Genomic DNA, 70,343 nt, shown 5'->3' with positions numbered 1-70,343 from the left:
GAGTGGATGGGACAACAGGGTTGGTAGAGTGGGTGAGTGGATGGCACAACAGGGTTGGTAGTGGAGTCTTGTAGCATGTTGAAGACAGAGTGGGTGAGTGGATGGGACAACAGGGTTGGTAGTGGAGTCTTGTAGCATGTTGAAGGCAGAGTGGGAGAGTGGATGGTACAACAGGGTTGGTAGTGTAGTCCTGTAGCATGTTGAAGGTAGAGTGGGTGAGTGGATGGTACAACAGGGTTGGTAGAGTGGGTGAGTGGATGGGACAACAGGGTTGGTAATGGAGTCTTGTAGCATGTTGAAGGCAGAGTGGGAGAGTGGATGGGACAACAGGGTTGGTAGTGGAGTCTTGTAGCATTTGAAGGTAGAGTGGGAGAGTGGATGGGACAACAGGGTTGGTAGTGGAGTCCTGTAGCATGTTGAAGGCAGAGTGGGTGAGTGGATGGTACAACAGGGTTAGTAGTGGAGTCTTGTAGCATGTTGAAGGTAGAGTGGGTGAGTGGATGGGACAACAGGGTTGGTAATGGAGTCCTGTAGCATGTTGAAGGCAGAGTGGGTGAGTGGATGGGACAACAGGGTTGGTAGTGGAGTCCTGTGGCATGTTGAAGGCAGAGTGGGAGCGTGGATGGTACAACAGGGTTGGTAGTGGAGTCTTGTAGCATGTTGAAGGTAGAGTGGGTGAGTGGATGGGACAACAGGGTTGGTAGAGTGGGTGAGTGGATGGGACAACAGGGTTGGTAGTGTAGTCTTGTAGCATGTTGAAGGCAGAGTGGGTGAGTGGATGGTACAACAGGGTTGGTAGTGGAGTCCTGTGGCATGTTGAAGTCAGAGTGGGAGAGTGGATGGTACAACAGGGTTGGTAGTGTAGTCTTGTAGCATGTTGAAGGTAGAGTGGGTGAGTGGATGGGACAACAAGGTTGGTAGTGGAGTCCTGTAGCATGTTGAAGTCAGAGTGGGAGAGTGGATGGTACAACAGTGTTGGTAGAGTGGGTGAGTGGATGGGACAACAGGGTTGGTAGAGTGGGTGAGTGGATGGCACAACAGGGTTGGTAGTGGAGTCTTGTAGCATGTTGAAGACAGAGTGGGTGAGTGGATGGGACAACAGGGTTGGTAGTGGAGTCTTGTAGCATGTTGAAGGCAGAGTGGGAGAGTGGATGGTACAACAGGGTTGGTAGTGTAGTCCTGTAGCATGTTGAAGGTAGAGTGGGTGAGTGGATGGTACAACAGGGTTGGTAGAGTGGGTGAGTGGATGGGACAACAGGGTTGGTAATGGAGTCTTGTAGCATGTTGAAGGCAGAGTGGGAGAGTGGATGGGACAACAGGGTTGGTAGTGGAGTCTTGTAGCATTTGAAGGTAGAGTGGGAGAGTGGATGGGACAACAGGGTTGGTAGTGGAGTCCTGTAGCATGTTGAAGGTAGATTGGGTGAGTGGATGGTACAACAGGGTTGGTAGTGGAATCTTGTAGCATGTTGAAGGTAGAGTGGGAGAGTGGATGGGACAACAGGGTTGGTAGTGGAGTCCTGTAGCATGTTGAAAATAGAGTGGGTGAGTGGATGGTACAACAGGGTTGGTAGAGTGGGTGAGTGGGTGGGACAACAGGGTTGGTAATGGAGTCTTGTAGCATGTTGAAGGCAGAGTGGGAGAGTGGATGGGACAACAGGGTTGGTAGTGGAGTCTTGTAGCATGTTGAAGGTAGAGTGGGAGAGTGGATGGGACAACAAGGTTGGTAGTGGAGTCCTGTAGCATGTTGAAGGCAGAGTGGGTGAGTGGATGGTACAACAGGGTGGGTAGTGGAGTCTTGTAGCATGTTGAAGGTAGAGTGGGTGAGTGGATGGGACAACAGGGTTGGTAGTGGAGTCCTGTAGCATGTTGAAGGCAGAGTGGGTGAGTGGATGGGACAACAGGGTTTGTAGTGGAGTCTTGTAGCATGTTGAAGGCAGAGTGGGAGCGTGGATGGTACAACAGGGTTGGTAGTGGAGTCTTGTAGCATGTTGAAGGTAGAGTGGGTGAGTGGATGGGACAACAGGGTTGGTAGAGTGGGTGAGTGGATGGGACAACAGGGTTGGTAGTGGAGTCTTGTAGCATGTTGAAGTTAGAGTGGGTGAGTGGATGGTACAACAGGATTGGTAGTGGAGTCCTGTAGCATGTTGAAGGTAGAGTGGGTGAGTGGATGGTACAACAGGGTTGGTAGTGGAGTCTTGTAGCATGTTGAAGGTAGAGTGGGTGAGTGGATGGGACAACAGGGTTGGTAGTGGAGTCCTGTAGCATGTTGAAGGTAGAGTGGGTGAGTGGATGGTACAACAGGGTTGGTAGAGTGGGTGAGTGGGTGGGACAACAGGGTTGGTAGTGGAGTCTTGTAGCATGTTGAAGGTAGAGTGGGTGAGTGGATGGTACAACAGGATTGGTAGTGGAGTCTTGTAGCATGTTGAAGGTAGAGTGGGTGAGTGGATGGTACAACAGGATTGGTAGTGGAGTCCTGTAGCATGTTGAAGGTAGAGTGGGTGAGTGGATGGTACAACAGGGTTGGTAGTGTAATCTTGTAGCATTTTGAAGGCAGAGTGGGTGAGTGGATGGTACAACAGGGTTGGTAGTGGAGTCCTGTGGCATGTTGAAGGTAGAGTGGGTGAGTGGATGGGACAACAGGGTTGGTAGTGGAGTCCTGTAGCATGTTGAAGTCAGAGTGGGAGAGTGGATGGTACAACAGGGTTGGTAGAGTGGGTGAGTGGATGGGACAACAGGGTTGGTAGAGTGGGTGAGTGGATGGCACAACAGGGTTGGTAGTGGAGTCTTGTAGCATGTTGAAGACAGAGTGGGTGAGTGGATGGGACAACAGGGTTGGTAGTGGAGTCTTGTAGCATGTTGAAGGCAGAGTGGGAGAGTGGATGGTACAACAGGGTTGGTAGTGTAGTCCTGTAGCATGTTGAAGGTAGAGTGGGTGAGTGGATGGTACAACAGGGTTGGTAGAGTTGGTGAGTGGATGGGACAACAGGGTTGGTAATGGAGTCTTGTAGCATGTTGAAGGCAGAGTGGGAGAGTGGATGGGACAACAGGGTTGGTAGTGGAGTCTTGTAGCATTTGAAGGTAGAGTGGGAGAGTGGATGGGACAACAGGGTTGGTAGTGGAGTCCTGTAGCATGTTGAAGGCAGAGTGGGTGAGTGGATGGTACAACAGGGTTGGTAGTGGAGTCTTGTAGCATGTTGAAGGTAGAGTGGGTGAGTGGATGGGACAACAGGGTTGGTAATGGAGTCCTGTAGCATGTTGAAGGCAGAGTGGGTGAGTGGATGGGACAACAGGGTTGGTAGTGGAGTCCTGTGGCATGTTGAAGGCAGAGTGGGAGCGTGGATGGTACAACAGGGTTGGTAGTGGAGTCTTGTAGCATGTTGAAGGTAGAGTGGGTGAGTGGATGGGACAACAGGGTTGGTAGAGTGGGTGAGTGGATGGGACAACAGGGTTGGTAGTGGAGTCTTGGAGCATGTTGAAGGTAGAGTGGGTGAGTGGATGGTACAACAGGATTAGTAGTGGAGTCCTGTAGCATGTTGAAGGTAGAGTGGGTGAGTGGATGGTACAACAGGGTTGGTAGTGGAGTCTTGTAGCATGTTGAAGGTAGAGTGGGTGAGTGGATGGGACAACAGGGTTGGTAGTGGAGTCCTGTAGCATGTTGAAGGTAGAGTGGGTGAGTGGATGGTACAACAGGGTTGGTAGTGTAGTCTTGTAGCATGTTGAAGGCAGAGTGGGTGAGTGGATGGTACAACAGGGTTGGTAGTGGAGTCCTGTGGCATGTTGAAGGTAGAGTGGGTGAGTGGATGGGACAACAAGGTTGGTAGTGGAGTCCTGTAGCATGTTGAAGTCAGAGTGGGAGAGTGGATGGTACAACAGTGTTGGTAGAGTGGGTGAGTGGATGGGACAACAGGGTTGGTAGAGTGGGTGAGTGGATGGCACAACAGGGTTGGTAGTGGAGTCTTGTAGCATGTTGAAGACAGAGTGGGTGAGTGGATGGGACAACAGGGTTGGTAGTGGAGTCTTGTAGCATGTTGAAGGCAGAGTGGGAGAGTGGATGGTACAACAGGGTTGGTAGTGTAGTCCTGTAGCATGTTGAAGGTAGAGTGGGTGAGTGGATGGTACAACAGGGTTGGTAGAGTGGGTGAGTGGATGGGACAACAGGGTTGGTAATGGAGTCTTGTAGCATGTTGAAGGCAGAGTGGGAGAGTGGATGGGACAACAGGGTTGGTAGCGGAGTCTTGTAGCATTTGAAGGTAGAGTGGGAGAGTGGATGGGACAACAGGGTTGGTAGTGGAGTCCTGTAGCATGTTGAAGGCAGAGTGGGTGAGTGGATGGTACAACAGGGTTGGTAGTGGAGTCTTGTAGCATGTTGAAGGTAGAGTGGGTGAGTGGATGGGACAACAGGGTTGGTAATGGAGTCCTGTAGCATGTTGAAGGCAGAGTGGGTGAGTGGATGGGACAACAGGGTTGGTAGTGGAGTCCTGTGGCATGTTGAAGGCAGAGTGGTAGCGTGGATGGTACAACAGGGTTGGTAGTGGAGTCTTGTAGCATGTTGAAGGTAGAGTGGGTGAGTGGATGGGACAACAGGGTTGGTAGAGTGGGTGAGTGGATGGGACAACAGGGTTGGTAGTGGAGTCTTGGAGCATGTTGAAGGTAGAGTGGGTGAGTGGATGGTACAACAGGATTAGTAGTGGAGTCCTGTAGCATGTTGAAGGTAGAGTGGGTGAGTGGATGGTACAACAGGGTTGGTAGTGGAGTCTTGTAGCATGTTGAAGGTAGAGTGGGTGAGTGGATGGGACAACAGGGTTGGTAGTGGAGTCCTGTAGCATGTTGAAGGTAGAGTGGGTGAGTGGATGGTACAACAGGGTTGGTAGTGTAGTCTTGTAGCATGTTGAAGGCAGAGTGGTTGAGTGGATGGTACAACAGGGTTGGTAGTGGAGTCCTGTGGCATGTTGAAGGTAGAGTGGGTGAGTGGATGGGACAACAAGGTTGGTAGTGGAGTCCTGTAGCATGTTGAAGTCAGAGTGGGAGAGTGGATGGTACAACAGTGTTGGTAGAGTGGGTGAGTGGATGGGACAACAGGGTTGGTAGAGTGGGTGAGTGGATGGCACAACAGGGTTGGTAGTGGAGTCTTGTAGCATGTTGAAGACAGAGTGGGTGAGTGGATGGGACAACAGGGTTGGTAGTGGAGTCTTGTAGCATGTTGAAGGCAGAGTGGGAGAGTGGATGGTACAACAGGGTTGGTAGTGTAGTCCTGTAGCATGTTGAAGGTAGAGTGGGTGAGTGGATGGTACAACAGGGTTGGTAGAGTGGGTGAGTGGATGGGACAACAGGGTTGGTAATGGAGTCTTGTAGCATGTTGAAGGCAGAGTGGGAGAGTGGATGGGACAACAGGGTTGGTAGTGGAGTCTTGTAGCATTTGAAGGTAGAGTGGGAGAGTGGATGGGACAACAGGGTTGGTAGTGGAGTCCTGTAGCATGTTGAAGGCAGAGTGGGTGAGTGGATGGTACAACAGGGTTGGTAGTGGAGTCTTGTAGCATGTTGAAGGTAGAGTGGGTGAGTGGATGGGACAACAGGGTTGGTAATGGAGTCCTGTAGCATGTTGAAGGCAGAGTGGGTGAGTGGATGGGACAACAGGGTTTGTAGTGGAGTCTTCTAGCATGTTGAAGGCAGAGTGGGAGCGTGGATGGTACAACAGGGTTGGTAGTGGAGTCTTGTAGCATGTTGAAGGTAGAGTGGGTGAGTGGATGGGACAACAGGGTTGGTAGAGTGGGTGAGTGGATGGGACAACAGGGTTGGTAGTGGAGCCTTGTAGCATGTTGAAGGTAGAGTGGGTGAGTGGATGGTACAACAGGATTGGTAGTGGAGTCCTGTAGCATGTTGAAGGTAGATTGGGTGAGTGGATGGTACAACAGGGTTGGTAGTGGAGTCTTGTAGCATGTTGAAGGTAGAGTGGGAGAGTGGATGGGACAACAGGGTTGGTAGTGGAGTCCTGTAGCATGTTGAAAATAGAGTGGGTGAGTGGATGGTACAACAGGGTTGGTAGAGTGGGTGAGTGGGTGGGACAACAGGGTTGGTAATGGAGTCTTGTAGCATGTTGAAGGCAGAGTGGGAGAGTGGATGGGACAACAGGGTTGGTAGTGGAGTCTTGTAGCATGTTGAAGGTAGAGTGGGAGAGTGGATGGGACAACAAGGTTGGTAGTGGAGTCCTGTAGCATGTTGAAGGCAGAGTGGGTGAGTGGATGGTACAACAGGGTTGGTAGTGGAGTCTTGTAGCATGTTGAAGGTAGAGTGGGTGAGTGGATGGGACAACAGGGTTGGTAGTGGAGTCCTGTAGCATGTTGAAGGCAGAGTGGGTGAGTGGATGGGACAACAGGGTTTGTAGTGGAGTCTTGTAGCATGTTGAAGGCAGAGTGGGAGCGTGGATGGTACAACAGGGTTGGTAGTGGAGTCTTGTAGCATGTTGAAGAAGAGTGGGTGAGTGGATGGGACAACAGGGTTGGTAGAGTGGGTGAGTGGATGGGACAACAGGGTCGGTAGTGGAGTCTTGTAGCATGTTGAAGGTAGAGTGGGTGAGTGGATGGTACAACAGGATTGGTAGTGGAGTCCTGTAGCATGTTGAAGGTAGAGTGGGTGAGTGGATGGTACAACAGGGTTGGTAGTGGAGTCTTGTAGCATGTTGAAGGTAGAGTGGGTGAGTGGATGGGACAACAGGGTTGGTAGTGGAGTCCTGTAGCATGTTGAAGGTAGAGTGGGTGAGTGGATGGTACAACAGGGTTGGTAGAGTGGGTGAGTGGGTGGGACAACAGGGTTGGTAGTGGAGTCTTGTAGCATGTTGAAGGTAGAGTGGGTGAGTGGATGGTACAACAGGATTGGTAGTGGAGTCTTGTAGCATGTTGAAGGTAGAGTGGGTGAGTGGATGGTACAACAGGATTGGTAGTGGAGTCCTGTAGCATGTTGAAGGTAGAGTGGGTGAGTGGATGGTACAACAGGGTTGGTAGTGTAGTCTTGTAGCATGTTGAAGGCAGAGTGGGTGAGTGGATGGTACAACAGGGTTGGTAGTGGAGTCCTGTGGCATGTTGAAGGTAGAGTGAGTGAGTGGATGGGACAACAGGGTTGGTAGTGGAGTCCTGTAGCATGTTGAAGTCAGAGTGGGAGAGTGGATGGTACAACAGGGTTGGTAGAGTGGGTGAGTGGATGGGACAACAGGGTTGGTAGAGTGGGTGAGTGGATGGCACAACAGGGTTGGTAGTGGAGTCTTGTAGCATGTTGAAGACAGAGTGGGTGAGTGGATGGGACAACAGGGTTGGTAGTGGAGTCTTGTAGCATGTTGAAGGCAGAGTGGGAGAGTGGATGGTACAACAGGGTTGGTAGTGTAGTCCTGTAGCATGTTGAAGGTAGAGTGGGTGAGTGGATGGTACAACAGGGTTGGTAGAGTGGGTGAGTGGATGGGACAACAGGGTTGGTAATGGAGTCTTGTAGCATGTTGAAGGCAGAGTGGGAGAGTGGATGGGACAACAGGGTTGGTAGTGGAGTCTTGTAGCATTTGAAGGTAGAGTGGGAGAGTGGATGGGACAACAGGGTTGGTAGTGGAGTCCTGTAGCATGTTGAAGGCAGAGTGGGTGAGTGGATGGTACAACAGGGTTGGTAGTGGAGTCTTGTAGCATGTTGAAGGTAGAGTGGGTGAGTGGATGGGACAACAGGGTTGGTAATGGAGTCCTGTAGCATGTTGAAGGCAGAGTGGGTGAGTGGATGGGACAACAGGGTTGGTAGTGGAGTCCTGTGGCATGTTGAAGGCAGAGTGGGAGCGTGGATGGTACAACAGGGTTGGTAGTGGAGTCTTGTAGCATGTTGAAGGTAGAGTGGGTGAGTGGATGGGACAACAGGGTTGGTAGAGTGGGTGAGTGGATGGGACAACAGGGTTGGTAGTGGAGTCTTGGAGCATGTTGAAGGTAGAGTGGGTGAGTGGATGGTACAACAGGATTAGTAGTGGAGTCCTGTAGCATGTTGAAGGTAGAGTGGGTGAGTGGATGGTACAACAGGGTTGGTAGTGGAGTCTTGTAGCATGTTGAAGGTAGAGTGGGTGAGTGGATGGGACAACAGGGTTGGTAGTGGAGTCCTGTAGCATGTTGAAGGTAGAGTGGGTGAGTGGATGGTACAACAGGGTTGGTAGAGTGGGTGAGTGGATGGGACAACAGGGTTGGTAGTGGAGTCTTGTAGCATGTTGAAGGTAGAGTGGGTGAGTGGATGGTACAACAGGATTGGTAGTGGAGTCTTGTAGCATGTTGAAGGTAGAGTGGGTGAGTGGATGGTACAACAGGGTTGGTAGTGGAGTCCTGTGGCATGTTGAAGGTAGAGTGGGTGAGTGGATGGGACAACAGGGTTGGTAGTGGAGTCCTGTAGCATGTTGAAGTCAGAGTGGGAGAGTGGATGGTACAACAGGGTTGGTAGAGTGGGTGAGTGGATGGCACAACAGGGTTGGTAGTGGAGTCTAGTAGCATGTTGAAGGTAGAGTGGGTGAGTGGATGGTACAACAGGGTTGGTAGTGGAGTCTTGTAGCATGTTGAAGGTAGAGTGGGTGAGTGGATGGGACAACAGGATTGGTAGAGTGGGTGAGTGGATGGGACAACAGGGTTGGTAGTGGAGTCTTGTAGCATGTTGAAGGTAGAGTGGGTGAGTGGATGGTACAACAGGATTGGTAGTGTAGTCCTGTAGCATGTTGAAGGTAGAGTGGGTGAGTGGATGGTACAACAGGGTTGTTAGAGTGGGTGAGTGGATGGGACAACATGGTTGGTAATGGAGTCTTGTAGCATGTTGAAGGCAGAGTGGGAGAGTGGATGGGACAACAGGGTTGGTAGTGGAGTCTTGTAGCATGTTGAAGGTAGAGTGGGAGATTGGATGGGACAACAAGGTTGGTAGTGGAGTCCTGTAGCATGTTGAAGGCAGAGTGGGTGAGTGGATGGTACAACAGGGTTGGTAGTGGAGTCTTGTAGCATGTTGAAGGTAGAGTGGGTGAGTGGATGGGACAACAGGGTTGGTAGTGGAGTCCTGTAGCATGTTGAAGGCAGAGTGGGTGAGTGGATGGGACAACAGGGTTTGTAGTGGAGTCTTGTAGCATGTTGAAGGCAGAGTGGGAGCGTGGATGGTACAACAGGGTTGGTAGTGGAGTCTTGTAGCATGTTGAAGGTAGAGTGGGTGAGTGGATGGGACAACAGGGTTGGTAGAGTGGGTGAGTGGATGGGACAACAGGGTTGGTAGTGGAGTCTTGTAGCATGTTGAAGGTAGAGTGGGTGAGTGGATGGTACAACAGGATTGGTAGTGGAGTCCTGTAGCATGTTGAAGGTAGAGTGGGTGAGTGGATGGTACAACAGGGTTGGTAGTGGAGTCTTGTAGCATGTTGAAGGTAGAGTGGGTGAGTGGATGGGACAACAGGGTTGGTAGTGGAGTCCTGTAGCATGTTGAAGGTAGAGTGGGTGAGTGGATGGGACAACAGGGTTGGTAGTGGAGTCTTGTAGCATGTTGAAGGTAGAGTGAGTGAGTGGATGGTACAACAGGATTGGTAGTGGAGTCCTGTAGCATGTTGAAGGTAGAGTGGGTGAGTGGATGGTACAACAGGGTTGGTAGTGGAGTCTTGTAGCATGTTGAAGGTAGAGTGGGTGAGTGGATGGGACAACAGGGTTGGTAGTGGAGTCCTGTAGCATGTTGAAGGTAGAGTGGGTGAGTGGATGGTACAACAGGGTTGGTAGAGTGGGTGAGTGGATGGGACAACAGGGTTGGTAGTGGAGTCTTGTAGCATGTTGAAGGTAGAGTGGGTGAGTGGATGGTAAAACAGGATTGGTAGTGGAGTCTTGTAGCATGTTGAAGGTAGAGTGGGTGAGTGGATGGTACAACAGGATTGGTAGTGGAGTCCTGTAGCATGTTGAAGGTAGAGTGGGTGAGTGGATGGTACAACAGGGTTGGTAGTGGAGTCTTGTAGCATGTTGAAGGTAGAGTGGGTGAGTGGATGGGACAACAGGGTTGGTAGTGGAGTCCTGTAGCATGTTGAAGGTAGAGTGGGTGAGTGGATGGTACAACAGGGTTGGTAGAGTGGGTGAGTGGATGGGACAACAGGGTTGGTAGTGGAGTCTTGTAGCATGTTGAAGGTAGAGTGGGTGAGTGGATGGTACAACAGGATTGGTAGTGGAGTCTTGTAGCATGTTGAAGGTAGAGTGGGTGAGTGGATGGTACAACAGGATTGGTAGTGGAGTGTTGTAGCATGTTGAAGGTAAAGTGGGTGAGTGGATGGTACAACAGGATTGGTAGTGGAGTCCTGTAGCATGTTGAAGGTAGAGTGGGTGAGTGGATGGTAAAACAGGGTTGGTAGTGTAGTCTTGTAGCATGTTGAAGGCAGAGTGGGTGAGTGGATGGTACAACAGGGTTGGTAGTGGAGTCCTGTGGCATGTTGAAGGTAGAGTGGGTGAGTGGATGGGACAACAGGGTTGGTAGTGGAGTCCTGTAGCATGTTGAACTCAGAGTGGGAGAGTGGATGGTACAACAGGGTTGGTAGAGTGGGTGAGTGGATGGCACAACAGGGTTGGTAGTGGAGTCTAGTAGCATGTTGAAGGTAGAGTGGGTGAGTGGATGGTACAACAGGGTTGGTAGTGGAGTCTTGTAGCATGTTGAAGGTAGAGTGGGTGAGTGGATGGGACAACAGGGTTGGTAGAGTGGGTGAGTGGATGGGACAACAGGGTTGGTAGTGGAGTCTTGTAGCATGTTGAAGGTAGAGTGGGTGAGTGGATGGTACAACAGGATTGGTAGTGTAGTCCTGTAGCATGTTGAAGGTAGAGTGGGTGAGTGGATGGTACAACAGGGTTGTTAGAGTGGGTGAGTGGATGGTACAACAGGATTAGTAGTGGAGTCCTGTAGCATGTTGAAGGTAGAGTGGGTGAGTGGATGGTACAACAGGGTTGGTAGTGGAGTCTTGTAGCATGTTGAAGGTAGAGTGGGTGAGTGGATGGGACAACAGGGTTGGTAGTGGAGTCCTGTAGCATGTTGAAGGTAGAGTGGGTGAGTGGATGGTACAACAGGGTTGGTAGTGTAGTCTTGTAGCATGTTGAAGGCAGAGTGGGTGAGTGGATGGTACAACAGGGTTGGTAGTGGAGTCCTGTGGCATGTTGAAGGTAGAGTGGGTGAGTGGATGGGACAACAAGGTTGGTAGTGGAGTCCTGTAGCATGTTGAAGTCAGAGTGGGAGAGTGGATGGTACAACAGTGTTGGTAGAGTGGGTGAGTGGATGGGACAACAGGGTTGGTAGAGTGGGTGAGTGGATGGCACAACAGGGTTGGTAGTGGAGTCTTGTAGCATGTTGAAGACAGAGTGGGTGAGTGGATGGGACAACAGGGTTGGTAGTGGAGTCTTGTAGCATGTTGAAGGCAGAGTGGGAGAGTGGATGGTACAACAGGGTTGGTAGTGTAGTCCTGTAGCATGTTGAAGGTAGAGTGGGTGAGTGGATGGTACAACAGGGTTGGTAGAGTGGGTGAGTGGATGGGACAACAGGGTTGGTAATGGAGTCTTGTAGCATGTTGAAGGCAGAGTGGGAGAGTGGATGGGACAACAGGGTTGGTAGCGGAGTCTTGTAGCATTTGAAGGTAGAGTGGGAGAGTGGATGGGACAACAGGGTTGGTAGTGGAGTCCTGTAGCATGTTGAAGGCAGAGTGGGTGAGTGGATGGTACAACAGGGTTGGTAGTGGAGTCTTGTAGCATGTTGAAGGTAGAGTGGGTGAGTGGATGGGACAACAGGGTTGGTAATGGAGTCCTGTAGCATGTTGAAGGCAGAGTGGGTGAGTGGATGGGACAACAGGGTTGGTAGTGGAGTCCTGTGGCATGTTGAAGGCAGAGTGGTAGCGTGGATGGTACAACAGGGTTGGTAGTGGAGTCTTGTAGCATGTTGAAGGTAGAGTGGGTGAGTGGATGGGACAACAGGGTTGGTAGAGTGGGTGAGTGGATGGGACAACAGGGTTGGTAGTGGAGTCTTGGAGCATGTTGAAGGTAGAGTGGGTGAGTGGATGGTACAACAGGATTAGTAGTGGAGTCCTGTAGCATGTTGAAGGTAGAGTGGGTGAGTGGATGGTACAACAGGGTTGGTAGTGGAGTCTTGTAGCATGTTGAAGGTAGAGTGGGTGAGTGGATGGGACAACAGGGTTGGTAGTGGAGTCCTGTAGCATGTTGAAGGTAGAGTGGGTGAGTGGATGGTACAACAGGGTTGGTAGTGTAGTCTTGTAGCATGTTGAAGGCAGAGTGGTTGAGTGGATGGTACAACAGGGTTGGTAGTGGAGTCCTGTGGCATGTTGAAGGTAGAGTGGGTGAGTGGATGGGACAACAAGGTTGGTAGTGGAGTCCTGTAGCATGTTGAAGTCAGAGTGGGAGAGTGGATGGTACAACAGTGTTGGTAGAGTGGGTGAGTGGATGGGACAACAGGGTTGGTAGAGTGGGTGAGTGGATGGCACAACAGGGTTGGTAGTGGAGTCTTGTAGCATGTTGAAGACAGAGTGGGTGAGTGGATGGGACAACAGGGTTGGTAGTGAGTCTTGTAGCATGTTGAAGGCAGAGTGGGAGAGTGGATGGTACAACAGGGTTGGTAGTGTAGTCCTGTAGCATGTTGAAGGTAGAGTGGGTGAGTGGATGGTACAACAGGGTTGGTAGAGTGGGTGAGTGGATGGGACAACAGGGTTGGTAATGGAGTCTTGTAGCATGTTGAAGGCAGAGTGGGAGAGTGGATGGGACAACAGGGTTGGTAGTGGAGTCTTGTAGCATTTGAAGGTAGAGTGGGAGAGTGGATGGGACAACAGGGTTGGTAGTGGAGTCCTGTAGCATGTTGAAGGCAGAGTGGGTGAGTGGATGGTACAACAGGGTTGGTAGTGGAGTCTTGTAGCATGTTGAAGGTAGAGTGGGTGAGTGGATGGGACAACAGGGTTGGTAATGGAGTCCTGTAGCATGTTGAAGGCAGAGTGGGTGAGTGGATGGGACAACAGGGTTTGTAGTGGAGTCTTCTAGCATGTTGAAGGCAGAGTGGGAGCGTGGATGGTACAACAGGGTTGGTAGTGGAGTCTTGTAGCATGTTGAAGGTAGAGTGGGTGAGTGGATGGGACAACAGGGTTGGTAGAGTGGGTGAGTGGATGGGACAACAGGGTTGGTAGTGGAGCCTTGTAGCATGTTGAAGGTAGAGTGGGTGAGTGGATGGTACAACAGGATTGGTAGTGGAGTCCTGTAGCATGTTGAAGGTAGATTGGGTGAGTGGATGGTACAACAGGGTTGGTAGTGGAGTCTTGTAGCATGTTGAAGGTAGAGTGGGAGAGTGGATGGGACAACAGGGTTGGTAGTGGAGTCCTGTAGCATGTTGAAAATAGAGTGGGTGAGTGGATGGTACAACAGGGTTGGTAGAGTGGGTGAGTGGGTGGGACAACAGGGTTGGTAATGGAGTCTTGTAGCATGTTGAAGGCAGAGTGGGAGAGTGGATGGGACAACAGGGTTGGTAGTGGAGTCTTGTAGCATGTTGAAGGTAGAGTGGGAGAGTGGATGGGACAACAAGGTTGGTAGTGGAGTCCTGTAGCATGTTGAAGGCAGAGTGGGTGAGTGGATGGTACAACAGGGTTGGTAGTGGAGTCTTGTAGCATGTTGAAGGTAGAGTGGGTGAGTGGATGGGACAACAGGGTTGGTAGTGGAGTCCTGTAGCATGTTGAAGGCAGAGTGGGTGAGTGGATGGGACAACAGGGTTTGTAGTGGAGTCTTGTAGCATGTTGAAGGCAGAGTGGGAGCGTGGATGGTACAACAGGGTTGGTAGTGGAGTCTTGTAGCATGTTGAAGAAGAGTGGGTGAGTGGATGGGACAACAGGGTTGGTAGAGTGGGTGAGTGGATGGGACAACAGGGTCGGTAGTGGAGTCTTGTAGCATGTTGAAGGTAGAGTGGGTGAGTGGATGGTACAACAGGATTGGTAGTGGAGTCCTGTAGCATGTTGAAGGTAGAGTGGGTGAGTGGATGGTACAACAGGGTTGGTAGTGGAGTCTTGTAGCATGTTGAAGGTAGAGTGGGTGAGTGGATGGGACAACAGGGTTGGTAGTGGAGTCCTGTAGCATGTTGAAGGTAGAGTGGGTGAGTGGATGGTACAACAGGGTTGGTAGAGTGGGTGAGTGGGTGGGACAACAGGGTTGGTAGTGGAGTCTTGTAGCATGTTGAAGGTAGAGTGGGTGAGTGGATGGTACAACAGGATTGGTAGTGGAGTCTTGTAGCATGTTGAAGGTAGAGTGGGTGAGTGGATGGTACAACAGGATTGGTAGTGGAGTCCTGTAGCATGTTGAAGGTAGAGTGGGTGAGTGGATGGTACAACAGGGTTGGTAGTGTAGTCTTGTAGCATGTTGAAGGCAGAGTGGGTGAGTGGATGGTACAACAGGGTTGGTAGTGGAGTCCTGTGGCATGTTGAAGGTAGAGTGAGTGAGTGGATGGGACAACAGGGTTGGTAGTGGAGTCCTGTAGCATGTTGAAGTCAGAGTGGGAGAGTGGATGGTACAACAGGGTTGGTAGAGTGGGTGAGTGGATGGGACAACAGGGTTGGTAGAGTGGGTGAGTGGATGGCACAACAGGGTTGGTAGTGGAGTCTTGTAGCATGTTGAAGACAGAGTGGGTGAGTGGATGGGACAACAGGGTTGGTAGTGGAGTCTTGTAGCATGTTGAAGGCAGAGTGGGAGAGTGGATGGTACAACAGGGTTGGTAGTGTAGTCCTGTAGCATGTTGAAGGTAGAGTGGGTGAGTGGATGGTACAACAGGGTTGGTAGAGTGGGTGAGTGGATGGGACAACAGGGTTGGTAATGGAGTCTTGTAGCATGTTGAAGGCAGAGTGGGAGAGTGGATGGGACAACAGGGTTGGTAGTGGAGTCTTGTAGCATTTGAAGGTAGAGTGGGAGAGTGGATGGGACAACAGGGTTGGTAGTGGAGTCCTGTAGCATGTTGAAGGCAGAGTGGGTGAGTGGATGGTACAACAGGGTTGGTAGTGGAGTCTTGTAGCATGTTGAAGGTAGAGTGGGTGAGTGGATGGGACAACAGGGTTGGTAATGGAGTCCTGTAGCATGTTGAAGGTAGAGTGGGTGAGTGGATGGGACAACAGGGTTGGTAGTGGAGTCCTGTGGCATGTTGAAGGCAGAGTGGGAGCGTGGATGGTACAACAGGGTTGGTAGTGGAGTCTTGTAGCATGTTGAAGGTAGAGTGGGTGAGTGGATGGGACAACAGGGTTGGTAGAGTGGGTGAGTGGATGGGACAACAGGGTTGGTAGTGGAGTCTTGGAGCATGTTGAAGGTAGAGTGGGTGAGTGGATGGTACAACAGGATTAGTAGTGGAGTCCTGTAGCATGTTGAAGGTAGAGTGGGTGAGTGGATGGTACAACAGGGTTGGTAGTGGAGTCTTGTAGCATGTTGAAGGTAGAGTGGGTGAGTGGATGGGACAACAGGGTTGGTAGTGGAGTCCTGTAGCATGTTGAAGGTAGAGTGGGTGAGTGGATGGTACAACAGGGTTGGTAGAGTGGGTGAGTGGATGGGACAACAGGGTTGGTAGTGGAGTCTTGTAGCATGTTGAAGGTAGAGTGGGTGAGTGGATGGTACAACAGGATTGGTAGTGGAGTCTTGTAGCATGTTGAAGGTAGAGTGGGTGAGTGGATGGTACAACAGGGTTGGTAGTGGAGTCCTGTGGCATGTTGAAGGTAGAGTGGGTGAGTGGATGGGACAACAGGGTTGGTAGTGGAGTCCTGTAGCATGTTGAAGTCAGAGTGGGAGAGTGGATGGTACAACAGGGTTGGTAGAGTGGGTGAGTGGATGGCACAACAGGGTTGGTAGTGGAGTCTAGTAGCATGTTGAAGGTAGAGTGGGTGAGTGGATGGTACAACAGGGTTGGTAGTGGAGTCTTGTAGCATGTTGAAGGTAGAGTGGGTGAGTGGATGGGACAACAGGATTGGTAGAGTGGGTGAGTGGATGGGACAACAGGGTTGGTAGTGGAGTCTTGTAGCATGTTGAAGGTAGAGTGGGTGAGTGGATGGTACAACAGGATTGGTAGTGTAGTCCTGTAGCATGTTGAAGGTAGAGTGGGTGAGTGGATGGTACAACAGGGTTGTTAGAGTGGGTGAGTGGATGGGACAACATGGTTGGTAATGGAGTCTTGTAGCATGTTGAAGGCAGAGTGGGAGAGTGGATGGGACAACAGGGTTGGTAGTGGAGTCTTGTAGCATGTTGAAGGTAGAGTGGGAGATTGGATGGGACAACAAGGTTGGTAGTGGAGTCCTGTAGCATGTTGAAGGCAGAGTGGGTGAGTGGATGGTACAACAGGGTTGGTAGTGGAGTCTTGTAGCATGTTGAAGGTAGAGTGGGTGAGTGGATGGGACAACAGGGTTGGTAGTGGAGTCCTGTAGCATGTTGAAGGCAGAGTGGGTGAGTGGATGGGACAACAGGGTTTGTAGTGGAGTCTTGTAGCATGTTGAAGGCAGAGTGGGAGCGTGGATGGTACAACAGGGTTGGTAGTGGAGTCTTGTAGCATGTTGAAGGTAGAGTGGGTGAGTGGATGGGACAACAGGGTTGGTAGAGTGGGTGAGTGGATGGGACAACAGGGTTGGTAGTGGAGTCTTGTAGCATGTTGAAGGTAGAGTGGGTGAGTGGATGGTACAACAGGATTGGTAGTGGAGTCCTGTAGCATGTTGAAGGTAGAGTGGGTGAGTGGATGGTACAACAGGGTTGGTAGTGGAGTCTTGTAGCATGTTGAAGGTAGAGTGGGTGAGTGGATGGGACAACAGGGTTGGTAGTGGAGTCCTGTAGCATGTTGAAGGTAGAGTGGGTGAGTGGATGGGACAACAGGGTTGGTAGTGGAGTCTTGTAGCATGTTGAAGGTAGAGTGAGTGAGTGGATGGTACAACAGGATTGGTAGTGGAGTCCTGTAGCATGTTGAAGGTAGAGTGGGTGAGTGGATGGTACAACAGGGTTGGTAGTGGAGTCTTGTAGCATGTTGAAGGTAGAGTGGGTGAGTGGATGGGACAACAGGGTTGGTAGTGGAGTCCTGTAGCATGTTGAAGGTAGAGTGGGTGAGTGGATGGTACAACAGGGTTGGTAGAGTGGGTGAGTGGATGGGACAACAGGGTTGGTAGTGGAGTCTTGTAGCATGTTGAAGGTAGAGTGGGTGAGTGGATGGTAAAACAGGATTGGTAGTGGAGTCTTGTAGCATGTTGAAGGTAGAGTGGGTGAGTGGATGGTACAACAGGATTGGTAGTGGAGTCCTGTAGCATGTTGAAGGTAGAGTGGGTGAGTGGATGGTACAACAGGGTTGGTAGTGGAGTCTTGTAGCATGTTGAAGGTAGAGTGGGTGAGTGGATGGGACAACAGGGTTGGTAGTGGAGTCCTGTAGCATGTTGAAGGTAGAGTGGGTGAGTGGATGGTACAACAGGGTTGGTAGAGTGGGTGAGTGGATGGGACAACAGGGTTGGTAGTGGAGTCTTGTAGCATGTTGAAGGTAGAGTGGGTGAGTGGATGGTACAACAGGATTGGTAGTGGAGTCTTGTAGCATGTTGAAGGTAGAGTGGGTGAGTGGATGGTACAACAGGATTGGTAGTGGAGTGTTGTAGCATGTTGAAGGTAAAGTGGGTGAGTGGATGGTACAACAGGATTGGTAGTGGAGTCCTGTAGCATGTTGAAGGTAGAGTGGGTGAGTGGATGGGACAACAGGGTTGGTAGAGTGGGTGAGTGGATGGGACAACAGGGTTGGTAGTGGAGTCTTGTAGCATGTTGAAGGTAGAGTGGGTGAGTGGATGGTACAACAGGATTGGTAGTGGAGTCCTGTAGCATGTTGAAGGTAGAGTGGGTGAGTGGATGGTACAACAGGGTTGGTAGTGGAGTCTTGTAGCATGTTGAAGGTAGAGTGGGTGAGTGGATGGGACAACAGGGTTGGTAGTGGAGTCCTGTAGCATGTTGAAGGTAGAGTGGGTGAGTGGATGGGACAACAGGGTTGGTAGTGGAGTCTTGTAGCATGTTGAAGGTAGAGTGAGTGAGTGGATGGTACAACAGGATTGGTAGTGGAGTCCTGTAGCATGTTGAAGGTAGAGTGGGTGAGTGGATGGTACAACAGGGTTGGTAGTGGAGTCTTGTAGCATGTTGAAGGTAGAGTGGGTGAGTGGATGGGACAACAGGGTTGGTAGTGGAGTCCTGTAGCATGTTGAAGGTAGAGTGGGTGAGTGGATGGTACAACAGGGTTGGTAGAGTGGGTGAGTGGATGGGACAACAGGGTTGGTAGTGGAGTCTTGTAGCATGTTGAAGGTAGAGTGGGTGAGTGGATGGTAAAACAGGATTGGTAGTGGAGTCTTGTAGCATGTTGAAGGTAGAGTGGGTGAGTGGATGGTACAACAGGATTGGTAGTGGAGTCCTGTAGCATGTTGAAGGTAGAGTGGGTGAGTGGATGGTACAACAGGGTTGGTAGTGGAGTCTTGTAGCATGTTGAAGGTAGAGTGGGTGAGTGGATGGGACAACAGGGTTGGTAGTGGAGTCCTGTAGCATGTTGAAGGTAGAGTGGGTGAGTGGATGGTACAACAGGGTTGGTAGAGTGGGTGAGTGGATGGGACAACAGGGTTGGTAGTGGAGTCTTGTAGCATGTTGAAGGTAGAGTGGGTGAGTGGATGGTACAACAGGATTGGTAGTGGAGTCTTGTAGCATGTTGAAGGTAGAGTGGGTGAGTGGATGGTACAACAGGATTGGTAGTGGAGTGTTGTAGCATGTTGAAGGTAAAGTGGGTGAGTGGATGGTACAACAGGATTGGTAGTGGAGTCCTGTAGCATGTTGAAGGTAGAGTGGGTGAGTGGATGGTAAAACAGGGTTGGTAGTGTAGTCTTGTAGCATGTTGAAGGCAGAGTGGGTGAGTGGATGGTACAACAGGGTTGGTAGTGGAGTCCTGTGGCATGTTGAAGGTAGAGTGGGTGAGTGGATGGGACAACAGGGTTGGTAGTGGAGTCCTGTAGCATGTTGAACTCAGAGTGGGAGAGTGGATGGTACAACAGGGTTGGTAGAGTGGGTGAGTGGATGGCACAACAGGGTTGGTAGTGGAGTCTAGTAGCATGTTGAAGGTAGAGTGGGTGAGTGGATGGTACAACAGGGTTGGTAGTGGAGTCTTGTAGCATGTTGAAGGTAGAGTGGGTGAGTGGATGGGACAACAGGGTTGGTAGAGTGGGTGAGTGGATGGGACAACAGGGTTGGTAGTGGAGTCTTGTAGCATGTTGAAGGTAGAGTGGGTGAGTGGATGGTACAACAGGATTGGTAGTGTAGTCCTGTAGCATGTTGAAGGTAGAGTGGGTGAGTGGATGGTACAACAGGGTTGTTAGAGTGGGTGAGTGGATGGGACAACATGGTTGGTAATGGAGTCTTGTAGCATGTTGAAGGCAGAGTGGGAGAGTGGATGGGACAACAGGGTTGGTAGTGGAGTCTTGTAGCATGTTGAAGGTAGAGTGGGAGATTGGATGGGACAACAAGGTTGGTAGTGGAGTCCTGTAGCACGTTGAAGGCAGAGTGGGTGAGTGGATGGTACAACAGGGTTGGTAGTGGAGTCTTGTAGCATGTTGAAGGTAGAGTGGGTGAGTGGATGGGACAACAGGGTTGGTAGTGGAGTCCTGTAGCATGTTGAAGGCAGAGTGGGTGAGTGGATGGGACAACAGGGTTTGTAGTGGAGTCTTGTAGCATGTTGAAGGCAGAGTGGGAGCGTGGATGGTACAACAGGGTTGGTAGTGGAGTCTTGTAGCATGTTGAAGGTAGAGTGGGTGAGTGGATGGGACAACAGGGTTGGTAGAGTGGGTGAGTGGATGGGACAACAGGGTTGGTAGTGGAGTCTTGTAGCATGTTGAAGGTAGAGTGGGTGAGTGGATGGTACAACAGGATTGGTAGTGGAGTCCTGTAGCATGTTGAAGGTAGAGTGGGTGAGTGGATGGTACAACAGGGTTGGTAGTGGAGTCTTGTAGCATGTTGAAGGTAGAGTGGGTGAGTGGATGGGACAACAGGGTTGGTAGTGGAGTCCTGTAGCATGTTGAAGGTAGAGTGGGTGAGTGGATGGGACAACAGGGTTGGTAGTGGAGTCTTGTAGCATGTTGAAGGTAGAGTGAGTGAGTGGATGGTACAACAGGATTGGTAGTGGAGTCCTGTAGCATGTTGAAATTAGAGTGGGTGAGTGGATGGTACAACAGGGTTGGTAGTGGAGTCTTGTAGCATGTTGAAGGTAGAGTGGGTGAGTGGATGGGACAACAGGGTTGGTAGTGGAGTCCTGTAGCATGTTGAAGGTAGAGTGGGTGAGTGGATGGTACAACAGGGTTGGTAGAGTGGGTGAGTGGATGGGACAACAGGGTTGGTAGTGGAGTCTTGTAGCATGTTGAAGGTAGAGTGGGTGAGTGGATGGTAAAACAGGATTGGTAGTGGAGTCTTGTAGCATGTTGAAGGTAGAGTGGGTGAGTGGATGGTACAACAGGATTGGTAGTGGAGTCCTGTAGCATGTTGAAGGTAGAGTGGGTGAGTGGATGGTACAACAGGGTTGGTAGTGGAGTCTTGTAGCATGTTGAAGGTAGAGTGGGTGAGTGGATGGGACAACAGGGTTGGTAGTGGAGTCCTGTAGCATGTTGAAGGTAGAGTGGGTGAGTGGATGGTACAACAGGGTTGGTAGAGTGGGTGAGTGGATGGGACAACAGGGTTGGTAGTGGAGTCTTGTAGCATGTTGAAGGTAGAGTAGGTGAGTGGATGGTACAACAGGATTGGTAGTGGAGTCTTGTAGCATGTTGAAGGTAGAGTGGGTGAGTGGATGGTACAACAGGATTGGTAGTGGAGTGTTGTAGCATGTTGAAGGTAAAGTGGGTGAGTGGATGGTACAACAGGATTGGTAGTGGAGTCCTGTAGCATGTTGAAGGTAGAGTGGGTGAGTGGATGGTACAACAGGGTTGGTAGTGTAGTCTTGTAGCATGTTGAAGGCAGAGTGGGTGAGTGGATGGTACAACAGGGTTGGTAGTGGAGTCCTGTGGCATGTTGAAGGTAGAGTGGGTGAGTGGATGGGACAACAGGGTTGGTAGTGGAGTCCTGTAGCATGTTGAACTCAGAGTGGGAGAGTGGATGGTACAACAGGGTTGGTAGAGTGGGTGAGTGGATGGCACAACAGGGTTGGTAGTGGAGTCTTGTAGCATGTTGAAGGTAGAGTGGGTGAGTGGATGGTACAACAGGGTTGGTAGTGGAGTCTTGTAGCATGTTGAAGGTAGAGTGGGTGAGTGCATGGGACAACAGGGTTGGTAGAGTGGGTGAGTGGATGGGACAACAGGGTTGGTAGTGGATTCTTGTAGCATGTTGAAGGTAGAGTGGGTGAGTGGATGGTACAACAGGATTGGTAGTGTAGTCCTGTAGCATGTTGAAGGTAGAGTGGGTGAGTGGATGGTACAACAGGGTTGGTAGTGGAGTCTTGTAGCATGTTGAAGGTAGAGTGGGTGAGTGGATGGTACAACAGGATTGGTAGTGGAGTCCTGTAGCATGTTGAAGGTAGAGTGGGTGAGTGGATGGGACAACAGGGTTGGTAGTGGAGTCTTGTAGCATGTTGAAGGTAGAGTGAGTGAGTGGATGGTACAACAGGATTGGTAGTGGAGTCCTGTAGCATGTTGAAGGTAGAGTGGGTGAGTGGATGGTACAACAGGGTTGGTAGTGGAGTCTTGTAGCATGTTGAAGGTAGAGTGGGTGAGTGGATGGGACAACAGGGTTGGTAGTGGAGTCCTGTAGCATGATGAAGGTAGAGTGGGTGAGTGGATGGTACAACAGGGTTGGTAGAGTGGGTGAGTGGATGGGACAACAGGGTTGGTAGTGGAGTCTTGTAGCATGTTGAAGGTAGAGTGGGTGAGTGGATGGTAAAACAGGATTGGTAGTGGAGTCTTGTAGCATGTTGAAGGTAGAGTGGGTGAGTGGATGGTACAACAGGATTGGTAGTGGAGTGTTGTAGCATGTTGAATGTAAAGTGGGTGAGTGGATGGTACAACAGGATTGGTAGTGGAGTCCTGTAGCATGTTGAAGGTAGAGTGGGTGAGTGGATGGTACAACAGGGTTGGTAGTGTAGTCTTGTAGCATGTTGAAGGCAGAGTGGGTGAGTGGATGGTACAACAGGGTTGGTAGTGGAGTCCTGTGGCATGTTGAAGGTAGAGTGGGTGAGTGGATGGGACAACAGGGTTGGTAGTGGAGTCCTGTAGCATGTTGAACTCAGAGTGGGAGAGTGGATGGTACAACAGGGTTGGTAGAGTGGGTGAGTGGATGGCACAACAGGGTTGGTAGTGGAGTCTTGTAGCATGTTGAAGGTAGAGTGGGTGAGTGGATGGTACAACAGGGTTGGTAGTGGAGTCTTGTAGCATGTTGAAGGTAGAGTGGGTGAGTGGATGGGACAACAGGGTTGGTATAGTGGGTGAGTGGATGGGACAACAGGGTTGGTAGTGGATTCTTGTAGCATGTTGAAGGTAGAGTGGGTGAGTGGATGGTACAACAGGATTGGTAGTGTAGTCCTGTAGCATGTTGAAGGTAGAGTGGGTGAGTGGATGGTACAACAGGGTTGTTAGAGTGGCTGAGTGGATGGGACAACATGGTTGGTAATGGAGTCTTGTAGCATGTTGAAGGCAGAGTGGGAGAGTGGATGGGACAACAGGGTTGGTAGTGGAGTCTTGTAGCATGTTGAAGGTAGAGTGGGTGAGTGGATGGGACAACAGGGTTGGTAGTGGAGTCCTGTAGCATGTTGAAGGCAGAGTGGGTGAGTGGATGGGACAACAGGGTTTGTAGTGGAGTCTTGTAGCATGTTGAAGGCAGAGTGGGAGCGTGGATGGTACAACAGGGTTGGTCGTGGAGTCTTGTAGCATGTTGAAGGTAGAGTGGGTGAGTGGATGGGACAACAGGGTTGGTAGAGTGGGTGAGTGGATGGGACAACAGGGTTGGTAGTGGAGTCTTGTAGCATGTTGAAGGTAGAGTGGGTGAGTGGATGGTACAACAGGATTGGTAGTGGAGTCCTGTAGCATGTTGAAGGTAGAGTGGGTGAGTGGATGGTACAACAGGGTTGGTAGTGGAGTCTTGTAGCATGTTGAAGGTAGAGTGGGTGAGTGGATGGGACAACAGGGTTGGTAGTGGAGTCCTGTAGCATGTTGAAGGTAGAGTGGGTGAGTGGATGGGACAACAGGGTTGGTAGTGGAGTCTTGTAGCATGTTGAAGGTAGAGTGGGTGAGTGGATGGTACAACAGGATTGGTAGTGGAGTCCTGTAGCATGTTGAAGGTAGAGTGGGTGAGTGGATGGTACAACAGGGTTGGTAGTGGAGTCTTGTAGCATGTTGAAGGTAGAGTGGGAGAGTGGATGGGACAACAGGGTTGGTAGTGGAGTCCTGTAGCATGTTGAAGGTAGAGTGGGTGAGTGGATGGTACAACAGGGTTGGTAGAGTGGGTGAGTGGATGGGACAACAGGGTTGGTAGTGGAGTCTTGTAGCATGTTGAAGGTAGAGTGGGTGAGTTAATGGTACAACAGGATTGGTAGTGGAGTCTTGTAGCATGTTGAAGGTAGAGTGGGTGAGTGGATGGTACAACAGGATTGGTAGTGGAGTCCTGTAGCATGTTGAAGGTAGAGTGGGTGAGTGGATGGTACAACAGGGTTGTTAGTGTAGTCTTGTAGCATGTTGAAGGCAGAGTGGGTGAGTGGATGGTACAACAGGGTTGGTAGTGGAGTCCTGTGGCATGTTGAAGGTAGAGTGGGTGAGTGGATGGGACAACAGGGTTGGTAGTGGAGTCCTGTAGCATGTTGAAGTCAGAGTGGGAGAGTGGATGGTACAACAGGGTTGGTAGAGTGGGTGAGTGGATGGCACAACAGGGTTGGTAGTGGAGTCTTGTAGCATGTTGAAGGTAGAGTGGGTGAGTGGATGGTACAACAGGGTTGGTAGTGGAGTCTTGTAGCATGTTGAAGGCAGAGTGGGTGAGTGGATGGGACAACAGGGTTGGTAGTGGAGTCTTGTAGCATGTTGATAGGCAGAGTGGGAGAGTGGATGGGACAACAGGGTTGGTAGTGGAGTCCTGTAGCATGTTGAAGACAGAGTGGGTGAGTGGATGGTTCAACAGGGTTTGTAGTGGAGTCATGTAGCATGTTGAAGGTAGAGTGGGTGAGTGGATGGGACAACAGGGTTGGTAGTGGAGTCCTGTAGCATGTTGAAGGCAGAGTGGGTGAGTGGATGTGAAAACAGGGTTGGTAGTGGAGTCTTGTAGCATGTTGAAGGCAGAGTGGGAGCGTGGATGGTACAACAGAGTTGGTAGTGGAGTCTTGTAGCATGTTGAAGGTAGAGTGGGTGAGTGGATGGGACAACAGGGTTGGTAGAGTGGGTGAGTGGATGGGACAACAGGGTTGGTAGTGGAGTCTTGTAGCATGTTGAAGGTAGAGTGGGTGAGTCGATGGGACAACAGGGTTGGTAGAGTGGGTGAGTGGATGGTACAACAGGGTTGGTAGTGGAGTCGTGTAGCATGTTGAAGGCAGAGTGGGAGAGTGGATGGTACAACAGGGTTGGTAGTGGAGTCTTGTAGCATGTTGAAGGTAGAGTGGGTGAGTGGATGGGACAACAGGGTTGGTAGTGGAGTCCTGTAGCATGTTGAAGGCAGAGTGGGTGAGTGGATGGTACAACAGGGTTGGTAGTGGAGTCCTGTGGCATGTTGAAGGTAGAGTGGGTGAGTGGATGGGACAACAGGGTTGGTAGAGTGGGTGAGTGGATGGGACAACAGGGTTGGTAGTGGAGTCGTGTAGCATGTTGAAGGCAGAGTGGGTGAGTGGATGAGTGGATGATACAACAGGGTTGGTAGTGCAGTCTTGTAGCATGTTGAAGGTAGAGTGGGTGAGTGGATGGGACAACAGGGTTGGTAGTGGAGTCCTGTAGCATGTTGAAGGCAGAGTGGTTGAGTGGATGGGACAACAGGGTTGGTAGTGGAGTCCTGTGGCATGTTGAAGGTAGAGTGGGTGAGTGGATGGTACAACAGGGTTGGTAGTGGAGTCTTGTAGCATGTTGAAGGTAGAGTGGGTGAGTGGATGGTACAACAGGGTTGGTAGTGGAGTCTTGTAGCATGTTGAAGGTAGAGTGGGTGAGTGGATGGGACAACAGGGTTGGTAGTGGAGTCTTGTAGCATGTTGAAGGTAGAGTGGGTAGGTCGATGGGACAACAGGGTTGGTAGAGTGGGTGAGTGGATGGTACAACAGGGTTGGTAGTGGAGTCGTGTAGCGTGTTGAAGGCAGAGTGGGAGAGTGGATGGTACAACAGGGTTGGTAGTGGAGTCTTGTAGCATGTTGAAGGTAGAGTGGGTGAGTGGATGGGACAACAGGGTTGGTAGTGGAGTCCTGTAGCATGTTGAAGGCAGAGTGGTTGAGTGGATGGTACAACAGGGTTGGTAGTGGAGTCCTGTGGCATGTTGAAGGTAGAGTGGGTGAGTGGATGGGACAACAGGGTTGGTAGAGTGGGTGAGTGGATGGGACAACAGGGTTGGTAGTGGAGTCGTGTAGCATGTTGAAGGCAGAGTGGGTGAGTGGATGATACAACAGGGTTGGTAGTGCAGTCTTGTAGCATGTTGAAGGTAGAGTGGGTGAGTGGATGGGACAACAGGGTTGGTAGTGGAGTCATGTAGCATGTTGAAGGCAGAGTGGTTGAGTGGATGGGACAACAGGGTTGGTAGTGGAGTCCTGTGGCATGTTGAAGGTAGAGTGGGTGAGTGGATGGTACAACAGGGTTGGTAGTGGAGTCTTGTAGCATGTTGAAGGTAGAGTGGGTGAGTGGATGGTACAACAGGGTTGGTAGTAGAGTCTTGTAGCATGTTGAAGGCAGAGTGGGTGAGTGGATGGGACAACAGGGTTGGTAGAGTGGGTGAGTGGATGGGACAACAGGGTTGGTAGTGGAGTCTTGTAGCATGTTGAAGGTAGAGTGGGTGAGTGGATGGTACAACAGGATTGGTAGTGGAGTCTTGTAGCATGTTGAAGGTAGAGTGGGTGAGTGGATGGGACAACAGGGTTGGTAGTGGAGTCCTGTAGCATGTTGAAGTCAGAGTGGGAGAGTGGATGGTACAACAGGGTTGGTAGAGTGGGTGAGTGGATGGGACAACAGGGTTGGTAGAGTGGGTGAGTGGATGGCACAACAGGGTTGGTAGTGGAGTCTTGTAGCATGTTGAAGGTAGAGTGGGTGAGTGGACGGTACAACAGGGTTGGTAGTGGAGTCTTGTAGCATGTTGAAGGCAGAGTGGGTGAGTGGATGGGACAACAGGGTTGGTAGTGGAGTCTTGTAGCATGTTGAAGGCAGAGTGGGAGAGTGGATGGGACAACAGGGTTGGTAGTGGAGTCCTGTAGCATGTTGAAGGCAGAGTGGGTGAGTGGATGGTTCAACAGGGTTGGTAGTGGAGTCTTGTAGCATGTTGAAGGTAGAGTGGGTGAGTGGATGGGACAACAGGTTTGGTAGTGGAGTCTTGTAGCATGTTGAAGGCAGAGTGGGAGCGTGGATGGTACAAGAGAGTTGGTAGTGGAGTCTTGTAGCATGTTGAAGGTAGAGTGGGTGAGTGGATGGGACAACAGGGTTGGTAGAGTGGGTGAGTGGATGGGACAACAGGGTTGGTAGTGGAGTCTTGTAGCATGTTTAAGGTAGAGTGGGTGAGTCGATGGGACAACAGGGTTGGTAGAGTGGGTGAGTGGATGGTACAACAGGGTTGGTAGTGGAGTCCTGTAGCATGTTGAAGGCAGAGTGGTAGAGTGGATGGTACAACAGGGTTGGTAGTGGAGTCTTGTAGCATGTTGAAGGTAGAGTGGGTGAGTGGATGGGACAACAGTGTTGGTAGTGGAGTTCTGTAGCATGTTGAAGGCAGAGTGGGTTAGTGGATGGTACAACAGGGTTGGTAGTGGAGTCCTGTGGCATGTTGAAGGTAGAGTGGGTGAGTGGATGGGACAACAGGGTTGGTAGAGTGGGTGAGTGGATGGGACAACAGGGTTGGTAGTGGAGTCGTGTAGCATGTTGAAGGCAGAGTGGGTGAGTGGATGGTACAACAGTGTTTGTAGTGCAGTCTTGTAGCATGTTGAAGGTAGAGTGGGTGAGTGGATGGGACAACAGGGTTGGTAGTGGAGTCCTGTAGCATGTTGAAGTCAGAGTGGGAGCGTGGATGGTACAACAGGGTTGGTAGTGGAGTCTTGTAGCATGTTGAAGGTAGAGTGGGTGAGTGGATGGGACAACAGGGTTGGTAGAGTGGGTGAGTGGATGGGACAACAGGGTTGGTAGTGGAGTCCTGTAGCATGTTGAAGGCAGAGTGGGTGAGTGGATGGGACAACAGGGTTGGTAGTGGAGTCTTGTAGCATGTTGAAGTCAGAGTGGGAGCGTGGATGGTACAACAGGGTTGGTAGTGGATTCTTGTAGCATGTTGAAGGTAGAGTGGGTGAGTGGATGGGACAACAGGGTTGGTAGAGTGGGTGAGTGGATGGGACAACAGGGTTGGTAGTGGAGTCTTGTAGCATGTTGAAGGTAGAGTGGGTGAGTGGATGGTACAACAGGATTGGTAGTGGAGTCCTGTAGCATGTTGAAGGTAGAGTGGGTGAGTGGATGGTACAACAGGGTTGGTAGTGGAGTCTTGTAGCATGTTGAAGGTAGAGTGGGTGAGTGGATGGGACAACAGGGTTGGTAGTGGAGTCCTGTAGCATGTTGAAGGTAGAGTGGGTGAGTGGATGGTACAACAAGGTTGGTAGAGTGGGTGAGTGGATGGGACAACAGGGTTGGTAGTGGAGTCTTGTAGCATGTTGAAGGTAGAGTGGGTGAGTGGATGGTACAACAGGATTGGTAGTGGAGTCTTGTAGCATGTTGAAGGTAGAGTGGGTGAGTGGATGGTACAACAGGGTTGTTAGTGTAGTCTTGTAGCATGTTGAAGGCAGAGTGGGTGAGTGGATGGTACAACAGGGTTGGTAGTGGAGTCCTGTGGCATGTTGAAGGTAGAGTGGGTGAGTGGATGGGACAACAGGGTTGGTAGTGGAGTCCTGTAGCATGTTGAAGTCAGAGTGGGAGAGTGGATGGTACAACAGGGTTGGTAGAGTGGGTGAGTGGATGGGACAACAGGGTTGGTAGAGTGGGTGAGTGGATGGCACAACAGGGTTGGTAGTGGAGTCTTGTAGCATGTTGAAGGTAGAGTGGGTGAGTGGATGGTACAACAGGGTTGGTAGTGGAGTCTTGTAGCATGTTGAAGGTAGAGTGGGTGAGTGGATGGGACAACAGGGTTGGTAGAGTGGGTGAGTGGAAGGGACAACAGGGTTGGTAGTGGAGTCTTGTAGCATGTTGAAGGTAGAGTGGGTGAGTGGATGGTACAACAGGATTGGTAGTGGAGTCCTGTAGCATGTTGAAGGTAGAGTGGGTGAGTGGATGGTACAACAGGGTTGGTAGTGGAGTCTTGTAGCATGTTGAAGGTAGAGTGGGTGAGTGGATGGGACAACAGGGTTGGTAGTGGAGTCCTGTAGCATGTTGAAGGTAGAGTGGGTGAGTGGATGGTACAACAGGGTTGGTAGAGTGGGTGAGTGGATGGGACAACAGGGTTGGTAGTGGAGTCTTGTAGCATGTTGAAGGTAGAGTGGGTGAGTGGATGGTACAACAGGATTGGTAGTGGAGTCTTGTAGCATGTTGAAGGTAGAGTGGGTGAGTGGATGGTACAACAGGATTGGTAGTGGAGTCCTGTAGCATGTTGAAGGTAGAGTGGGTGAGTGGATGGTACAACAGGGTTGGTAGTGTAGTCTTGTAGCATGTTGAAGGCAGAGTGGGTGAGTGGATGGTACAACAGGGTTGGTAGTGGAGTCCTGTGGCATGTTGAAGGTAGAGTGGGTGAGTGGATGGGACAACAGGGTTGGTAGTGGAGTCCTGTAGCATGTTGAAGTCAGAGTGGGAGAGTGGATGGTACAACAGGGTTGGTAGAGTGGGTGAGTGGATGGCACAACAGGGTTGGTACTGGAGTCTTGTAGCATGTTGAAGGTAGAGTGGGTGAGTGAATGGTACAACAGGGTTGGTAGTGGAGTCTTGTAGCATGTTGAAGGTAGAGTGGGTGAGTGGATGGGACAACAGGGTTGGTAGAGTGGGTGAGTGGATGGGACAACAGGGTTGGTAGTGGAGTCTTGTAGCATGTTGAAGGTAGAGTGGGTGAGTGGATGGTACAACAGGATTGGTAGTGTAGTCCTGTAGCATGTTGAAGGTAGAGTGGGTGAGTGGATGGTACAACAGGGTTGGTAGAGTGGGTGAGTGGATGGTACAACAGGGTTGGTAGAGTGGGTGAGTGGAAGGGACAACAGGGTTGGTAGTGGAGTCTTGTAGCATGTTGAAGGTAGAGTGGGTGAGTGGATGGTACAACAGGATTGGTAGTGGAGTCCTGTAGCATGTTGAAGGTAGAGTGGGTGAGTGGATGGTACAACAGGGTTGGTAGTGGAGTCTTGTAGCATGTTGAAGGTAGAGTGGGTGAGTGGATGGGACAACAGGGTTGGTAGTGGAGTCCTGTAGCATGTTGAAGGTAGAGTGGGTGAGTGGATGGTACAACAGGGTTGGTAGAGTGGGTGAGTGGATGGGACAACAGGGTTGGTAGTGGAGTCTTGTAGCATGTTGAAGGTAGAGTGGGTGAGTGGATGGTACAACAGGATTGGTAGTGGAGTCTTGTAGCATGTTGAAGGTAGAGTGGGTGAGTGGATGGTACAACAGGATTGGTAGTGGAGTCCTGTAGCATGTTGAAGGTAGAGTGGGTGAGTGGATGGTACAACAGGGTTGGTAGTGTAGTCTTGTAGCATGTTGAAGGCAGAGTGGGTGAGTGGATGGTACAACAGGGTTGGTAGTGGAGTCCTGTGGCATGTTGAAGGTAGAGTGGGTGAGTGGATGGGACAACAGGGTTGGTAGTGGAGTCCTGTAGCATGTTGAAGTCAGAGTGGGAGAGTGGATGGTACAACAGGGTTGGTAGAGTGGGTGAGTGGATGGCACAACAGGGTTGGTACTGGAGTCTTGTAGCATGTTGAAGGTAGAGTGGGTGAGTGAATGGTACAACAGGGTTGGTAGTGGAGTCTTGTAGCATGTTGAAGGTAGAGTGGGTGAGTGGATGGGACAACAGGGTTGGTAGAGTGGGTGAGTGGATGGGACAACAGGGTTGGTAGTGGAGTCTTGTAGCATGTTGAAGGTAGAGTGGGTGAGTGGATGGTACAACAGGATTGGTAGTGTAGTCCTGTAGCATGTTGAAGGTAGAGTGGGTGAGTGGATGGTACAACAGGGTTGGTAGAGTGGGTGAGTGGATGGTACAACAGGGTTGGTAATGGAGTCTTGTAGCATGTTGAAGGCAGAGTGGGAGAGTGGATGGGACAACAGGGTTGGTAGTGGAGTCTTGTAGCATGTTGAAGGTAGAGTGGGAGATTGGATGGGACAACAAGGTTGGTAGTGGAGTCCTGTAGCATGTTGAAGGCAGAGTGGGTGAGTGGATGGTACAACAGGGTTGGTAGTGGAGTCTTGTAGCATGTTGAAGGTAGAGTGGGTGAGTGGATGGGACAACAGGGTTGGTAGATTGGGTGAGTGGATGGGACAACAGGGTTGGTAGTGGAGTCTTGTAGCATGTTGAAGGTAGAGTGGGTGAGTGGATGGTACAACAGGATTGGTAGTGGAGTCCTGTAGCATGTTGAAGGTAGAGTGGGTGAGTGGATGGTACAACAGGGTTGGTAGTGGAGTCTTGTAGCATGTTGAAGGTAGAGTGGGTGAGTGGATGGGACAACAGGGTTGGTAGTGGAGTCCTGTAGCATGTTGAAGGTAGAGTGGGTGAGTGGATGGGACAACAGGGTTGGTAGTGGAGTCTTGTAGCATGTTGAAGGTAGAGTGGGTGAGTGGATGGTACAACAGGATTGGTAGTGGAGTCCTGTAGCATGTTGAAGGTAGTGGGTGAGTGGATGGTACAACAGGGTTGGTAGTGGAGTCTTGTAGCATGTTGAAGGTAGAGTGGGTGAGTGGATGGGACAACAGGGTTGGTAGTGGAGTCCTGTAGCATGTTGAAGGTAGAGTGGGTGAGTGGATGGTACAACAGGGTTGGTAGAGTGGGTGAGTGGATGGGACAACAGGGTTGGTAGTGGAGTCTTGTAGCATGTTGAAGGTAGAGTGGGTGAGTGGATGGTACAACAGGATTGGTAGTGGAGTCTTGTAGCATGTTGAAGGTAGAGTGGGTGAGTGGATGGTACAACAGGATTGGTAGTGGAGTCCTGTAGCATGTTGAAGGTAGAGTGGGTGAGTGGATGGTACAACAGGGTTGGTAGTGTAGTCGTGTAGCATGTTGAAGGCAGAGTGGGTGAGTGGATGGTACAACAGGGTTGGTAGTGGAGTCCTGTGGCATGTTGAAGGTAGAGTGGGTGAGTGGATGGGACAACAGGGTTGGTAGTGGAGTCCTGTAGCATGTTGAAGTCAGAGTGGGAGAGTGGATGGTACAACAGGGTTGGTAGAGTGGGTGAGTGGATGGCACAACAGGGTTGGTAGTGGAGTCTTGTAGCATGTTGAAGGTAGAGTGGGTGAGTGGATGGTACAACAGGGTTGGTAGTGGAGTCTTGTAGCATGTTGAAGGCAGAGTGGGTGAGTGGATGGGACAACAGTGTTGGTAGTGGAGTCTTGTAGCATGTTGATAGGCAGAGTGGGAGAGTGGATGGGACAACAGGGTTGGTAGTGGAGTCCTGTAGCATGTTGAAAGCAGAGTGGGTGAGTGGATGGTTCAACAGGGTTGGTAGTGGAGTCTTGTAGCATGTTGAAGGTAGAGTGGGTGAGTGGATGGGACAACAGGGTTGGTAGTGGAGTCCTGTAGCATGTTGAAGGCAGAGTGGGTGAGTGGATGTGACAACAGGGTTGGTAGTGGAGTCTTGTAGCATGTTGAAGGTAGAGTGGGTGAGTGGATGGGACAACAGGGTTGGTAGAGTGGGTGAGTGGATGGGACAACAGGGTTGGTAGTGGAGTCTTGTAGCATGTTGAAGGTAGAGTGGGTGAGTCGATGGGACAACAGGGTTGGTAGAGTGGGTGAGTGGATGGTACAACAGGGTTGGTAGTGGAGTCGTGTAGCATGTTGAAGGCAGAGTGGGAGAGTGGATGGTACAACAGGGTTGGTAGTGGAGTCTTGTAGCATGTTGAAGGTAGAGTGGGTGAGTGGATGGGACAACAGGGTTGGTAGTGGAGTCCTGTAGCATGTTGAAGGCAGAGTGGGTGAGTGGATGGTACAACAGGGTTGGTAGTGGAGTCCTGTGGCATGTTGAATGTAGAGTGGGTGAGTGGATGGGACAACAGGGTTGGTAGAGTGGGTGAGTGGATGGGACAACAGGGTTGGTAGTGGAGTCGTGTAGCATGTTGAAGGCAGAGTGGGTGAGTGGATGATACAACAGGGTTGGTAGTGCAGTCTTGTAGCATGTTGAAGGTAGAGTGGGTGAGTGGATGGGACAACAGGGTTGGTAGTGGAGTCCTGTAGCATGTTGAAGGCAGAGTGGTTGAGTGGATGGGACAACAGGGTTGGTAGTGGAGTCCTGTGGCATGTTGAAGGTAGAGTGGGTGAGTGGATGGTACAACAGGGTTGGTAGTGGAGTCTTGTAGCATGTTGAAGGTAGAGTGGGTGAGTGGATGGTACAACAGGGTTGGTAGTGGAGTCTTGTAGCATGTTGAAGGCAGAGTGGGTGAGTGGATGGGACAACAGGGTTGGTAGAGTGGGTGAGTGGATGGGACAACAGGGTTGGTAGTGGAGTCTTGTAGCATGTTGAAGGTAGAGTGGGTGAGTGGATGGTACAACAGGATTGGTAGTGGAGTCTTGTAGCATGTTGAAGGTAGAGTGGGTGAGTGGATGGTACAACAGGATTGGTAGTGGAGTCCTGTAGCATGTTGAAGGTAGAGTGGGTGAGTGGATGGTACAACAGGGTTGGTAGTGTAGTCTTGTAGCATGTTGAAGGCAGAGTGGGTGAGTGGATGGTACAACAGGGTTGGTAGTGGAGTCCTGTGGCATGTTGAAGGTAGAGTGGGTGAGTGGATGGGACAACAGGCTTTGTAGTGGAGTCCTGTAGCATGTTGAAGTCAGAGTGGGAGAGTGGATGGTACAACAGGGTTGGTAGAGTGGGTGAGTGGATGGGACAACAGGGTTGGTAGAGTGGGTGAGTGGATGGCACAACAGGGTTGGTAGTGGAGTCTTGTAGCATGTTGAAGGCACAGTGGGTGAGTGGATGGGACAACAGGGTTGGTAGTGGAGTCTTGTAGCATGTTGAAGGCAGAGTGGGAGAGTGGATGGTACAACAGGGTTGGTAGTGTAGTCCTGTAGCATGTTGAAGGTAGAGTGGGTGAGTGGATGGTACAACAGGGTTGGTAGAGTGGGTGAGGTGATGGGACAACAGGGTTGGTAATGGAGTCTTGTAGCATGTTGAAGGCAGAGTGGGAGAGTGGATGGGACAACAGGGTTGGTAGTGGAGTCCTGTAGCATGTTGAAGGCAGAGTGGGTGAGTGGATGGGACAACAGGGTTGGTAGTGGAGTCTTGTAGGATGTTGAAGTCAGAGTGGGAGCGTGGATGGTACAACAGGGTTGGTAGTGGAGTCTTGTAGCATGTTGAAGGTAGAGTGGGTGAGTGGATGGGACAACAGGGTTGGTAGTGGAGTCCTGTAGCATGTTGAAGGCAGAGTGGGTGAGTGGATGTGACAACAGGGTTGGTAGTGGAGTCTTGTAGCATGTTGAAGGTAGAGTGGGTGAGTGGATGGGACAACAGGGTTGGTAGAGTGGGTGAGTGGATGGGACAACAGGGTTGGTAGTGGAGTCTTGTAGCATGTTGAAGGTAGAGTGGGTGAGTCGATGGGACAACAGGGTTGGTAGAGTGGGTGAGTGGATGGTACAACAGGGTTGGTAGTGGAGTCGTGTAGCATGTTGAAGGCAGAGTGGGAGAGTGGATGGTACAACAGGGTTGGTAGTGGAGTCTTGTAGCATGTTGAAGGTAGAGTGGGTGAGTGGATGGGACAACAGGGTTGGTAGTGGAGTCCTGTAGCATGTTGAAGGCAGAGTGGGTGAGTGGATGGTACAACAGGGTTGGTAGTGGAGTCCTGTGGCATGTTGAATGTAGAGTGGGTGAGTGGATGGGACAACAGGGTTGGTAGAGTGGGTGAGTGGATGGGACAACAGGGTTGGTAGTGGAGTCGTGTAGCATGTTGAAGGCAGAGTGGGTGAGTCGATGATACAACAGGGTTGGTAGTGCAGTCTTGTAGCATGTTGAAGGTAGAGTGGGTGAGTGGATGGGACAACAGGGTTGGTAGTGGAGTCCTGTAGCATGTTGAAGGCAGAGTGGTTGAGTGGATGGGACAACAGTGTTGGTAGTGGAGTCCTGTGGCATGTTGAAGGTAGAGTGGGTGAGTGGATGGTACAACAGGGTTGGTAGTGGAGTCTTGTAGCATGTTGAAGGTAGAGTGGGTGAGTGGATGGTACAACAGGGTTGGTAGTGGAGTCTTGTAGCATGTTGAAGGCAGAGTGGGTGAGTGGATGGGACAACAGGGTTGGTAGAGTGGGTGAGTGGATGGGACAACAGGGTTGGTAGTGGAGTCTTGTAGCATGTTGAAGGTAGAGTGGGTGAGTGGATGGTACAACAGGATTGGTAGTGGAGTCTTGTAGCATGTTGAAGGTAGAGTGGGTGAGTGGATGGTACAACAGGATTGGTAGTGGAGTCCTGTAGCATGTTGAAGGTAGAGTGGGTGAGTGGATGGTACAACAGGGTTGGTAGTGTAGTCTTGTAGCATGTTGAAGGCAGAGTGGGTGAGTGGATGGTACAACAGGGTTGGTAGTGGAGTCCTGTGGCATGTTGAAGGTAGAGTGGGTGAGTGGATGGGACAACAGGCTTTGTAGTGGAGTCCTGTAGCATGTTGAAGTCAGAGTGGGAGAGTGGATGGTACAACAGGGTTGGTAGAGTGGGTGAGTGGATGGGACAACAGGGTTGGTAGAGTGGGTGAGTGGATGGCACAACAGGGTTGGTAGTGGAGTCTTGTAGCATGTTGAAGGCACAGTGGGTGAGTGGATGGGACAACAGGGTTGGTAGTGGAGTCTTGTAGCATGTTGAAGGCAGAGTGGGAGAGTGGATGGTACAACAGGGTTGGTAGTGTAGTCCTGTAGCATGTTGAAGGTAGAGTGGGTGAGTGGATGGTACAACAGGGTTGGTAGAGTGGGTGAGGTGATGGGACAACAGGGTTGGTAATGGAGTCTTGTAGCATGTTGAAGGCAGAGTGGGAGAGTGGATGGGACAACAGGGTTGGTAGTGGAGTCCTGTAGCATGTTGAAGGCAGAGTGGGTGAGTGGATGGGACAACAGGGTTGGTAGTGGAGTCTTGTAGGATGTTGAAGTCAGAGTGGGAGCGTGGATGGTACAACAGGGTTGGTAGTGGAGTCTTGTAGCATGTTGAAGGTAGAGTGGGTGAGTGGATGGGACAACAGGGTTGGTAGAGTGGGTGAGTGGATGGGACAACAGGGTTGGTAGTGGAGTCTTGTAGCATGTTGAAGGTAGAGTGGGTGAGTGGATGCTACGACAGGATTGGTAGTGGAGTCCTGTAGCATGTTGAAGGTAGAGTGGGTGAGTGGATGGTACAACAGGGTTGGTAGAGTGGGTGAGTGGATGGGACAACAGGGTTGGTAGTGGAGTCTTGTAGCATGTTGAAGGTAGAGTGGGTGAGTGGATGGTACAACAGGATTGGTAGTGGAGTCTTGTAGCATGTTGAAGGTAGAGTGGGTGAGTGGATGGTACAACAGGATTGGTAGTGGAGTCCTGTAGCATGTTGAAGGTAGAGTGGGTGAGTGGATGGTACAACAGGGTTGTTAGTGTAGTCTTGTAGCATGTTGAAGGCAGAGTGGGTGAGTGGATGGTACAACAGGGTTGGTAGTGGAGTCCTGTGGCATGTTGAAGGTAGAGTGGGTGAGTGGATGGGACAACAGGGTTGGTAGTGGAGTCCTGTAGCATGTTGAAGTCAGAGTGGGAGAGTGGATGGTACAACAGGGTTGGTAGAGTGGGTGAGTGGATGGGACAACAGGGTTGGTAGAGTGGGTGAGTGGATGGCACAACAGGGTTGGTAGTGGAGTCTTGTAGCATGTTGAAGGTAGAGTGGGTGAGTGGACGGTACAACAGGGTTGGTAGTGGAGTCTTGTAGCATGTTGAAGGCAGAGTGGGTGAGTGGATGGGACAACAGGGTTGGTAGTGGAGTCTTGTAGCATGTTGAAGGCGGAGTGGGAGAGTGGATGGGACAACAGGGTTGGTAGTGGAGTCCTGTAGCATGTTGAAGGCAGAGTGGGTGAGTGGACGGTTCAACAGGGTTGGTAGTGGAGTCTTGTAGCATGTTGAAGGTAGAGTGGGTGAGTGGATGGGACAACAGGGTTGGTAGTGGAGTCTTGTAGCATGTTGAAGGCAGAGTGGGAGCGTGGATGGTACAAGAGAGTTGGTAGTGGAGTCTTGTAGCATGTTGAAGGTAGAGTGGGTGAGTGGATGGGACAACAGGGTTGGTAGAGTGGGTGAGTGGATGGGACAACAGGGTTGGTAGTGGAGTCTTGTAGCATGTTGAAGGTAGAGTGGGTGAGTCTTTGGGACAACAGGGTTGGTAGAGTGGGTGAGTGGATGGTACAACAGGGTTGGTAGTGGAGTCCTGTAGCATGTTGAAGGCATAGTGGGAGAGTGGATGGTACAACAGGGTTGGTAGTGGAGTCTTCTAGCATGTTGAAGGTAGAGTGGGTGAGTGGATGGGACAACAGTGTTGGTAGTGGAGTCCTGTAGCATGTTGAAGGCAGAGTGGGTGAGTGGATGGTACAACAGGGTTGGTAGTGGAGTCCTGTGGCATGTTGAAGGTAGAGTGGGTGAGTGGATGGGACAACAGGGTTGGTAGAGTGGGTGAGTGGATGGGACAACAGGGTTGGTAGTGGAGTCGTGTAGCATGTTGAAGGCAGAGTGGGTGAGTGGATGGTACAACAGTGTTTGTAGTGCAGTCTTGTAGCATGTTGAAGGTAGAGTGGGTGAGTGGATGGGACAACAGGGTTGGTAGTGGAGTCCTGTAGCATGTTGAAGTCAGAGTGGGAGCGTGGATGGTACAACAGGGTTGGTAGTGGAGTCTTGTAGCATGTTGAAGGTAGAGTGGGTGAGTGGATGGGACAACAGGGTTGGTAGAGTGGGTGAGTGGATGGGACAACAGGGTTGGTAGTGGAGTCCTGTAGCATGTTGAAGGCAGAGTGGGTGAGTGGATGGGACAACAGGGTTGGTAGTGGAGTCTTGTAGCATGTTGAAGGTAGAGTGGGTGAGTGGATGGTACAACAGGATTGGTAGTGGAGTCCTGTAGCATGTCGAAGGTAGAGTGGGTGAGTGGATGGTACAACAGGGTTGGTAGTGGAGTCTTGTAGCATGTTGAAGGTAGAGTGGGTGAGTGGATGGGACAACAGGGTTGGTAGTGGAGTCCTGTAGCATGTTGAAGGTAGAGTGGGTGAGTGGATGGTACAACAAGGTTGGTAGAGTGGGTGAGTGGATGGAACAACAGGGTTGGTAGTGGAGTCTTGTAGCATGTTGAAGGTAGAGTGGGTGAGTGGATGGTACAACAGGATTGGTAGTGGAGTCTTGTAGCATGTTGAAGGTAGAGTGGGTGAGTGGATGGTACAACAGGATTGGTAGTGGAGTCCTGTAGCATGTTGAAGGTAGAGTGGGTGAGTGGATGGTACAACAGGGTTGTTAGTGTAGTCTTGTAGCATGTTGAAGGCAGAGTGGGTGAGTGGATGGTACAACAGGGTTGGTAGTGGAGTCCTGTGGCATGTTGAAGGTAGAGTGGGTGAGTGGATGGGACAACAGGGTTGGTAGTGGAGTCCTGTAGCATGTTGAAGTCAGAGTGGGAGAGTGGAAGGTACAACAGGGTTGGTAGAGTGGGTGAGTGGATGGGACAACAGGGTTGGTAGAGTGGGTGAGTGGATGGCAAAACAGGGTTGGTAGTGGAGTCTTGTAGCATGTTGAAGGTAGAGTGGGTGAGTGGACGGGACAACAGGGTTGGTAGTGGAGTCTTGTAGCATGTTGAAGGCAGAGTGGGTGAGTGGATGGGACAACAGGGTTGGTAGTGGAGTCTTGTAGCATGTTGAAGGCAGAGTGGGAGAGTGGATGGGACAACATGGTTGGTAGTGGAGTCCTGTAGCATGTTGAAGGCAGAGTGGGTGAGTGGATGGTTCAACAGGGTTGGTAGTGGAGTCTTGTAGCATGTTGAAGGTAGAGTGGGTGACTGGATGGGACAACAGGGTTGGTAGTGGAGTCTTGTAGCATGTTGAAGGCAGAGTGGGAGCGTGGATGGTACAAGAGAGTTGGTAGTGGAGTCTTGTAGCATGTTGAAGGTAGAGTGGGTGAGTGGATGGGACAACAGGGTTGGTAGAGTGGGTGAGTGGATGGGACAACAGGGTTGGTAGTGGAGTCTTGTAGCATGTTGAAGGTAGAGTGGGTGAGTCGATGGGACAACAGGGTTGGTAGAGTGGGTGAGTGGATGGTACAACAGGGTTGGTAGTAGAGTCCTGTAGCATGTTGAAGGCAGAGTGGGAGAGTGGATGGTACAACAGGGTTGGTAGTGGAGTCTTGTAGCATGTTGAAGGTAGAGTGGGTGAGTGGATGGGACAACAGTGTTGGTAGTGGAGTCCTGTAGCATGTTCAAGGCAGAGTGGGTGAGTGGATGGTACAACAGGGTTGGTAGTGGAGTCCTGTGGCATGTTGAAGGTAGAGTGGGTGAGTGGATGGGACAACAGGGTTGGTAGAGTGGGTGAGTGGATGGGACAACAGGGTTGGTAGTGGAGTCGTGTAGCATGTTGAAGGCAGAGTGGGTGAGTGGATGGTACAACAGTGTTGGTAGTGCAGTCTTGTAGTATGTTGAAGGTAGAGTGGGTGAGTGGATGGGACAACAGGGTTGGTAGTGGAGTCCTGTAGCATGTTGAAGTCAGAGTGGGAGAGTGGATGGTACAACAGGGTTGGTAGAGTGGGTGAGTGGATGGGACAACAGGGTTGGTAGAGTGGGTGAGTGGATGGCACAACAGGGTTGGTAGTGGAGTCTTGTAGCATGTTGAAGGTAGAGTGGGTGAGTGGACGGTACAACAGGGTTGGTAGTGGAGTCTTGTAGCATGTTGAAGGCAGAGTGGGTGAGTGGATGGGACAACAGGGTTGGTAGTGGAGTCTTGTAGCATGTTGAAGGCGGAGTGGGAGAGTGGATGGGACAACAGGGTTGGTAGTGGAGTCCTGTAGCATGTTGAAGGCAGAGTGGGTGAGTGGACGGTTCAACAGGGTTGGTAGTGGAGTCTTGTAGCATGTTGAAGGTAGAGTGGGTGAGTGGATGGGACAACAGGGTTGGTAGTGGAGTCTTGTAGCATGTTGAAGGCAGAGTGGGAGCGTGGATGGTACAAGAGAGTTGGTAGTGGAGTCTTGTAGCATGTTGAAGGTAGAGTGGGTGAGTGGATGGGACAACAGGGTTGGTAGAGTGGGTGAGTGGATGGGACAACAGGGTTGGTAGTGGAGTCTTGTAGCATGTTGAAGGTAGAGTGGGTGAGTCTTTGGGACAACAGGGTTGGTAGAGTGGGTGAGTGGATGGTACAACAGGGTTGGTAGTGGAGTCCTGTAGCATGTTGAAGGCAGAGTGGGAGAGTGGATGGTACAACAGGGTTGGTAGTGGAGTCTTGTAGCATGTTGAAGGTAGAGTGGGTGAGTGGATGGGACAACAGTGTTGGTAGTGGAGTCCTGTAGCATGTTGAAGGCAGAGTGGGTGAGTGGATGGTACAACAGGGTTGGTAGTGGAGTCCTGTGGCATGTTGAAGGTAGAGTGGGTGAGTGGATGGGACAACAGGGTTGGTAGAGTGGGTGAGTGGATGGGACAACAGGGTTGGTAGTGGAGTCGTGTAGCATGTTGAAGGCAGAGTGGGTGAGTGGATGGTACAACAGTGTTTGTAGTGCAGTCTTGTAGCATGTTGAAGGTAGAGTGGGTGAGTGGATGGGACAACAGGGTTGGTAGTGGAGTCCTGTAGCATGTTGAAGTCAGAGTGGGAGCGTGGATGGTACAACAGGGTTGGTAGTGGAGTCTTGTAGCATGTTGAAGGTAGAGTGGGTGAGTGGATGGGACAACAGGGTTGGTAGAGTGGGTGAGTGGATGGGACAACAGGGTTGGTAGTGGAGTCCTGTAGCATGTTGAAGGCAGAGTGGGTGAGTGGATGGGACAACAGGGTTGGTAGTGGAGTCTTGTAGCATGTTGAAGGTAGAGTGGGTGAGTGGATGGTACAACAGGATTGGTAGTGGAGTCCTGTAGCATGTCGAAGGTAGAGTGGGTGAGTGGATGGTACAACAGGGTTGGTAGTGGAGTCTTGTAGCATGTTGAAGGTAGAGTGGGTGAGTGGATGGGACAACAGGGTTGGTAGTGGAGTCCTGTAGCATGTTGAAGGTAGAGTGGGTGAGTGGATGGTACAACAAGGTTGGTAGAGTGGGTGAGTGGATGGAACAACAGGGTTGGTAGTGGAGTCTTGTAGCATGTTGAAGGTAGAGTGGGTGAGTGGATGGTACAACAGGATTGGTAGTGGAGTCTTGTAGCATGTTGAAGGTAGAGTGGGTGAGTGGATGGTACAACAGGATTGGTAGTGGAGTCCTGTATCATGTTGAAGGTAGAGTGGGTGAGTGGATGGTACAACAGGGTTGTTAGTGTAGTCTTGTAGCATGTTGAAGGCAGAGTGGGTGAGTGGATGGTACAACAGGGTTGGTAGTGGAGTCCTGTGGCATGTTGAAGGTAGAGTGGGTGAGTGGATGGGACAACAGGGTTGGTAGTGGAGTCCTGTAGCATGTTGAAGTCAGAGTGGGAGAGTGGAAGGTACAACAGGGTTGGTAGAGTGGGTGAGTGGATGGGACAACAGGGTTGGTAGAGTGGGTGAGTGGATGGCAAAACAGGGTTGGTAGTGGAGTCTTGTAGCATGTTGAAGGTAGAGTGGGTGAGTGGACGGTACAACAGGGTTGGTAGTGGAGTCTTGTAGCATGTTGAAGGCAGAGTGGGTGAGTGGATGGGACAACAGGGTTGGTAGTGGAGTCTTGTAGCATGTTGAAGGCAGAGTGGGAGAGTGGATGGGACAACATGGTTGGTAGTGGAGTCCTGTAGCATGTTGAAGGCAGAGTGGGTGAGTGGATGGTTCAACAGGGTTGGTAGTGGAGTCTTGTAGCATGTTGAAGGTAGAGTGGGTGACTGGATGGGACAACAGGGTTGGTAGTGGAGTCTTGTAGCATGTTGAAGGCAGAGTGGGAGCGTGGATGGTACAAGAGAGTTGGTAGTGGAGTCTTGTAGCATGTTGAAGGTAGAGTGGGTGAGTGGATGGGACAACAGGGTTGGTAGTGGAGTCTTGTAGCATGTTGAAGGTAGAGTGGGTGAGTCGATGGGACAACAGGGTTGGTAGAGTGGGTGAGTGGATGGTACAACAGGGTTGGTAGTAGAGTCCTGTAGCATGTTGAAGGCAGAGTGGGAGAGTGGATGGTACAACAGGGTTGGTAGTGGAGTCTTGTAGCATGTTGAAGGTAGAGTGGGTGAGTGGATGGGACAACAGTGTTGGTAGTGGAGTCCTGTAGCATGTTCAAGGCAGAGTGGGTGAGTGGATGGTACAACAGGGTTGGTAGTGGAGTCCTGTGGCATGTTGAAAGTAGAGTGGGTGAGTGGATGGGACAACAGGGTTGGTAGAGTGGGTGAGTGGATGGGACAACAGGGTTGGTAGTGGAGTCGTGTAGCATGTTGAAGGCAGAGTGGGTGAGTGGATGGTACAACAGTGTTGGTAGTGCAGTCTTGTAGTATGTTGAAGGTAGAGTGGGTGAGTGGATGGGACAACAGGGTTGGTAGTGGAGTCCTGTAGCATGTTGAAGGCAGAGTGGGTGAGTGGATGGGACAACAGGGTTGGTAGTGGAGTCCTGTGGCATGTTGAAGGTAGAGTGGGTGAGTGGATGGTACAACAGGGTTGGTAGAGTGGGTGAGTGGATGGGACAACAGGGTTGGTAGAGTGGGTGAGTAGATGGGACAACAGGGTTGGTAGTGGAGTCCTGTAGCATGTTGAAGGTAGAGTGGGTGAGTGGATGGGACAACAGGGTTGGTAGTGGAGTCCTGTAGCATGTTGAAGGTAGAGTGGGTGAGTGGATGGTACAACAGGGTTGGTAGAGTGGGTGAGTGGATGGGACAACAGGGTTGGTAATGGAGTCTTGTAGCATGTTGAAGGCAGAGTGGGAGAGTGGATGGGACAAACAGGGTTGGTAGTGGAGTCCTGTAGCATGTTGAAGGTAGAGTGGGTGAGTGGATGGTACAACAGGGTTGTTAGTGTAGTCTTGTAGCATGTTGAAGGCAGAGTGGGTGAGTGGATGGTACAACAGGGTTGGTAGTGGAGTCCTGTGGCATGTTGAAGGTAGAGTGGGTGAGTGGATGGGACAACAGGGTTGGTAGTGGAGTCCTGTAGCATGTTGAAGTCAGAGTGGGAGAGTGGATGGTACAACAGGGTTGGTAGAGTGGGTGAGTGGATGGGACAACAGGGTTGGTAGAGTGGGTGAGTGGATGGCACAACAGGGTTGGTAGTGGAGTCTTGTAGCATGTTGAAGGTAGAGTGGGTGAGTGGACGGTACAACAGGGTTGGTAGTGGAGTCTTGTAGCATGTTGAAGGCAGAGTGGGTGAGTGGATGGGACAACAGGGTTGGTAGTGGAGTCTTGTAGCATGTTGAAGGCGGAGTGGGAGAGTGGATGGGACAACAGGGTTGGTAGTGGAGTCCTGTAGCATGTTGAAGGCAGAGTGGGTGAGTGGACGGTTCAACAGGGTTGGTAGTGGAGTCTTGTAGCATGTTGAAGGTAGAGTGGGTGAGTGGATGGGACAACAGGGTTGGTAGTGGAGTCTTGTAGCATGTTGAAGGCAGAGTGGGAGCGTGGATGGTACAAGAGAGTTGGTAGTGGAGTCTTGTAGCATGTTGAAGGTAGAGTGGGTGAGTGGATGGGACAACAGGGTTGGTAGAGTGGGTGAGTGGATGGGACAACAGGGTTGGTAGTGGAGTCTTGTAGCATGTTGAAGGTAGAGTGGGTGAGTCTTTGGGACAACAGGGTTGGTAGAGTGGGTGAGTGGATGGTACAACAGGGTTGGTAGTGGAGTCCTGTAGCATGTTGAAGGCAGAGTGGGAGAGTGGATGGTACAACAGGGTTGGTAGTGGAGTCTTGTAGCATGTTGAAGGTAGAGTGGGTGAGTGGATGGGACAACAGTGTTGGTAGTGGAGTCCTGTAGCATGTTGAAGGCAGAGTGGGTGAGTGGATGGTACAACAGGGTTGGTAGTGGAGTCCTGTGGCATGTTGAAGGTAGAGTGGGTGAGTGGATGGGACAACAGGGTTGGTAGAGTGGGTGAGTGGATGGGACAACAGGGTTGGTAGTGGAGTCGTGTAGCATGTTGAAGGCAGAGTGGGTGAGTGGATGGTACAACAGTGTTTGTAGTGCAGTCTTGTAGCATGTTGAAGGTAGAGTGGGTGAGTGGATGGGACAACAGGGTTGGTAGTGGAGTCCTGTAGCATGTTGAAGTCAGAGTGGGAGCGTGGATGGTACAACAGGGTTGGTAGTGGAGTCTTGTAGCATGTTGAAGGTAGAGTGGGTGAGTGGATGGGACAACAGGGTTGTTAGTGTAGTCTTGTAGCATGTTGAAGGCAGAGTGGGTGAGTGGATGGTACAACAGGGTTGGTAGTGGAGTCCTGTGGCATGTTGAAGGTAGAGTGGGTGAGTGGATGGGACAACAGGGTTGGTAGTGGAGTCCTGTAGCATGTTGAAGTCAGAGTGGGAGAGTGGAAGGTACAACAGGGTTGGTAGAGTGGGTGAGTGGATGGGACAACAGGGTTGGTAGAGTGGGTGAGTGGATGGCAAAACAGGGTTGGTAGTGGAGTCTTGTAGCATGTTGAAGGTAGAGTGGGTGAGTGGACGGTACAACAGGGTTGGTAGTGGAGTCTTGTAGCATGTTGAAGGCAGAGTGGGTGAGTGGATGGGACAACAGGGTTGGTAGTGGAGTCTTGTAGCATGTTGAAGGCAGAGTGGGAGAGTGGATGGGACAACATGGTTGGTAGTGGAGTCCTGTAGCATGTTGAAGGCAGAGTGGGTGAGTGGATGGTTCAACAGGGTTGGTAGTGGAGTCTTGTAGCATGTTGAAGGTAGAGTGGGTGACTGGATGGGACAACAGGGTTGGTAGTGGAGTCTTGTAGCATGTTGAAGGCAGAGTGGGAGCGTGGATGGTACAAGAGAGTTGGTAGTGGAGTCTTGTAGCATGTTGAAGGTAGAGTGGGTGAGTGGATGGGACAACAGGGTTGGTAGAGTGGGTGAGTGGATGGGACAACAGGGTTGGTAGTGGAGTCTTGTAGCATGTTGAAGGTAGAGTGGGTGAGTCGATGGGACAACAGGGTTGGTAGAGTGGGTGAGTGGATGGTACAACAGGGTTGGTAGTAGAGTCCTGTAGCATGTTGAAGGCAGAGTGGGAGAGTGGATGGTACAACAGGGTTGGTAGTGGAGTCTTGTAGCATGTTGAAGGTAGAGTGGGTGAGTGGATGGGACAACAGTGTTGGTAGTGGAGTCCTGTAGCATGTTCAAGGCAGAGTGGGTGAGTGGATGGTACAACAGGGTTGGTAGTGGAGTCCTGTGGCATGTTGAAGGTAGAGTGGGTGAGTGGATGGGACAACAGGGTTGGTAGAGTGGGTGAGTGGATGGGACAACAGGGTTGGTAGTGGAGTCGTGTAGCATGTTGAAGGCAGAGTGGGTGAGTGGATGGTACAACAGTGTTGGTAGTGCAGTCTTGTAGTATGTTGAAGGTAGAGTGGGTGAGTGGATGGGACAACAGGGTTGGTAGTGGAGTCCTGTAGCATGTTGAAGGCAGAGTGGGTGAGTGGATGGGACAACAGGGTTGGTAGTGGAGTCCTGTGGCATGTTGAAGGTAGAGTGGGTGAGTGGATGGTACAACAGGGTTGGTAGAGTGGGTGAGTGGATGGGACAACAGGGTTGGTAGAGTGGGTGAGTAGATGGGACAACAGGGTTGGTAGTGGAGTCCTGTAGCATGTTGAAGGTAGAGTGGGTGAGTGGATGGGACAACAGGGTTGGTAGTGGAGTCCTGTAGCATGTTGAAGGTAGAGTGGGTGAGTGGATGGTACAACAGGGTTGGTAGAGTGGGTGAGTGGATGGGACAACAGGGTTGGTAATGGAGTCTTGTAGCATGTTGAAGGCAGAGTGGGAGAGTGGATGGGACAACAGGGTTGGTAGTGGAGTCCTGTAGCATGTTGAAGGTAGAGTGGGTGAGTGGATGGTACAACAGGGTTGTTAGTGTAGTCTTGTAGCATGTTGAAGGCAGAGTGGGTGAGTGGATGGTACAACAGGGTTGGTAGTGGAGTCCTGTGGCATGTTGAAGGTAGAGTGGGTGAGTGGATGGGACAACAGGGTTGGTAGTGGAGTCCTGTAGCATGTTGAAGTCAGAGTGGGAGAGTGGATGGTACAACAGGGTTGGTAGAGTGGGTGAGTGGATGGGACAACAGGGTTGGTAGAGTGGGTGAGTGGATGGCACAACAGGGTTGGTAGTGGAGTCTTGTAGCATGTTGAAGGTAGAGTGGGTGAGTGGACGGTACAACAGGGTTGGTAGTGGAGTCTTGTAGCATGTTGAAGGCAGAGTGGGTGAGTGGATGGGACAACAGGGTTGGTAGTGGAGTCTTGTAGCATGTTGAAGGCGGAGTGGGAGAGTGGATGGGACAACAGGGTTGGTAGTGGAGTCCTGTAGCATGTTGAAGGTAGAGTGGGTGAGTGGACGGTTCAACAGGGTTGGTAGTGGAGTCTTGTAGCATGTTGAAGGTAGAGTGGGTGAGTGGATGGGACAACAGGGTTGGTAGTGGAGTCTTGTAGCATGTTGAAGGCAGAGTGGGAGCGTGGATGGTACAAGAGAGTTGGTAGTGGAGTCTTGTAGCATGTTGAAGGTAGAGTGGGTGAGTGGATGGGACAACAGGGTTGGTAGAGTGGGTGAGTGGATGGGACAACAGGGTTGGTAGTGGAGTCTTGTAGCATGTTGAAGGTAGAGTGGGTGAGTCTTTGGGACAACAGGGTTGGTAGAGTGGGTGAGTGGATGGTACAACAGGGTTGGTAGTGGAGTCCTGTAGCATGTTGAAGGCAGAGTGGGAGAGTGGATGGTACAACAGGGTTGGTAGTGGAGTCTTGTAGCATGTTGAAGGTAGAGTGGGTGAGTGGATGGGACAACAGTGTTGGTAGTGGAGTCCTGTAGCATGTTGAAGGCAGAGTGGGTGAGTGGATGGTACAACAGGGTTGGTAGTGGAGTCCTGTGGCATGTTGAAGGTAGAGTGGGTGAGTGGATGGGACAACAGGGTTGGTAGAGTGGGTGAGTGGATGGTACAACAGGGTTGGTAGTGGAGTCGTGTAGCATGTTGAAGGCAGAGTGGGTGAGTGGATGGTACAACAGTGTTTGTAGTGCAGTCTTGTAGCATGTTGAAGGTAGAGTGGGTGAGTGGATGGGACAACAGGGTTGGTAGTGGAGTCCTGTAGCATGTTGAAGTCAGAATGGGAGCGTGGATGGTACAACAGGGTTGGTAGTGGAGTCTTGTAGCATGTTGAAGGTAGAGTGGGTGAGTGGATGGGACAACAGGGTTGGTAGAGTGGGTGAGTGGATGGGACAACAGGGTTGGTAGTGGAGTCCTGTAGCATGTTGAAGGCAGAGTGGGTGAGTGGATGGGACAACAGGGTTGGTAGTGGAGTCTTGTAGCATGTTGAAGGTAGAGTGGGTGAGTGGATGGTACAACAGGATTGGTAGTGGAGTCCTGTAGCATGTCGAAGGTAGAGTGGGTGAGTGGATGGTACAACAGGGTTGGTAGTGGAGTCTTGTTGCATGTTGAAGGTAGAGTGGGTGAGTGGATGGGACAACAGGGTTGGTAGTGGAGTCCTGTAGCATGTTGAAGGTAGAGTGGGTGAGTGGATGGTACAACAAGGTTGGTAGAGTGGGTGAGTGGATGGAACAACAGGGTTGGTAGTGGAGTCTTGTAGCATGTTGAAGGTAGAGTGGGTGAGTGGATGGTACAACAGGATTGGTAGTGGAGTCTTGTAGCATGTTGAAGGTAGAGTGGGTGAGTGGATGGTACAACAGGATTGGTAGTGGAGTCCTGTAGCATGTTGAAGGTAGAGTGGGTGAGTGGATGGTACAACAGGGTTGTTAGTGTAGTCTTGTAGCATGTTGAAGGCAGAGTGGGTGAGTGGATGGTACAACAGGGTTGGTAGTGGAGTCCTGTGGCATGTTGAAGGTAGAGTGGGTGAGTGGATGGGACAACAGGGTTGGTAGTGGAGTCCTGTAGCATGTTGAAGTCAGAGTGGGAGAGTGGAAGGTACAACAGGGTTGGTAGAGTGGGTGAGTGGATGGGACAACAGGGTTGGTAGAGTGGGTGAGTGGATGGCAAAACAGGGTTGGTAGTGGAGTCTTGTAGCATGTTGAAGGTAGAGTGGGTGAGTGGACGGTACAACAGGGTTGGTAGTGGAGTCTTGTAGCATGTTGAAGGCAGAGTGGGTGAGTGGATGGGACAACAGGGTTGGTAGTGGAGTCTTGTAGCATGTTGAAGGCAGAGTGGGAGAGTGGATGGGACAACATGGTTGGTAGTGGAGTCCTGTAGCATGTTGAAGGCAGAGTGGGTGAGTGGATGGTTCAACAGGGTTGGTAGTGGAGTCTTGTAGCATGTTGAAGGTAGAGTGGGTGACTGGATGGGACAACAGGGTTGGTAGTGGAGTCTTGTAGCATGTTGAAGGCAGAGTGGGAGCGTGGATGGTACAAGAGAGTTGGTAGTGGAGTCTTGTAGCATGTTGAAGGTAGAGTGGGTGAGTGGATGGGACAACAGGGTTGGTAGAGTGGGTGAGTGGATGGGACAACAGGGTTGGTAGTGGAGTCTTGTAGCATGTTGAAGGTAGAGTGGGTGAGTCGATGGGACAACAGGGTTGGTAGAGTGGGTGAGTGGATGGTACAACAGGGTTGGTAGTAGAGTCCTGTAGCATGTTGAAGGCAGAGTGGGAGAGTGGATGGTACAACAGGGTTGGTAGTGGAGTCTTGTAGCATGTTGAAGGTAGAGTGGGTGAGTGGATGGGACAACAGTGTTGGTAGTGGAGTCCTGTAGCATGTTCAAGGCAGAGTGGGTGAGTGGATGGTACAACAGGGTTGGTAGTGGAGTCCTGTGGCATGTTGAAGGTAGAGTGGGTGAGTGGATGGGACAACAGGGTTGGTAGAGTGGGTGAGTGGATGGGACAACAGGGTTGGTAGTGGAGTCGTGTAGCATGTTGAAGGCAGAGTGGGTGAGTGGATGGTACAACAGTGTTGGTAGTGCAGTCTTGTAGTATGTTGAAGGTAGAGTGGGTGAGTGGATGGGACAACAGGGTTGGTAGTGGAGTCCTGTAGCATGTTGAAGGCAGAGTGGGTGAGTGGATGGGACAACAGGGTTGGTAGTGGAGTCCTGTGGCATGTTGAAGGTAGAGTGGGTGAGTGGATGGTACAACAGGGTTGGTAGAGTGGGTGAGTGGATGGGACAACAGGGTTGGTAGAGTGGGTGAGTAGATGGGACAACAGGGTTGGTAGTGGAGTCCTGTAGCATGTTGAAGGTAGAGTGGGTGAGTGGATGGGACAACAGGGTTGGTAGTGGCGTCCTGTAGCATGTTGAAGGTAGAGTGGGTGAGTGGATGGTACAACAGGGTTGGTAGAGTGGGTGAGTGGATGGGACAACAGGGTTGGTAATGGAGTCTTGTAGCATGTTGAAGGCAGAGTGGGAGAGTGGATGGGACAACAGGGTTGGTAGTGGAGTCTTGTAGCATGTTGAAGGTAGAGTGGAAGAGTGGATGGGACAACAGGGTTGGTAGTGGAGTCCTGTAGCATGTTGAAGGCAGAGTGGGTGAGTGGATGGTACAACAGGGTTGGTAGTGGAGTCTTGTAGCATGTTGAAGGTAGAGTGGGTGAGTGGATGGGACAACAGGGTTGGTAGTGGAGTCCTGTAGCATGTTGAAGGCAGAGTGGGTGAGTGGATGGGACAACAGGGTTGGTAGTGGAGTCTTGTAGCATGTTGAAGGCAGAGTGGGAGCGTGGATGGTACAACAGGGTTGGTAGTGGAGTCTTGTAGCATGTTGAAGGTAGAGTGGGTGAGTGGATGGGACAACAGGGTTGGTAGAGTGGGTGAGTGGATGGGACAACAGGGTTGGTAGTGGAGTCTTGTAGCATGTTGAAGGTAGAGTGGGTGTGTGGATGGGACAACACGGTTGGTAGAGTGGGTGAGTGGATGGTACAACAGGGTTGGTAGTGGAGTTCTGTAGCATGTTGAAGGCAGAGTGGGAGAGTGGATGGTACAACAGGGTTGGTAGTGGAGTCTTGTAGCATGTTGAAAGTAGAGTGGGTGAGTGGATGGGACGACAGGGTTGGTATTGGAGTCCTGTAGCATGTTGAAGGCAGAGTGGGTGAGTGGATGGTACAACAGGGTTGGTAGTGGAGTCCTGTGGCATGTTGAAGGTAGAGTGGGTGAGTGGATGGGACAACAGGGTTGGTAGAGTGGGTGAGTGGATGGGACAACAGGGTTGGTAGTGGAGTCGTGTAGCATGTTGAAGGCAGAGTGGGTGAGTGGATGGTACAACAGGGTTGGTAGTGCAGTCTTGTAGCATGTTGAAGGTAGAGTGGGTTAGTGGATGGGACAACAGGGTTGGTAGTGGAGTCCTGTAGCATGTTGAAGGCAGAGTGGGTGAGTGGATGGGACAACAGGGTTGGTAGTGGAGTCCTGTGGCATGTTGAAGGTAGCGTAGGTGAGTGGATGGTACAACAGGGTTGGTAGAGTGGGTGAGTGGATGGGACAACAGGGTTGGTAGAGTGGGTGAGTAGATGGGACAACAGGGTTGGTAGTGGAGTCCTGTAGCATGTTGAAAGTAGAGTTGGTGAGTGGATGGGACAACAGGGTTGGTAGTGGAGTCCTGTAGCATGTTGAAGGTAGAGTGGGTGAGTGGATGGGACAACAGGGTTGGTAGAGTGGGTGAGTGGATGGGACAACAGGATTGGTAGTGGAGTCCTGTAGCATGTTGATGGCAGAGTGGGTGAGTGGATGGTACAACAGGGTTGGTAGTGGAGTCCTGTGGCATGTTGAAGGTAGAGTGGGTGAGTGGATGGTACAACAGGGTTGGTAGTGGAGTCCTGTGGCATGTTGAAGGTAGAGTGGGTGAGTGGATGGGACAACAGGGTTGGGAGTGGAGTCCTGTGGCATGTTGAAGGCAGAACTTCACAGCATTCAGCAGCACCATCACAATCTAGTTTCTTCCCCTTCACCTGCAGGCCAGTGAGATGCATGAATAAACAAGCAATGCCTCTGTGACTACATATCCAGTACATACCCAGTACATATCCAGTACATAACATGTACATATCCAGTACATAACACGTACATATCCAGTACATAACAAGTACATATCCGTACATAACAAGTACATATCCAGTACATAACAAGTACATATCCCGTACGTAACCAATACATAACCAGTACATATCCAGTACATATCCAGTACGTATCCAGTAAATATCTATGGCACTTGTGATCATGTATGACTGGGAGATTAAGCAGGCAGACTTAATGGAGTCTGGAATCCCAGACAAACAGGTGTTGTTGGGTTCTCTGTCATCCAGGGTCAGACTGGGACCAGAAATCGGCCCTGTCATTTCTAACACAACAGCCCATTTCTTTTCTTCGTGGCCCACATTATTAGCCAGATAATATAATTTTGCACAAAAAACCCAAATTAGATAGGCCCACTTGGCTAAAAATGGACCAGCCCATCTGGCATTTGCCCAAAATGCCAGATGGCCAGTCCGCCCATGCTGTCAACACAACAGCATGCTGGGCATTTTTTTGGCATGTCTGACATTTCAGAAGGGACTGTGTTAACCCCTTTTCTCTGACTCAAAGCCATCCGTCTGCTGAAATATTTATGAAGTGTGTGTGTGTGTGTGTGTGTGTGTGTGTGTGTGTGTGTGTGTGTGTGTGTGTGTGTGTGTGTGTGTGTGTGTGTGTGTGTGTGTGTGTGTGTGTGTGTGTGTGTGTGTGTGTGTGTGTGTGTGTGTGTGTGTGTGTGCATAGGAGGAAGAGAGGTGGTGGGGAGAGGTGTTTGTGTTCCCATAAATAACTTGACTTTGAAAGGTCAAGCAGAATCCATCAGTTTGACAGCAGAGACTATCACACATCATTGTGATGTTTAGATGGGGTTTGGCTGTAGTTGACGTCCTACAATACCTGCACTGAGGAATCTCCTACATGAGATTAGGCTTATCTTTTCAGTTTTTGTTAATTCTCAAATATGACTGAAGCAGAGACAAAAAACAGAGGTACTATACTGCCTATAATCGCCATGGCGACATGGAAAGTGATTCCAACACTGGCAAAGAGAATCAGCAGCTGCCAACACCTTCGGTCTGTGTTTGACCTTTACTGCCAGGATGGGGGTGTCTTTTAGAGGAGGCTGTCCTGCATGGCAGGAGCTGATGGAGCGCTGTCTTTAAAGATGGGGCTGGGGCCGCTGTCTCTCTCGCCGTTTAATTAGACAATTATGCACCCTACTGGGGGAGCGGGGCCATCTGGGGTCACTGGGGAGGGGGCAGGCGCTGGCTGTCACGGTGCTACCCTACCTGTCACATAGGTAACGGGTTTAAATCACAGGTGAGTCCCTCTAATGAGGGGAGAGGAGGCCCAGCTACCCACCTGTCCTATTGGGAGCCATTATGAGATCATGCTATTTCTATGCAGGTTTAACTGTCTTTGTCTGTCTGGTGGCAGTATAAATGTAATGAGGTGGGTATAAAAACAATCTGAAGGTACACTAACACTGTAGTGTCATGTTGTTCTATGGATTTTTATGAAATTCATTATTACCCTTCAGAGATTGACAATAAAGGACATTTCCCCATTGAAAATTAGTCAACCTTTGGCCAGATAAACAAAGACTTGAGAGAGTGTCGTTTGACATAGAGACAAGACTGCATTCCACCAGTCCTCCATTTTCTCACCAGATAATTCTGATTACAGATTCATTGTCATATGTGAACTACCCATGCCTGTCTCTGCCCATTTCTCACTGGTGCCAAAGCATGGGCCAAATTCTTCCACACTGCATTGCTTTACCCTCATGCTTGGAGTCCCCAAAGCCGTGAGAAGTAGGGGTGCTAAGGGTGCTGCAGCACCCCCTAAAAAATCAGAACAATAAAACAAATATTTTTTCACAAAAGTAGTGAACTGGGCCTTTGCTAGTCCTGCGTTAGCGGACCAATACAGAACAAAATCATCTGCATCTCTGCTTTGGCAAAAAAGGCTGTTGTATAATTTACAACAGTATCTGGCAAGATTCAATAGTTGGTCTGAGGAATCCAGAAAGAACAAAACCCTGTCCTCAAACATTTACATCAAAAGGTGCAAAGTTATTGGCAAAGACCCAAAATATTTTTCTTGATCAAATAACATGGAAAACAATCACTTTTTGTGTGGTATTAATTTACCATCCTTACAAACCACTTCATGTAAATGTACATTACTGTATTGTTCATAGGCTGGTCATCTAGGTTTGTACCTGTAGACTTTCCATCACCATAAAGAAAAACAATGTACAGTACAGTAATTTAGTAAATTGAGAAATCAAGTGGTTTGTAATGTTGTGATGTGATTATGTGGCTCAGTTGGAAGAGCATGGTGCTTGCAACACTAGGGTTGTGGGTTTGAATCCAATGGGGGACCAGAGTGAAAAGGTATGCACTCACTACTGTAAGTTGCTCTGGATAAGTGTGCCTACTAAAATATAAAAGCAATGTACAGACCATTTCAAATAGGAAAAAGTTTCAAGAAACTGGATAATTTGTATGTTCCACAAGTATTATCAGATTAACTGTTTTGTACAGATAATGATCAGACTCAAGGTACAAATGCTGGTTAACACTCAAATACATTTAGTTAAAACATTTTTACAAAAGTAGTGCACTGGGTCTTTACTAGTCCTGTATTAGTGGAACAATATTAACTTCTGTAGCGCTGCCCAACCTCCCTGTCGACGGTCACAGCACCCCCACCCCAAACTACTTCCCGCGTCTATGGGAGTCCCTATGGGTGTGTACAGTACATGTTCACAAAGCAAGCCCAGAAGAACAGTACGTGAGAGATGTGCAGTTATACTGAGGCTGGAGGCTGAGACAGTACAGGTAGAAAATACAGCTGGCTTGATTCTCTTCCTCGTCTGAAGGCAACCATAACTCAAATAGATGAATTGTCTGAAATCTAGCAACTGATGAAACCAAATTCATTTCAGTGATATATGGAACCACTCTTTGACCAACATTGTGTGTGTGTCAGGACAACGAAATGCCCTCCATTTCCTATGTCTGTCTGTCTCTTTTGTTTAGCCCTCAGGTGGTGGGGCAGGAGACTAGGTCCCTGTCCAACACACATGCAGTGTGTGTCACATAGCCTACCACAAACTGCTAAGACTAATGGACAGTGTCTAGCTACAAAGCACAATGTAAAATACCATTTTTGGACCACTGATGACACAGTAATGACCACTTAAATGTACATTTGTGAAATGACCCACATCTGAGTGGCAATAATGGAAAAGTGTATGTATGACTTTTTGTAACAAGACCAGATTCACAGGTAAGGTCTAAATAAGTCCACCATCAAATCCTGTAGGAGTAGGTGACTGTAGCGACACCGTCACTCGCTCTACCTTTTTATATGGAGATCATTATATTGGCTCTTGTTGGCTACCACTATAGTGTTAATAGCTGTTATGAGAATGTCCTCTTCTCCACATTCACCACCATGCAACATCCTCCTTGTTGACCAGAAATCATCATCAAACTCCAATCTTTCCTGCACATATTCATATGAAATCCTGAAAATCAGCGACATGTCCCAGGGAGCGGTTACCCAGCAGAGAGCTGTACATCATCTCTCACCACTGCCTGCCAGTGAGTGGCTATAGCTAGGGACATACACAGCGCCAAGAGCACTGAATCACTCAATGACTCTGCATGAAAACACACTCATCCCCATGACTGGGGAGGGAGGGAGGAGGAGGGAGGGAGGGAGGGAGGGAGGAGGGAGGGAGGGAGGGAGGGAGGGAGGGAGGGAGGGAGGGAGGGAGGGAGGGAGGGAGGGAGGGAGGGAGGGAGGGAGGGAGAAACACATCCTGGTATATAGAACCCATCTATCCTTACTCCTCTTCCATTCTTAAGACTGACATCAGGGTGAAATAGGGACAGATCCACTCCAAGACTGAACACACATGTGGGGGATAAGAGCTGCTGGAAAGGATACATATTTAAATAGACCCAGCAGTGGAGCATTATGCTGGCGGTGGAGGGGAAGAGGAGGCTTCAGTAGACTCCAGGAGGCTGACGTTTTTCTCCACAACACCACAGAGATACAACAATTCATACCCATTTGAGTTGTAGTACTGCTCTCTGACACACACTGATGTGCTGTTCACAGCTTACAGAGGCCAACCTTGAATAGTCCCCTCTGTAAGCATGCAGGGGAGATAGAGAGGAGAGGTAGAGAGATGGTAGAGGGACTGATATAGTATATTGTCTAAAACTACTCTCCAATGACATGTTTGAAAGTTCAATACAGTTGCACTTCCTTCTGTTTAAGGGGGAAGGTAGCCTAGAGGCAGGTAGCCTAGTCGTTAAGAGTGTTGGGCCAGTAACCAAAAGGTTGCTTGTTTGAATCCCTGAGCCAACTAGGTGAAAAATCTGCCGATGTGCCCTTGAGCAAGGCACTTACTCCTAATTGCTCCTGTAAGTCACTCTGGATCAGAGCTTCTGCTAAATTATTGAACTGTGTACCTACATTCTCCTACATCAGTTAGCTCAGGGGGTAATGTAAGCTCAGCTGCTTTGGAGCAGAACATCTGGACAGAAACCCTTTAAACAAAGCTGAAAACTCCTTTTCAAAAGCCTCACCAATGAATATGCCATGAAGCTCACATAGTGAACGATCTCTCTCTGATCCTGTTCAGTACAGAGTCCCTGTTTCTGTTGGACCTGGCGTGTCCTGTCTGCAGACATTAAGGCAGAGAGTTCCTTTGTGGGCAGATGGTTGAAGTAAACAAGCACAACAGGGAGAGTGCCTTGTCCTGTATCCCTACAGAGAGCCTTGTCCTGTATCCCTACAGAGAGCCTTGTCCCGTGTTCCTACAGAGAGCCTTGTCCCGTGTTCCTACAGAGAGCCTTGTCCTGTGTCCCTACAGAGAGCCTTGTCCCGTGTTCCTACAGAGAGCCTTGTCCCGTGTCCCTACAGTGAGCCTTGTCCCGTGTTCCTACAGAGAGCCTTGTCCCGTGTCCCTACAGTGAGCCTTGTCCCGTGTTCCTACAGAGAGCCTTGTCCCGTGTCCCTACAGAGAGCCTTGTCCCGTGTTCCTACAGAGAGCCTTGTCCCGTGTTCCTACAGAGAGCCTTGTCCTGTGTCCCTACAGAGAGCCTTGTCCCGTGTTCCTACAGAGAGCCTTGTCCCGTGTTCCTACAGAGAGCCTTGTCCCGTGTCCCTACAGTGAGCCTTGTCCTGTATCCCTACAGAGAGCCTTGTCCTGTGTTCCTACAGAGAGCCTTGTCCCGTGTTCCTACAGAGAGCCTTGTCCCGTGTTCCTACAGAGAGCCTTGTCCCGTGTCCCTACAGTGAGCCTTGTCCTGTATCCCTACAGAGAGCCTTGTTCAGTGTTCCTACAGAGAGCCTTGTCCCGTGTTCCTACAGAGAGCCTTGTCCTGTGTCCCTACAGAGAGCCTTGTTCCGTGTTCCTACAGAGAGCCTTGTTCCGTGTTCCTACAGAGAGCCTTGTCCTGTGTTCCTACAGAAAGCTTTGTCCGTGTCCCTACAGAGAGCCTTGTTCAGTGTTCATACAGAGAGCCTTGTCCTTGTGTTCCTACAGAGAGCCTTGTCCCGTGTCCCTACAGAGAGCCTTGTCCCGTGTCCCTACAGAGAGCCTTGTTCTGTGTTCCTACAGAGAGCCTTGTCCCGTGTCCCTACAGAGAGCCTTGTCCCGTGTCCCTACAGAGAGCCTTGTCCCGTGTCCCTACAGAGAGCCTTGTCCCGTGTCCCTACAGAGAGCCTTGTCCCGTGTCCCTACAGAGAGCCTTGTCCCGTGTCCCTACAGAGAGCCTTGTCCTGTGTTCCTACAGAGAGCCTTGTCCCGTGTCCCTACAGAGAGCCTTGTCCTTGTGTCCCTACAGAGAGACTTGTCCTGTGTTCCTACAGTGAGCCTTGTCCCGTGTCCCTACAGAGAGCCTTGTCCCGTGTTCCTACAGAGAGCCTTGTCCTTGTGTCCCTACAGTGAGCCTTGTCCTGTGTTCCTACAGAGAGCCTTGTCCTGTGTTCCTACAGAGAGCCTTGTCCCGTGTTCCTACAGAGAGCCTTGTCCCGTGTCCCTACAGTGAGCCTTGTCCTGTGTTCCTACAGAGAGCCTTGTCCTGTGTTCCTACAGAGAGCCTTGTCCTGTGTTCCTACAGAGAGCCTTGTCCCGTGTTCCTACAGAGAGCCTTGTCCTTGTGTCCCTACAGTGAGCCTTGTCCCGTGTTCCTACAGAGAGCCTTGTCCTGTGTTCCTACAGAGAGCCTTGTCCTGTGTTCCTACAGAGAGCCTTGTCCTGTGTTCCTACAGAGAGCCTTGTCCCGTGTCCCTACAGTGAGCCTTGTCACGTGTCCCTACAGAGAGCCTTGTCCTGTGTTCCTACAGAGAGCCTTGTCCTGTGTTCCTACAGAGAGCCTTGTCCCGTGTTCCTACAGAGAGCCTTGTTCCGTGTTCCTACAGAGAGCCTTGTCCTGTGTCCCTACAGAGAGCCTTGTTCAGTGTTCCTACAGAGAGCCTTGTCCTGTGTTCCTACAGAGAGCCTTGTCCTGTGTCCCTACAGAGAGCCTTACATTTACATTTACATTTAAGTCATTTAGCAGACGCTCTTATCCAGAGCGACTTACAAATTGGTGCATTCACCTTATAATATCCAGTGGAACAACCACTTTACAATAGTGCATCTAAATCTTTTAAGGGGGGGTTAGAAGGATTACTTTATCCTATCCCAGGTATTCCTTAAAGAGGTGGGGTTTCAGGTGTCTCCGGAAGGTGGTGATTGACTCCGCTGTCCTGGCGTCGTGAGGGAGCTTGTTCCACCATTGGGGTGCCAGAGCAGCGAACAGTTTTGACTGGGCTGAGCGGGAACTGTGCTTCCTCAGAGGTAGGGAGGCGAGCAGGCCAGAGGTGGATGAACGCAGTGCCCTTGTTTGGGTGTAGGGCCTGATCAGAGCCTGAAGGTACGGAGGTGCCATTCCCCTCACAGCTCCGTAGGCAAGCACCATGGTCTTGTAGCGGATGCGAGCTTCAACTGGAAGCCAGTGGAGAGAGCGGAGGAGCGGGGTGACGTGAGAGAACTTGGGAAGGTTGAACACCAGACGGGCTGCGGCATTCTGGATGAGTTGTAGGGGTTTAATGGCACAGGCAGGGAGCCCAGCCAACAACGAGTTGCAGTAATCCAGACGGGAGATGACAAGTGCCTGGATTAGGACCTGCGCCGCTTCCTGTGTGAGGCAGGGTCGTACTCTGCGAATGTTGTAGAGCATGAACCTACAGGATCGGGTCACCGCCTTGATGTTGGTGGAGAACGACAGGGTGTTGTCCAGGGTCACGCCGAGGCTCTTAGCACTCTGGGAGGAGGACACAAGGGAGTTGTCAACCGTGATGGCGAGATCATGGAACGGGCAGTCCTTCCCCGGGAGGAAGAGCAGCCTTGTCCCGTGTTCCTACAGAGAGCCTTGTCCCGTGTCCCTACAGAGAGCCTTGTCCTGTGTCCCTACAGAGAGCCTTGTCCCGTGTTCCTACAGAGAGCCTTGTCCTGTGTCCCTACAGAGAGCCTTGTCCTGTGTCCCTACAGAGAGCCTTGTCCCGTGTCCCTACAGAGAACCTTGTCCCGTGTCCCTACAGTGAACCTTGTCCTGTGTTCCTACAGAGAGCCTTGTCCCGTGTCCCTACAGTGAGCCTTGTCCCGTGTCCCTACAGAGAGCCTTGTTCCGTGTTCCTACAGAGAGCCTTGTCCTGTGTCCCTACATTGAGCCTTGTCCCGTGTCCCTACAGAGAGCCTTGTTCCGTGTTCCTACAGAGAGCCTTGTCCTGTGTCCCTACATTGAGCCTTGTCCCGTGTTCATACAGAGAGCCTTGTCCCGTGTCCCTACAGTGAGCCTTGTCCTGTGTTCCTACAGAGAGCCTTGTCCCGTGTCCCTACAGTGAGCCTTGTCCCGTGTCCCTACAGAGAGCCTTGTTCCGTGTTCCTACCGAGAGCCTTGTCCCGTGTCCCTACAGTGAGCCTTGTCCTGTGTTCCTACAGAGAGCCTTGTCCCGTGTCCCTACAGTGAGCCTTGTCCCGTGTCCCTACAGAGAGCCTTGTTCCGTGTTCCTACCGAGAGCCTTGTTCCGTGTCCCTACAGTGAGCCTTGTCCCGTGTCCCTACAGTGAGCCTTGTCCTGTGTCCCTACAGTGAGCCTTGTCCCGTGTCCCTACAGTGAGCCTTGTCCCGTGTCCCTACAGTGAGCCTTGTCCCGTGTCCCTACAGTGAGCCTTGTCCCGTGTCCCTACAGAGAGCCTTGTTCCGTGTTCCTACCGAGAGCCTTGTTCCGTGTCCCTACAGTGAGCCTTGTCCCGTGTCCCTACAGTGAGCCTTGTCCCGTGTCCCTACAGTGAGCCTTGTCCCGTGTCCCTACAGTGAGCCTTGTCCCGTGTCCCTACAGTGAGCCTTGTCCCGTGTCCTTACAGAGAGCCTTGTCCCGTGTCCCTACAGTGAGCCTTGTCCCGTGTCCCTACAGTGAGCCTTGTCCCGTGTCCCTACAGTGAGCCTTGTCCCGTGTCCCTACAGAGAGCCTTGTTCCGTGTTCCTACAGAGAGCCTTGTCCTGTGTCCCTACATTGAGCCTTGTCCCGTGTCCCTACAGAGAGCCTTGTTCCGTGTTCCTACAGAGAGCCTTGTCCTGTGTCCCTACATTGAGCCTTGTCCCGTGTTCATACAGAGAGCCTTGTCCCGTGTCCCTACAGAGAGCCTTGTTCCGTGTTCCTACCGAGAGCCTTGTTCCGTGTCCCTACAGTGAGCCTTGTCCCGTGTCCCTACAGTGAGCCTTGTCCCGTGTCCCTACAGTGAGCCTTGTCCCGTGTCCCTACAGTGAGCCTTGTCCCGTGTCCCTACAGTGAGCCTTGTCCCGTGTCCTTACAGAGAGCCTTGTCCCGTGTCCCTACAGTGAGCCTTGTCCCGTGTCCCTACAGTGAGCCTTGTCCCGTGTCCCTACAGTGAGCCTTGTCCCGTGTCCCTACAGTGAGCCTTGTCCCGTGTCCTTACAGAGAGCCTTTCTAATCCCAGTGGCTGGGAGCACTACTTTATTATTTGCTTGACATATAAAAGCCCAACAGACAAACCACCACCAGTCCCATTGATAGGGAAGGCTGCAGGGCAAAATTATTGACGTTGAACCTAATTCAGTCAACTGGCCCCAACCAAAGATTTATTTAAACACACACACACACACACACACACACACACACACACACACACACACACACACACACACACACACACACACACACACACACACACACACACACACACACACACACACACACACACACACACACACACACACACACACACGAACATGCACACACACATACCCACACAGATACTCTGAGCAGTAACCCATGGGATGGTTGGGTTATCATAGTGTTCAATAATCAACATCTAAATGGTTTTCATTGCACAATATCCTTTGTGGCATATAAGTTACTGCAGCCATGAATATCAATTAGGGAAGGATATGGAAAAAACACAAATTCTCTTCTCTCATTGCTGCAGCACAATATCCTGGGCATTCACAGTAATTCATGAGGGGCTGAATTTAATCCAGTTTGAGCAAAACACCATATGCCAATCAGTGCACACGTACCCTGGGCAGACGGGCCTGGGAGCCCAACTCCACAGTGGGATATGCATTTGTGTGCATGCTTTCAACTCACGGTTCAAGGTCGTGGTTCTCTCTGGTTCTGCTCTGTTCTTCCCTGGGCTCAGTATTGGTGCTGCACACTGCTCTGCTCTGTCTGGCCTCAGTATTGATGCTGTACACTGTTCTGCTCTGTCTGGCCTCAGTATTGGTGTTGCACACTGTTCTGTTCTGTCTGGCCTCAGTATTGATGCTGTACACTGCTCTGCTCTGTCTGGTCTCAGTATTGGTGCTGTACACTGCTCTGCTCTGTCTGGCCTCAGTATTGGTGCTGCACACAGTACTGCTCTGTCTGGCCTCAATATTGGTGATGCACACTGTTCTGCTCTGTCTGGCCTCAGTATTGGTGTTGCACACTGTTCTGTTCTGTCTGGCCTCAGTATTGATGCTGTACACTGCTCTGCTCTGTCTGGCCTCAATATTGATGCTGTACACTGCTCTCCTCTGTCTGGCCTCAGTATTGATGCTGTACACTGTTCTTCTCTGTCTGACCTCAGTATTGATGCTGTACACAGTTCTGCTCTGTCTGGCCTCAGTATTGATGCTGTACACTGCTCTGCTCTGTCTGGCCTCAGTATTGATGCTGTACACTGTTCTGCTCTGTCTGGCCTCAGTATTGGTGTTGCACACTGTTCTGTTCTGTCTGGCCTCAGTATTGATGCTGTACACTGCTCTGCTCTGTCTGGTCTCAGTATTGGTGCTGTACACTGCTCTGCTCTGTCTGGCCTCAGTATTGGTGCTGCACACAGTACTGCTCTGTCTGGCCTCAATATTGGTGATGCACACTGTTCTGCTCTGTCTGGCCTCAGTATTGGTGTTGCACACTGTTCTGTTCTGTCTGGCCTCAGTATTGATGCTGTACACTGCTCTGCTCTGTCTGGCCTCAATATTGATGCTGTACACTGCTCTCCTCTGTCTGGCCTCAGTATTGATGCTGTACACTGTTCTTCTCTGTCTGACCTCAGTATTGATGCTGTACACAGTTCTGCTCTGTCTGGCCTCAGTATTGATGCTGTACACTGTTCTGCTCTCTGGCCTAAGTATTGATACTGTACATTGCTCTGCTCTGTCTGGCCTCAGTATTGATGCTGTACATTGCTCTGCTCTGTCTGGCCTCAGTATTGGTGCTGCACACTCTAAAAATATTTGTCATAAGAAACTAGCTCCCTGGTATACAGAAAATACCCGAGCTCTGAAGCAAGCTTCCAGAAAATTGGAACGGAAATGGCGCCACACCAAACTGGAAGTCTTCGGACTAGCTTGGAAAGACAGTACCGTGCAATATCGAAGAGCCCTCACTGCTACTCGATCATCCTATTTTTCCAACTTAATTGAGGAAAGTAAGAACAATCCCAAATTTATTTTTGATACTTTTGCAAAGCTAACTAAAAAGCAGCATTCCTCAAGAGAGGATGGCTTTCACTTCAGCAGTAATAAATTCATGAACTTCTTTGAGGAAAAGATCACGATCATCAGAAAGCAAATTACGGACTCCTCTATAAATCTGCGTATTCCTCCAAAGCTCAGTTGTCCTGAGTCTGCACAACTCTGCCAGGACCTAGGATCAAGGGAGACACTCAAGTGTTTTAATACTATATCTCTTGACACAATGATGAAAATAATCATGGCCTCTAAACCTTCAAGCTGCGTACTGGACCCTATTCCAACTAAACTACTGAAAGAGCTGCTTCCTGTGCTTGGCCCTCCTATGTTGAACATAATAAACGGCTCTCTATCCACAGGATGTGTACCAAACTCACTAAAAGTGGCAGTAATAAAGCCTCTCTTGAAAAAGCCAAACCTTGACCCAGAAAATATTAAAAAAACTATCGGCCTATATGGAATCTCCCATTCCTCTCAAAAAAAATTGAAAAATCTGTTGTGCAGCAACTCACTGCCTTCCTGAAGACAAACAATGTATACGAAATGCTTCAGTCTGGTTTTAGACCCCATCATAGCACTGAGACTGCACTTGTGGCGGTGGTAAATTACCTTTTAATGGCATCAGACTGAGGCTCTGCATCTGTCCTCGTGCTCCTAGACCTTAGTGCTGCTTTTGATACCATCGATCACCACATTCTTTTGGAGAGATTAGAAACCCAACTTGGTCTACATGGACAAGTTCTGGCCTGGTTTAGATCTTAACTGTCAGAAAGATATCAGTTTGTCTCTGTGGATGGTTTGTCCTCTGACAAATCAACTGTAAATTTCAGTGTTCCTCAAGGTTCCGTTTTAGGACCACTATTGTTTTCACTATATATTTTACCTCTTGGGGATGTCATTCGAAAACATAATGTTACCTTCCACTGCTATGCGGATGACACACAGTTGTACATTTCAATGAAACATGGTGAAGCCCCAAAATTGCCCTCGTTGGAAGCCTGTGTTTCAGACATGAGGAAGTGGATGGCTGCAAACGTTCTACTTTTAAACTCTGACAAAACAGAGATGCTTGTTCTAGGTCCAAAGAAACAAAGAGATCTTCTGTTGAATCTGACAACTAATCTTGATGGTTGTACAGTCGTCTCAAATAAAACTGTGAAGGACCTCAGCATTACTCTGGACCCTGATCTCTCTTTTGACGAACATATCAAGACTGTTTCAAGGACAGATTTTTTTCCATCTACGTAACATTGCAAAAATCAGAAATTTTCTGTCCAAAAAGGATGCAGAAAAATTAATCCATGCTTTTGTTACTTCTAGGTTAGACTACTGCAATGCTCTACTTTCCCGGCTACCCGGATAAAGCACTAAATAAACTTCAGTTAGTGCTAAATACGGCTGCTAGAATCCTGACTAGAACCAAAATATTTGATCATATTACTCCAGTGCTAGCCTCCCTACACTGGCTTCCTGTAAAGGCAAGTGCTGATTTCAAGGTTTTACTGCTAACCTACAAAGCATTACATGGGCTTGCGCCTACCTATCTTTCCGATTTGGTCCTGCCGTACATACCTACACGTACGCTACGGTCACAAGACGCAGGCCTCCTAGAATTTCTAAGCAAACAGCTGGAGGCATAGAGCTCAATTTTTATTGAATGGTCTGCCTAACCATGTGAGAGACGCAGACTCGGTCTCAACCTTTAAGTCTTTATTGAAGACTCATCTCTTCAGTAGGTCCTATGATTGAGCGTAGTCTGGCCCAGGAGTGTGAAGGTGAACGGAAAGGCACAGGAGCAACGAACCGCCCTTGCTGTCTCTGCCTGGCTGGTTCCCCTCTCTCCACTGGGATTCTCTGCCTCTAACCCTATTACAGGGGCTGAGTCACTGGCTTACTGGTGCCCCCCCTTGGGTTGTGCCATGGCGGAGATCTTTGTGGGCTATACTCAGCCTTGTCTCAGGATGGTAAGTTGGTGGTTGAAGATATCCCTCTAGTGGTGTGGGGGCTGTGCTTTGGCAAAGTGGGTGGGGTTATATCCTGCCTGTTTGGCCCTGTCCGGTGGGGTATCATCAGATGGGGCCACAGTGTCTCCTGACCTCTCCTGTCTCAGCCTCCAGTAATTATGCTGCAGTAGTTTATGTGTGGGGGGCTAGGGTCAGTCTGTTATATCTGGAGTATTTCTCCTGTCTTATCCGGTGTCCTGTGTGAATTTAAGTGTGCTCTCTCTAATTCTCTCTTTCTCTCTTTCTTTCTCTCGGAAGACCTGAGTCCTAGGACCATGCCTCAGGACTACCTGGCATGATGACTCCTTGCTGTCCCCAGTCCACCTGGCCGTGCTGCTGCTCCAGTTTCAACTGTTCTGCCTGCAGCTATGGAACCCTGACCTGTTCACCGGACGTGCTACCTGTCCCAGACCCGCTGTTTTCAACTCTCTAGAGACAGCAGGAGCGGTAGAGATACTCTCAATGATCGGCTATGAAAAGTCAACTGACATTTACTCCTGAGGTGCTGACCTGTTGCACCCTCGACAACTACTGTGAATATTATTATTTGACCATGCTGGTCATTTATGAACATTTGAACATTGTTACGGATACAGGTATCCGTAGTGTGTATCCTGTGTGTGTATTTCTTTTCTCTCCTTCTCCCCTCACAGGTGGCAATCATCATTCCCCAATCAGTCATCAATCTGAAGACACACCTCCTCCTGTTTCCATTAACCAATCACATCCCCTTTCTCTTGGTTTAAAAACCCTGTCAGTTGTTTTCTCAAGAGCTCAATCTCTCTGTTACTCAATCTCTCTGAATCTCTCTCTCTGAATCTCTCTCTGAATCTCTCTCTGAATCTCTCTCTGAATCTCTCTCTGAATCTCTCTCTGAATCTCTCTGAATCTCTCTTTGGAGATCTCTCTTGTTTTTTCTCCTACATGTCACATTTGTCTGGTACCTGTGAGTATTGTTTTGTTAAAGTGTTGACTGTTTGTTTGATGGTGGGAAAAGGGGGTACCAAGACAAGTCGCCCATGGGCATACATTACCCGTAGGAATACTTTGTCTAAGTACCCTAGTTAGAACTAGGTGGACCACCCTCTGTATTTTATTGGTTAGTTAGCTAGTGGTTATTGAAGCAGGCTAGTCTAGCTTAGGGGTGTTTTGGGATATTTATTATTTATTTCCTTGGGTCCAGCTCAGCCCCTTCTCCCTTTACTGTGTGTTTTACAAATAAACCCTGAGAGTTTGACAGTAGATTTAAGTTGTCTGTGGTTTTTGTTCTCACTGTTCCTTTTCACTATTATAATTAGCATGAGTTATGTTACGGTCTCATTTCCATCTCCCCCTAGACTGCAGGGCCAAAGGGATTTGTAACAAACATCTTGGCCATGTTCTGTTATCTCCACCCGGGCACAACCAGAAGAGGACTGGCCACCCCTCATAGCCTGGTTCCTCTCTAGGTTTCTTCCTAGGTTTTGGCCTTTCTAGGGAGTTTTTCCTAGCCACCGTGCTTCTACACCTGCATTGCTTGCTGTTTGGGGTTTTAGGCTGGGTTTCTGTACAGCACTTTGAGATATCAGCTGATCTAAGAAGAGCTATATAAATACATTTGATTTGTTCTGCTCTGTCTGGCCTCGGTATTGATGCTGCACACTGCTCTGCTCTGTCTGGCCTCGGTATTGATGCTGCACACTGCTCTGCTCTGTCTGGCCTCGATATTGATGCTGCACTCTGTTCTGTCTGGCCTCAGTATTGGTGCTGTACACTGTTCTGTTTTGCCCTGTCTGGCCTCGGGATTGTTGCTGTACGATGTTTTGCTCTGCTCGGGCCTCGGTATTGGTTCTGCACACTGTGTTCTCAGACAGGGCCTTGCTGTCTCAGCTTTATGTCCCCAAGTCGCAAATGCTGCCCTCACCCTCAGGACCTCCCTGTCAACACATGGGGGAATGGGGGGAGTAGAGGAATAAAGAATGAGGAGAAGAAGAGGCAGTAGAGAGATTGAAAGGCCTGCTCCTCTCATTTTCCCCATATACATCAGCTCAGAGGGCAGCCAGCCAGCCTCCCATCCCTTTCCATTCACTTCTTCACCATTGGCTGCAGGTGAAAGGAAAAAGGCCATTTCCGCTCAGCCACCTGAACACACTGCTCCATTCCTCATTGATAAAGTGTACTTTTAAAAGGTGTGGAAGCTAGAGCATTCATCACCAAGGACTCAGGGCTCGTCCGCTGCTCCCCTCTTTGCAGAACAGTAAATGCTGGGAGATGCAAGCACCTCTGATGAATGGTTTTCTCCTTGTGCAGTTAAAGAGCTTGTGGCAGGGCTACTATCTGTCAGAGGGCCAGTGGTGGGCACAGTGCCCACCTAATTGACTTACTGAGCACAGGGCAGTGTGCCCACCACCCACTGAAGACAGAGCAGACAGTCTCAGCCTGTCTGCCTTTTATCTCTGAGATCCTCCATGCTGGGCATGCTAATGAAGACACCAGGGGTCTGTTCCAAGTCCAACTCACCAGAACTCGAGCTCTCTCTCTCACACACACACGTTTAGTCAGCGATGCTAAGGTAAGACAGGGAGTGTGAGAGTCATGGGATGTGAAAGAACAAAAACAAAATAAGCTGAGGTGTTAGGAAGGTTGTGGATCCAGAAGTGGATGCCTAGATTTAGAATGCAGAGGCCAAACTAGCATAGCTATATTTTTATTCTATCAATAATTCCTAGAAGCTGCAACAGGAATAACTCTACATGATCCCTGTCAAGGTAACAATACCAAGCCAACATGCTCACACACACGTAAACACTTTTTTTCCTTCTCTCTCCCTCTCTAGTTCTTCCAAACAAATCAAAGCACATCACATTTTACTTACAAGCCCTTAACCAACAATGCAGTTTTAAGAAAGAGTTAACAAAATATTTACTAAATAAACAAAAGTTAAAGTAATCAAGAAGTAACAATATACATTTGCAGAACAATAACAAGGCTATATACGTACAGGGGTACTGGTACCGAGTCAATGTGCGGGGGGTACAAGTTAGTCCAGGTCATTTGTAAAGTGACTATGCATAGATAATAAACAGAGTACTTCAGAGAGATGGAGAGGAGATAAGAGAGGGGTCTGGAAGTATAGATGGATGATTATTCAGGCTCTCTCTCTTCTCTCTCCTCTTCCCATTGATCCCATCAGAGGACTTATAAATATTCATATCAGGGCTTTGTTTTAGAACACTGTGTCAATATCAGACAGCAGAACAATAGAAATATCCGGACATGTATTTTCTGTGGAGAACCTGCAGAGCTTCACTGCGGGAGGGGAGTATTAAGGAGCCCTAGCCCATCTCAGTGTGTTAGAGTGAAGGGCACCTCAAGGGGACCAGATTCCAATGAGTCACTCAGTGGGTTGGCAGACAGACACACACACACACACACACACACACACACACACACACACACACACACACACACACACACACACACACACACACACACACACACACACACACACACACACACACACACACACTGCATGAATACAAACTTGTACCAAAACACACAGATAAACATACATTGAACTTACACAATAACAAGAAGGGAGAAAAATGAGACTTGCAACCACTCAAATTAAAATTATTATAATAATTCCAAAGTGTTTTAATAAACCTACACTACCAGTCAAAAGTTTTAGAACACCTACTCATTAAAGGGTTTTTATTTTGTACTAATTCTACATTGTAGAAAACTAGAAGACATCAAAAATATGAAATAACACATGAGGAATCATGTAGTAACCTAAAAAGTGTTAAACAAATGAAAATATATTTTATATTTGAGATTCTTCAAATAGCCATCCTTTGCCTTGATGACAGCTTTCCACACTATTGGCATTCTCTCAACCAGCTTCACCTGGAATGCTTTTCCAACAGTTCCCACATATGCTGAGCACTTGTTGGCTGATTTTCCTTTACTCTGCGGTCCGACTAATGAACACAAGGGGAGACAGAGAACTGGTTTCAAGCGCAGGGCGCAGCAGGTGTTTATTGCAAAGGACCACAGGAGGCAGGTAGCTGGGTCCAGGGGCAGGCAGAAGGTCATACAGTGGCTTACGAAAGTATTCACCCCCTTGGCATTTTTCCTATTTTGTTAACTTACAACCTGGAATTAAAATAGATTTTTGGGGGGGTTGATTTGATTTACACAACATGCCTACCACTTTGATGCAAAATATTTTCTGAAACAAACAAGAAAATAGACAACAAAAAAATAACTTGAGCGTGCATAACTATTCACCCCCCCAAAGTTAAAACCTTGTTGAGACACCTTTTGCAGCAATTACAGCTGCAAGTCTCTTGGGGTATGTCTCTATAAGCTTGGCACATCTAGCCAATGGGATTTTTGCCCATTCTTCAAGGCAAAACTGCTCCAGCTCCTTCAAGTTGGATGGGTTTTGCTGGTGTACAGCAATCTTTAAGTCATACCACAGATTCTCAACCGGATTGAGGTCTGGGCTTTGACTAGGCCATTCCAAGACATTTAAATGTTTCCCCTTAAACCACACAAGTGTTGCTTTAGCAGTATGCTTAGGGTAATTGTCCTGCTGGCAGGTGGACCTCCGTCCCAGGCTCAAATCTCTGGAAGATTGAAACAGGTTTCCCGCAAGAATTTCCCTGTATTTAGCGCCATCCATCATTACTTGAATTCTGAGCAGTTTCCCAGTCCCTGCTGATGAAAAACATCCCCACAGCATGACGCTGCCACCACCATGCTTCACTGTGGGGATGGTATTCTTGGGGTGATGAGAGGTGTTGTGTTTGCGCCAGACACAGCATTTTCCTTGATGGCCAAAAGCTCAATTGTAGTCTCATCTGACCAGAGTACCTTCTTCCATATGTTTGAGGAGTCTCCCACATGCCTTTTGGCGAACACCAAACGTGTTTGCTTATTTCTTTCTTTAAGCAATGGCTTTTTTCTGGCCACTCTTCCATAAAGTACGACTTAAAGTGGACCTATACTCCAATCTCCGCTGTGGAGCTTTGCAGCTCCTTCAGGGTTATCTTTGGTCTCTTTGTTGCCTCTTTGATTAATGCCTTCCTTGCCTAGTCTGAGTTTTGGTAGGTGGCCCTCTCTTAGCAGGTTTTTGGGGTGCCATATTCTTTCCATTTTTTAATAATGGATTTAATGGTGCCCGGTTAAAATTCTGATTTTTTTTATACCCCAACCCTGATCTGTACTTCTCCACAACTTTGTCCCTGACCTGTTCGGAGAGCTCCTTGGTCTTCATGGTGCCACTTGCTTACTGGTGTTGCAGACTCTGGGGCCTTTCAGAACAGGTGTATATGTATATACACACACAGATAATGTGACACATATTGCACACTGGTGGACTTTACGTAACTAATTATGGGATTTCTGAAGGTAATTGGTTGCACCAGTGTGGACCCCCCACAGGGGGTCCAAAAGGACAACAGTACAGGCAGGGAAAAGGCAAAAGGCGTCGTTAGTGAGGCAGGCAAAAACTATCATACACAGGAGTAAATCACGGGAAAAACAGAGCTGAAGACATGCCACAAAACAAGTAATACCACAGTTATGGGGTGCAAAGAAATTAACTAAATAGTGTGTGATGACATACAGGTGTGTGAACAGGTGATTGGGATCTGGAGAGTGAGCTGTGTTCAGGGGATTTAGGTGTTTGAGTGTGAGCTGGAAAGTGAGCTGCATTCAGGGGATCTACCTGTTTGAGGGTGTGAGTTGAAAACAGACCTTACACTGACTCATTCCAAACCATCTCAATTTGGTTGAGGTCCAGGGATTGTGGAGGCCAGGTCATCTGATGCAGCACTCCATAACTATCCTTGGTAAAATAGCCCTTACACAGCCTGGAGGTGTGTTGGGTCATTGTCCTGTTGATAAATAACTGATAGTCCCACTAAGCCCAAATCAGATGGGATGGCGTATCGCTGCAAAATGTTGTGGTAGCCATGCTGGTTAAGTGCCTTGAATTCTAAAGAAATCGCAGACAGTGTCACCAGCAAAGCACCCCCACACCATAACACCTCCATGCTTTAAGGTGGGAAATACACATGCGGAGATCATCCATTCACCCACACCGCATCTCACAAAGACACAGCGGTTGGAGAAAAAAAATCGCAAATTTGGACTCCCGACCAAAAAAACTCCCACTGGTCTAATGTCCATGGCTCGTGTTTCTTGGCCCAAACAAGTCTCTTCTTCTTGGTGTCCTTTAGTAGTGGTTTCTTTGCAGCAATTCAAGCTTTTACTTTTAAAAATCCACCTTTCCAGAAATAATCTCACTTTGCCGCTTGCTATAGACCACCCTCAGACCCCAGCTGTGCCCTGGATTCCATATGTGAATTAATTGCCCCTCATCTATCTTCAGAGTTTGTACTGTTAGGTGACCTAAACTGGGATATGCTTAACACCCGGGCCATCCTACAATCTAAGCTAGATGCCCTCAATCTCAGAAATGATCAAGGAACCTACCATGTACAACCCTAAATCCGTAAACACAGGCACCCTCATAGATATCCTCCTGACCAACCTGCCCTCTAAATACACCTCTGCTGTCTTCAACCAGGATCTTAGCAATCACTGCCTCATTACCTGCATCCGTAATGGGTCCGCGGTCAAACAACCACCCCTCATTGCTGTCAAACGCTCCCTAAAACACTTCAGCGAGCAGGCCTTTCTAGTCAGCCTGGCCCGGGTATCCTGGAAGGATATTGTCACGAAACGGCTCAAAGTTCGTAACAAAAAGGGAGACAATGTGGAGATAAGGAATAACAAAATATATTTATTAACTAAAGTACACTAAATATAATTAACAATGGTGTGTGTAGTCAGTAGTGTAAGTGAGTGGT

Source organism: Salmo salar, chromosome ssa20 (genome assembly GCF_905237065.1).
Source record: "Salmo salar chromosome ssa20, Ssal_v3.1, whole genome shotgun sequence".
NCBI classification, from domain to species: domain Eukaryota; kingdom Metazoa; phylum Chordata; class Actinopteri; order Salmoniformes; family Salmonidae; genus Salmo; species Salmo salar.
Note: the sequence above shows the minus strand (reverse complement) of the source record.